Below are 72,089 nucleotides of genomic sequence, written 5' to 3' on the forward strand. Positions count from 1 at the left end.
CAGTTTACAATAAAAGTAAAGTCGAAAATCTTTTCTGAAAGAGGAACCATTCAATTCTCAAAACATCAAAAGCCTTTGAAAAAGGTTTATCTATACTGAACCAAAATAGCCTTTCATATTTTATTCCAAACCAGAAACACAAAACCGAAATCAACCATCAGTTCATCTCATTCCAACCACGGCCCTAGGCCCAAACAATCCAACCATCAACCAATCACCACAGTCCAACAGAGTCTCAGTAGCAAACACGAATAGGAAGATGCAAGCACAAACAAACAGTTATTGCAAGTAGAACAATTAGCAGTTAATCACATAGACAAACCAAGTACAATATGCACACCCATACAATGTCACATAGATGCATATGATGCATGCCTATCCCTAGTGGCTGATGATATCATCTGTCGGTTATAGAGCCAACCCGACAAGTCCTGGTAGCTAACCATTGGACTGTTCCTCTGTCGTGTCTCCCCAACTCGAGTTATACTCAATATAAACTTGATCATAATCATGATCCATATCCATCACCCTCACTGGTGAATATTTATGGGGGTGAGCTCATCCGGGAATTTCACAGTGCTTAGCCACCCTGACGACATAGGGTCAAAAGAGCTTCGAGTCTCCACCTGGAGCACGTGGTGGCTAGCCACTGCTTTCTCCCAGAAAAACTCGTTTCTTCGATAGTGGAGGTGCAAATCACAATTATCAATAATTCAACATATATAATTTTCATTCTCAGCCATGGATCAACATCCATCTCAGCCATCCGGCTCATGGTTCAATCCAGAACCAGCCAATATTCATATCATATACAGCCATTCCGGCTCACAGTTTAATCTAGAACCAGCCAATATTCATAATCATACACAGCCATTCCGGCTCACAACAAAACAACACTTCCACCATTCAACATCATCAAATTCATAAAATCGGCATTTAAGCCATAAACCACTTTTTCTCAAATCATTTCACTTTGAAATCAAGTTTCAACTCTTTTCAGCCTTGGCTTTAAAGATCTCATTTCTCAAACCATCTCAGGCTCATAAGCCACTTTTACTCAAGGTAAAATCCCCTTTGAAAACAATGCCACTCTCGGCATCTTCTTTCCAAAACTTCCAAAACCATGGCAAGTTAAAGATTTATCTAGAAATATTCAAAATCATCCATCCAACAATGGAATTTTATAACAAAAGTTTCTCGGCAGAGTCTCAATTCTTTAGGGGAGATTAACATAACTTATTTTGCCAAAAACACTTAAAATCATTAAAACATTGGCTTCCTGATTTGAGTAATAAAATAAGGTCTAAGCCAAACCGAGTCACATAATCATTTACTTCTTTCAAAGCCGTTTCCTTTACTTAGGCCAAACCAACTTCCACCCTCATGATAAATTCTAGAATGTTTCAATCGTTCAAAATTGTTTTAGTCTTGCAAGAATTCATAATTCAAAGAGTACTTAAAACCTTTTTCAAAACATTTCAAAATGAAACTTGTTAATAGACATTCAGGTTCTTTCAAAGTCATTGAAACTCCTCTAATTGAAACCCTCAAGTCAAATTCAAAGGCATTACCCTTGTCACATTCAAAACAGCTTTAAAACACAAGTTTCATCTAAATAACTTTCTCCTGAAAGAGAGACAATGCCTTTCTTAAGAAGCAAGACTAAATCACAATTTCCTCTTTAATAATTCATTTCAAAAGCATGAATCATCCTTTTCTTGATAATTCAAATAAAAGAGTAGAATTCTTTAACTCATCATTTTTTGAAACAACATTTCAATAAAGACTCGAATTTTATAGAAATTTTGGCAGCATCTCCCCTAAAACTTGGACTTTGCCACCCGGTTCGGGTCCCAACAAAACCCTTCCACAATCCTTTTCAACAGCCCAAAATCCAAAATCAGTTCAAGGCAAGCCAAAATCCAACAATCATCTCAATTCCTTATTTCCAGAAAACCATTTCAAAATCAAATCATTATCAGCCGAATAAGCTCATTTCTAAAGCTTTAAAAAAACGGTTCAGCAACAATCATTTATCAAGCCAGATCATTTAAAGCAAACCAGGCTGAATTCAAGAGTGTATTCTATTTTTCACATTCTCAAAAAAATCAACTCAACTCAACTCAAATCAATTCCCAATGGATTAAACTCGATATCAAAGCTTTAAAAGAATCAACTTCAAAAGCATTTCGTTTCACAAAACCACACAGCAAACCAACCAACAAACGTTCATAATCAATCGAGACAAATCAAACCATATATAAGGCCGATACAATCACCAAATACACATTTTCTCACATCAGTATCCATATGTAATAATTGCAATATACAAAATATAGTTTTTCAGAAAATGCCCCTACCTCAAAATACAAATCCATAACCCAAACGTCTCACAGAGTCCTTTTCGCCTCAACTCGAAATCAACAATCAAAATCCCGGCTCCGCGTGTTTTCCTCAATAGAAGAAACAACCTCAGCGCCACAAGTAAACTCGGATTCTAACCCCTAGAACCGTCAACATCATAAACACTTTATTACATGGAATTGAACACTAATGCAGGGCTTTTGAAACAAAAATACTTACTGAAACTAAGAAAGAGCGGCTGAATCAAGCAGTGGTAGCTCCGGCGGTGGTTTCGGCAACAACCGTGCTACCCCCGGTGACCAGAACAGCAGCAATCAAAACTTGAACCTATGTTACCAAACCTCTGAGTCTTTAACCACGGATAACAGAATACTGACTAAAAAGGGCTTTTCAAAATGAGCCTGCTTACCGCAACAAGGGAAGAAAAACTACACCGAGTAGCGGCAGTTCCGATGATTCCAGCAACAGCTGCGCCACCACTGGCGGTCGAAAACGCAGAGCCGTAGGATCTCCGACAGCGACAACGTAACATATAACATCGCCTTTATTAAACACGACAGTTTTAGTGACAGCTTCAAACTAAAATTGAATTGGCAGAACTAAGAAGAACCAGAAACAGGGCAAGCTCACCAAAACAGTGGTGATCCTAACGGTGGCTTCCAACGGCAGTGGCGGTGTCCACCTCCCTCGCGCGTCTCTGCTCCGGCGATGGTTGAAATACGACGACACGGGCTCCACGGCGAGGAGCGACCGCGGCCACACATAAGTCCCGCGAAGACGGCGGCGGATGCAAGGCTACCTCGCGACGGCGCCTGCACGAGGGTGACGGCCACTGGAGCCTGAACGGCGGCGAGTTAAACGCGGTAACAGCTTCTTCTCCGGCGTTTCTCCTGGACGACCGTGGCGACGCGACCCTCTGCCTCTCGTGTCTGTTTGCTCGCTCACTCGCCCTCCCTGATGCAACACGGCGGCGCGGCGGCAGTGATTCCCGCCGGTGCCGTGCTTCCTCACCTCCCATCTCCTCCGTTCGGCCAACAATGTTTTGTGGGTGTAGGTCGTGTTTTCGATCCCCCCTCCTTTGCCTCTTCTCTCTCAAATTTTGTTTCCTTCCTTCTTCATATGGCTGAGTGTTTGTGTTTAGGGTAGAAAGGGGCAGCAGCTGCGGCTGCTTGGGTTTGAGGAAGCTAGGGTTTCATTTTGAAACTTAGGGTTAGGGGCATTTTGGTAAGTTCAAATAAAAGTAAGGGTAATATAGTAATTAGGAACAAATTTTAATCCAACACTAATTGTATATAGAAAAATACTATTTGCTCATCAATCTTACAAATTATTTTTCATAAAATGCCCAAATCAAAATAATTAGAAATAATATAATTAAACCCTTTATTTTCCAAAGTAACGTATTAATATTTAAAATATTAATTATTTAATCCAAATCATATAAAAATCCTTATTATTTCACAACTACCAACTTTATAATATAATTATAGAAAATAATCCAATAATTATCAAATTGGATAATAATCATAACTTATCTCAAATTCAATAAATCAAAATTTACTTTAATTTTCTTTAATAAAGAAATTTCTGAAATTAAAACTACAGAAACACTGAATTTAAAATTAGCTGATAATAAGCCCTTTTTCAAAGATTTTGGGTCTTATATTTCTTTCTCTCAGCAAATTTATGAACTAAGACACAAGAATATTTTTAACGGAAGCATGTATCTTTTCTCCCTAAATTCGACAAATAAAAATTAAAAAACAATTAAAAAGGATAATTAAACAAATTTGAAATATTAATATTAATTTAAAAAGTTAAGAAAACTTTAAAATTGATTAACTTAAAAACTATTTAATATTAATTCGAAATAAAAGAACAATTTAAAAAGGATAAATAAACAATTTCGTATCAACCTTCAAATATAAAAACTTAAGAAAACATTAACATTAATTTCAATTAATTAACTTTACTAAATTTAAAAAATAAATTACAAAGTTAAACAAAATGTGGTATATATAGTAAACGGTTAAACGCTAGCAATTCTTACATAAATGATTATAAAATATATATTATTAATTACAGCAGCATACATATACATTTTTCTCATTTTTTTCTTATAAATTGAAGCAATATGTTATAAAGAGAAGTCATTTGGCACAAGAATAGAATGGAAAAGTTATACAAATAATTTGTAATTTTCGTTAGATTTGAGATTGTTTTAAAGAAGAATTAATTTTACAAATTTAATATTAATTTAAAAAATGGCAGGAACTTACATCTTCATCAAGCAAAATCATTTCAATTGAGTATAGTAGTTGAAAATTTTCATAATTTAATAGTATCTATAATTTTATCACTCGTATACATACACACAACTTTATGAATATTAACTACTACTAAAAAAAAGAAAGAAATAGAAATTTTAAATAAGTAATTGATTGGACTAAGAAAAGTGTTGTGATATGCATCTCTAATTCGTACTTTATAGCTAAATAATCCAGAAAAAATTGATTATCCATCATCTACTTTCAATTCAATAATGTTGTACTTAGTAGACTTGTGATATTTTTCAAGAGTCTTCTCACTTTTAATTTGAGTAAGATATTTAAGTTAAAATCGATTAAATACATAAATTTATCATTAAATTTATTTTTTTCTAAAATAATAAATTTACTAATCAATTCAAATAGATGTAATCGAATACAAGAGTATTGAGAGTGTCAAAACTCACAAAGTTAAATCTATACTGTGAAATACTTGACGATTTTAGAAGTCTGTGCACGTCGGTATGTTGGTTTAAATTTATCACCACATACTCATGATGCGTAATTTTAAAGTTATCTGCGTTGTGCCCAACACTAAAATATGTAATTTGATAGGCTATTCTTCCTCTCAACAAAATTACGAACCGAGACACAAGAACTTTCTTAACAGAAGCATGTATCTTTCCTCCCTAAAATCGAGTTAAATAAAAATTAAAGAACAATTAAAAAGGATAAATAAAACATTTAAAATATTTAATATTAATTTAAAAAGTAAAAAAAACTTTAAAATTGATTAACACTTCAAAATATTTAATATTTAATATTTAATATTAATTCAAAATCAAGAAATAATTTAAAAAAGGACAAATAAACACATTCGTATCCACCTTCAAATATAAAGACTTAAGAAAAAATGTATTTTATTTTCAATTAATTAACTTTATTAAATTCAAAGAATAAATTAAAAAGTTAAATAAAATGTGGTATATATAGTAAATGGTTAAATGCTAGTAATTACGTAAATGATTATGAAATATATTATTAATTACGGCAGCATATATATATATATATATATATATATATATATATATATTTCTTTCATTTTTCCTTATAAATTGAAGTAATATGTTATAAAAAAGAAGCAATTTGGGCCAAGAATGGAATGCAAAAGTTATACAAATAATTTGTGATTTTCGTTAGTTTTGAGGATTACAACATTTCAAAGAATTCATTTTACAAATTTAATATGAATTTAAAAACTGACAGAAAATTTGCATATTTATCAAGTCAAACTATCTTAATTGAATATAATAGTAAAGAATTTTTATAATTCAGTAGTATTCATAATTTTATCATTTGTATTATGCACATATAAATTTTTAATTGTAGAATTAATCTCAATAATTTTGTAAATACTAACTATTATTTAAAAAAAATAAAAAATTTAAATAAGTAATTGATTGGACTAAGAAAAATGTTGTGATATGCATCTCTAATTTGTATTTTATAATTGATTTATAGGTAGAATTTTCTAAAATCTAATTGACTTTAATTTAAATTTGATTTGAATTTAGAATTAGATTTTAATTTAGGGATGAAACAAATAAATTTAAAACATAAGGTCCAAGAATTTATTATTATTCATTCACAGACGTAAACTTTTAAATTGTTATTATTTTTAAATTTGATCTCTTATTGTTTTGTTTTAAAAATATGTTTTGTTTCTGTTTTTAAATTTAAGTTCTTATTATTTTGTTTTTAAGCTTGTTTTTTTATTATTATTTGTTTTTTATTATCTTGTTATTACTTTTAAATTGTTGATTTCATTATTAAACAACCGTCCTAATTTTGAAATAATTTATAAATAATTTTATTTAAATTAATTCAATAATATTAAGATTTAAATATCTAACTATTTGTTAATAATCTTGAAAACTAAATTCTTATTAATATCTAACAACCTAACCAAATGGTTTATTAAATTTTTTTAAATTAGTTCAATAATATTAACATTTAAATATATAACTACCTTGCTAATAAATTTAAAAACTAAATCCTTATTATTATCTAATAACCTAACCAAATAATCTATTAATTTATAAATAAAATTGCAAAAAATTTTAGTGACGATAGCTAAGTAAATAATTTTCTAAACTCAATGTATGAGCTTCATGTCAGCATAAAAATTCTCCATTTATATTATTATAAAAATAATCTATGTGCAACAAATTGAAATTGCTTTATTTTCAAACTTTTTTTTAGTTAAATAAATTACCGTATCTAATTCCTTTAACTGCTCATTGATTTTGTCTTCATAAATTTTTAAGAATACAACCTCAATTGAAATTTTGTCAATATTATTCTTAGGTCTTTCGGATCTTGCAAAACTACATAAATAAAGTGAAAAAAATTACATTAAATAATACACACATAGGGTTAAACTCAAGAACTAAAAAAAATAAAACATGCACGCCCATCTTTAAATTGGACGACATTTTCATATTCAAGATTAAAAATTATCTTTGTGTCATACATAAAATTTTGTAAAACAATTTTCCAAAAAAAATTAATTTATTAGACAAAGACTAAAAGCTCATATAAAAAGAACAATCGAATTTCGAGTACTTTTAGAGTACTGCTTATTGTCAAAATTAATTAATTTTATAAAGACCAGTTTAAAAAATAAATTTATTCACCGAAAATAAAACGTTTAAATTTATAATTAAAAAATTCTAAAAGAATTGATTACCCATCATCTACTTTCAATTCAATAATATTGGTCAGTCGAAATCTACTTTATTCATAAATTAGAAAAAAAAACCTAGCAGAGAAAGAGTACGTACTCCGTACCCAAAGAGAATGAGAGAAGGAGAGAGCGGAGGCGAGCGATTGAGGGTGAAACACGGTGAGAAAGATGGTCATGCCATCAGAAGAGATAAGGGGGAGAGCGTGGATAGGTGTGTATCCGGTGTTAAAGAGGGTTCTTCTCGAGAGGGGTTAGAAAAGCCATCCAAGGTCTCTTTTAGAGATAAAGTCATTGGTGCAGAAAAGTATAAGGCCTTTGCATTAGTAAGGTCTTTATCTGGGGATGGTATCGCGACAGTGACAGGTAAGTAGGGTGATTCTCGTCCACCAAGTGTCAGTTTTACCAAGGAGGCAAAGAGCTGTCTAGCTGAACCTTATAAAGAAGCCATCGTGACCAAGGTGCTGGATAAGCATTATGGCTATACGGCTCTCATGCACAAGCTTCGAATAGTATGTCGCATCAAAGGAGTGTTTGATTTGTTGGATGTGGGGTTTGGATATTTTTTTGTTAAATTTGATATTGCTGCGGATCGTGAGAAAGTCATTCTTAGTAGACGATAAACGGTCACTATGTTGCAGTAAAGCCATAGGATGTGAATTTTAGGCCATGCGAAAAATCCTTTGGATCAACGCTGGTATAGATTCGAGTCTCGGGACTTTTAATTTGGTGCTACCAGGAACAAGCAATGTTGCGAATTGCTTCTGCAATAAGGATTTCAGTGGAAGTAGATTTGGCCACTAAGCTTGTAGAAAGAGGAAAATATGCCCGAGCTTGTGTTCAAATAAATCCTGATTTACCTGAAATCAAACATATTATAGTGGAGGGTGTGACTTATGAAGTGGAGTACGAGAGTTTACAGTTGATTTGTGCTACTTGTGCACGGTATGGGTATGATAAATCGTTGTGCATGGAGAAGGAGTCCTTGGAAGGAAATGGAAATTCCTTTGGTGATAAAAAAAATAATGAAGCCCCGACACTAGTGCCACACAACAATCATGAGATTCAAAAAGAGGCTGATTTAGAAGCTCGTGATTTGGGTGAGAATTCTCATAATTTGAGTGAGAAATTAGAAGTTGTTAAAGGGAAAGACGTAGTTACGGAATCATTGGCTCCTCACATGCCTGATGGTCATGTTAATGAGGCATGCATGGATGATGGAGAGGGCTGGCAACAAGTGCTGCATAAGGGAAAATTCACGATGGGCCAGTCATCAGGTTTGAGGGACCAAGATGGAAAGCAGCACAAGTTTGGTTCGAGAAGGGTTCCAAGGCCCAATTTGCATGGTGACGAAGGCAAATCAATTGACATTAGGATGGGAAAGCGAGAAAAACATGAAATTGCGCCATCTCCATCACGCAGAACTCCTGAATGTCGTGGAATTTCTCTACGGAAGCGTCCTCGGCCTTTCTCCTTGCAGAACTCGCCAGTTGATAAAAATGGTGGCACAACGGAGAAAACCTTAGTAGATGGAAGCATGGCAGGTGCAGTGTCAGGGGGTCCGAAGTTGGCAATCATTGAGGATTAGAGTGTGCCTGTACCGCAGGACAAACCACCTATTGAGGTTGGTGATTCTGTTTAGAGTTTATGTTCTTATTTATTCTGTCCCTATTATTTATGGATAGTTTAAATATGATTGTTTGGAATATTAGGGGTGCTTCTAATAAGTTAGCCCGGGTGCATTGTAAGGAACTTGTTAGGAAATTTAGACATATTTTCTTTATTGTGGTTGAAACTCACTTCCCTTTTCAGCATTTAAAATTATTTTGGGAAAGGTTGGGGTATCACTCTGTTGGTATAGTATAAGCAGAGGGGCATCAGAGGGTATTTGGTTTCTATCCTCTATAAAGGGTGTTTGTTGTAAGCTCATTGATGCTTTTGATCAGGGTGTTACTGTTGAGTTTCACTTTGATAATTTAATATGGAGGTGTAGTGGTATTTATGGCAGTCCTCAATTTAATAAAATGGTTCTCCTTTGGGATTATCTTATTGCACAATCCATGGTTTTTCAAGGACCTTGGATTGTTCTTGGTGATTATAATGAAGTCAAATTTTCTCATGAATCTAAGGGCTGTCAATTTTCTCATCAAAGAGCAGACATGTTTGCTACTTCATTAGGGGATAGTGGTTTGTTTGATCTGAAGACTATTGGGAGGCAGTTTTCTTGGTACAGGAGGGTGAAAAATTATGTTGACATGGAAAAAAACTTGATCGAGTCTGTATAAATAGTAGTTGGTTGTCTATCTTTCCAGAGGCTTATGCAGAAGTTTTAAATAGGCTTCAGTCTGATCATTGCCCTATTCTGGTGCGTTGTAAAGGTCGTCCTCAGCCTAAAGGGAATCGACCTTTCCGATTTGTTGCTGCTTGGGCTACTCATCCTGGGTATAGGGATATTGTGAACCAGTCATGGTGGCCTGGTAATAGAGGGATTCATGGCAAGCTTTCGAAAGTACAGAAGAATTCACTAGAGTTTAACTCGAAGGTATTTGGTAACATTTTTGTTAAGAAATGTGAATTAGAGAAGCAGATTAATTATTTGCAAAAGCGTTTGGAAGTGGTGGATAGTATTTATTTGCGTCAGAAAGAGCAACAGTTGCTTGATGATTATAATAATACTCTAGTGCAAGAAGAGCTCCTATGGTTCCAAAAGTCTAGAGAGCAGTGGGTAAGGTTCGGGGAGAGGAATACAAGATTCTTTCATATTCAAACTCTTGCGCGAAGGAAGCATAATAAGATTCATGATCTTTTTCTCAAGGATGGAGTGTGGGAAACTGATCCAGAGGTTTTGAGTCAAGAAGTAGAGTCTTTCTATAAAAGCTTATTCTGTCATTTAGATGATGTTGATTTGGGTTGCCTTGGTGATGTGCCTCTTCCTTCTCTGAATGAGGAAGCTTGCAATAATCTTACGGCACCAGTTACTATGGAGGAAGTTAGAACAACTGTTTTTCACATGAACTCTTTTAAAGCTCCAGGTCCTGATGGGTTTCAAGCTTTCTTCTTCAAAGAATATTGGGAGATCATTGGTCTTGATGTTTGGAAGATGGTTAAGCAGGTATTCTCCGATGTTACTCTTGATCCGAGAATGTTGGAGACTTTACTGGTTCTCATTCCAAAGGTTAAATCATCGGTATCTATGAAAGATTTCAGGCCGATTAGTCTCTACAATGTAGTTTACAAGATCATCACGAAAGTCCTTGTTAATAGGCTTCGTCCTCAACTTGCGAAGATTGTTGACCCGCTTCAAGGAAGATTTATTCCAGGACGAGGAACTCCTGACAACATCATTATTGCTCAAGAAGTCCTCCACTTTATGAAGAAGACTAAATAAAAGAAAGGCACACTGGCCTTTAAGATTGATCTGGAGAAAGCTTATGATAGAGTTGATTGGAGGTTTTTAGCTCATACCCTTAAGAGCTTTGGTTTTCCTATTCTTACACTTAATTTGATTATGAATTGTGTCACTGCTTCTTTCTTATCTATTCTTTAGAATGAGAATCGTCTGAATGGCTTTACTTCTAGCCGAGGTCTTAGACAAGGAGACCCTATGTCACCCTATCTTTTTGTGATGTGTATGGAGCGATTGGCATGCTTTATTAGTCATCAGGTTGATTTGGGCATGTGGGAGCCGGTTGCTATTTCTAGAGGGGGACCAAGAATATCCCACTTAATGTTTGCAAATAACTTGCTTCTATTCTGTAAAGCTACAAAGAGACAAGTGCAAAATGTGATGTTGGTTTTAGAGACTTTTTGAAAAGCATCTGGGATGAAAATTAATGTGGAGAAGTCTAAAGTGCTTTGCTCCAAGAATGTCTCTGCAACAAGGAAAGAGATTTTCACTGGGATATCCTCTATCAGATTTGTCCAGGACTTGGGCAAGTATCTTGGAGTTACCCTTAGCCATTCTAGGGTGAGTCGTTCAGCTTTCAATGGTGTCCTGGATAAGATTCGGAGTAGGCTAGCAAGCTGGAAAGGGAGTTTACTCAATCGGGCTGGTAGACTCTGCTTGGTTAATTCTGTTGCCGCCGCTATTCCCACGTACCAGATGCAGGTCTCTATTTTTTCCAAAGGAATCATTAGTAAATTGGAGTCTATGATAAGGAATTTTCTTTGGAAAGGACAAGTTAATGAAAGAGGATTGAATCTTATTAGTTGGAAGGTAGTGGTTACTCCAAAAAGATATGGAGGTTTCGGGATTAGAGATCCTTATTGTGTAAATATTGCTCTTCTTGGGAAGCTAGTTTGGAATTTTTTCCAGCAGCCAAACAAGCTATGGGTCCAATTGTTGGATGCCAAATACCGATAATCTCTATGGTCCCATTTGGAGGTGTCTTTGCAAGGCTTGGGAAGTGTTGAAGGATGGGTTTGCTTGGTGTATTGGAGATTTAAACCAGAATTTTTGGTTTTCTAGCTGGAGGAGAGAAGGACGGTTATCTAATGAGATGGATTATGTTCACATTCCTAATTCGAATCTCCAAATACAGGATATTTGGTCGGTTGGTGATGAGCGGATAATTTATACGCTTTTTGGCATTGTTTTTAGATAGTTTTTAGTAAATAATTATTAGTTTTTAAGCAACATTCACATTTCTAGACTTTACTATGAGTTTGTGTGTTTTTCTATGATTTCAGGTATTTTCTGGCTGAAAATGAGGGACCTGAGCAAAAATCTGATTCAGAGGTTGAAAAAGGGACTGCAGATGTTGTTGGATTCTGACCTCCCTGCACTCGAAATAGATTTTTTAAAGTTATAGAAACCCAAATGGCACGCTCTTAATTGCATTGCAAAGTAGACATCCTGGGCTTTCCAGTAATATATAATAGTTCATACTTTGCTTGAGTTTTGATGATGCAAACTGGCGTTCAAACGCTAACTTCCTGCCTTATTCTTGCGTTAAACGCCAGAAACAGGATAGAAGCTGTAGTTAAACGCCCAAACTGGCATAAAAACTGGCGTTTAACTCCAAGAAAAGTCTCTACACATGAAAGCTTCAATGCTCAGCCCAAGCACATACCAAGTGGGCCCAGAAGTGGATTTCTACATCATTTACTTATTTCTGTAACCCTAGTAACTAGTTTAGTATAAATAGAACTTTTTACTATTGTACTCAGATATCTTTAGGAACATCTTTGGACCTTTTGATCATCTTTTGATCACTTTGGGAGGCTGGCCATTCGGCCATGCCTGGACCTTTATCACTTATGTATTTTCAACGGTGGAGTTTCTGCACACCATAGATTAAGGTGTGGAGCTCTGCTGTTCCTCGAGTATTAATACAAAGTAATAATGTTCTTCTATTCAATTCAAGCTTATTCTTATTCTAAGATGTTAACTCACACTTCAACATGATGAATGTGATGATCCGTGACACTCATCACCATTCTCAATTTATGAACGCGTGCCTGACAACCACTTCCGTTCTACCTGCGAAAGCTAGAGTGTGTATCTCTTGGGTTTCTAATCAACGATTCACATCGACTCCCCTATGACAATGGGGCATCTGAATCTGAGATTAGAACCTTCGTGGTATAGGCTAGATGCCTAGAATCAATTGGCAGCATTCCTGAGATCCAGAAAGTCTAAACGTTGTCTATGATATTTCGAGTAGGATCTGGGAAGGGATGACTGTGACGAGCTTCAAACTCACAACTGTTGGCGTAGTGACAGACGCAAAAGGATCATTGGATCTTATTTCGACACGATCGAGAACCAACAGCTGATTAGCCATGCGGTAGCTATGCCTGATATTTTTCATCTGAGACGAGAAATCCGACAGTTGATTAACCGTACAGAAACCGTAGAGGACCATTTTCACTGAGAGGACGGGAGGTAGCCATTGACTACGGTGATCCCCAACATACAGCTTGCCATGGAAAGGAGTATGAATGATTGAATGATGACAGTAGGAAAGCAGAAATTCAGAAGGAATAATGCATCTCTATACGCTTATCTGAAATTCCCACCAATGAATTACATAAGTATCTCTATCTTTGTTTTATGTTTATTTATCTTTTAATTATCAAAATCCCATAACCATTTGAATCTGCCTGACTAAGATTTATAAGATGACCATAGCTTGCTTCAAGCCGACAATCTCTATGGGATCGACCCTTACTCACGTAAGGTATTACTTGGACGACCTAGTGCACTTGCTGGTCAGCTGCACGAAGTTGTGTATCACGATTTTGTGTACCAAGTTTTTGGCACTGTTGCCAGGGATTGTTCGAGTTTGGACAACTGACGGTTCATCTTGTTGCTTAGATTAGGTATTTTTGTTTTTATTCTCTTCTTCAGAATTTTTAAGAATGAATTCTAGAGTTTCAGATGATGCTTTTATCATCACAGGAGCTAGTTGATTCCCATTAATTTGGCTGTTGTATGTAATGTCCTGCTGAAGCTTGGTTGACCATGTCTAATCTTTTTAGACTGAAGCTTTAGACTAACATTGCATGATTCCTGGAATTCTTATTAAAAATTTTGAGTTTCTTATTTTCTTTTCCAAAGATAATTTTCGAAAAAAAAATAATACAAAAAAAATTTCGAAAATTCATGCATTGCATTCTTCATGATCTTCAAGTTGTTCTTAATGAGTCTCCTTGTTTGATCTTCATATTTTCTTTTTTGTGTCTTTTGTTGTTTTTCATATACATTTTTGAATTCATAGTGTCTAAACATGAAAAATCTCTAAGTTTGGTGTCTTGCATATTTTTCTTTTCTTGAAAATTTTTCAAAAATAAGTTCTTGATGTTCATCATGATCTTCAAAGTGTTCTTGGTGTTCATCTTGACATTCATAGTGTTCTTGCATGCATCATTTGTTTTAATCCAAAATTTTTATGTGTTGAGTCATTTTGTGGTTTTTCTCTTTCCTCATTAAATTCAAAAAATCAAAAAATATCTTTTCCTTATTTCACTGATAAATTTTGAAATCTTTGGGTTGACTTAGTCAAAAATTTTTAAAATAAGTTGTTTCTTGTTAGTCAAGTCAAGATTTCAATTTCAAAAATCCTATCTTTTCAAAACTTTTTCAAAAATCAAACCTTTTTCATCTTTTCTTTCATGTTTTTCAAAAATTTTAAAAATTATTTTTCAAAATCTTTTTTCTTAATTTTATTTCAAATTTTCAAAAATTTTACTAACAATTAATGTGATTGATTCAAAAATTTCAAGTTTGTTACTTTCTTGTTAAGAAAGGTTCAATCTTTAAATTCTAGAATCATATCTTTTAGTTTTTTGTTAGTCAAGTTATTAACTTTAATTTTCAAAATAAAATCTTTCTAAATTTCTTTTTCAAATCTTTTTCAAAATAAATTTCAATCATATCTTTTCAATCATATATTTTCAAACATATCTTTTTCAAATCATATCTTTTTCAAAATCAATTTCAAAATCTTTTCTAACTTCTTATCTTTCCAAAATTGATTTTAAAATATTTTTCAATTAACTACTTAACTTTTTGTTTGATTTTAAAATTCTTATCTTTTTCAAAACCATCTAACTACTTTTCTCTCTCTAATTTTCGAAAATCATTAACTTCTTTTTCAAAATTCATTTTAATTAACTAATTGTTTTAAATTTAAATTTTATTCTATTTCTTCTCTTAATTTTCGAATTCTAACAAAATTTTAAAATAAAAACAAAAATATTTTCCTTTTCCTTTTAATTATTTTCGAAAACTCTCTCTCTCTCTCTCTCTCATATTCTTCTATTTATTTATTTAATCACTAACACTCTTCTCTTCTTCTTATAATTCGAACCCTCTCTCCCTCTCTGTGTTCAAATTCTTAATCTCTTCTCTTTACATCATTCTTCTAATATTTTCTTCTTCTACTCACATAAAGGAATCTCTATACTGTGACATAGAGGATTCCTCTTCCTTTTCTGTCCTCTTCTTTTTCATATGAGCAGGAGCAAGGACAAGGACATTCTTGTTGAAGCAGATCCTGAACCTGAAAGGACTCTGAAGAAGAAGCTAAGAGAAGCTAAAGCACAACAATCCAGAGAAAATCTTACAGAAAATCTCGAAAAAGAAGTAATGGCCGAACCCAACAACAATGCAAGGAAGATGCTTGGTGACTTCACTGCACCAAATTCCAACTTCCATGGAAGAAGCATCTCAATCCCTGCCACTGGAGCAAAGAATTTTGAGCTAAAGCCTCAATTAGTTTCTCTGATACAACAGAATTGCAAGTTTCACGGACTTCTATCAAAAGATCATTTTCAGTTCTTAACTGAATTCTTGCAGATCTGTGATAATGTTAAGACCAATGGAGTTGATCCCAAGGTCTATAAGCTTATGCTTTTTCCTTTTGCTGTAAGAGACAAAGTTAGAATATGGTTGGACTCTCAACCTAGAGATAGCCTGAACTCTTGGGATAAGCTGGTCATGGCTTTCTTAGCCAAATTCTTTCCTCCTCAAAAGCTGAGCAAGCTTAGAGTGGATGTTCAAACCTTTAGACAGAAAGAAGGTGAATCCCTCTATGAAGCTTGGGAAAGATACAAGCAACTGACCAAAAAGTGTCCTTTTGACATGCTCTCAGAATGGACCATCCTGGATATATTCTATGATGGTCTGTCTAAATTGTCTAAGATGTCATTGGACCATTCTGCAGGTGGATCTATTCACCTGAAGAAAACGACTGCAGAAGCTTAAGAACTCATTGAAATGGTTGCAAATGACCAGTTCATGTACACCTCTGAAAGGAATCCTATGAGTAATAGGACACCCCATGGAAGGGAGTTCTTGAAATTGATGCTTTGAATGCCATATTGGCTCAGAACAAAATGTTGACTCAACAAGTCAATATAATTTCTCAAAGTCTGAATGGATTGCAAAATGCATCCAACAGTACTAAAGAAGCATCTTTTGAAGAAGTTTATGATCCTGAGAACCCTGCAATGGCAGAGGTGAATTACATGGGTGAAGCCTATGGAAACACCCATAATCCATCATGGATAAATCATCCAAATTTCTCATGGAAGGATCAACAAAAGCCTCAACAAGGCTTTAACAATAATAATGGTGGAAGAAACAGGTTTAGCAATGGCAAGCCTTTTCCATCATTCTCTCAGCAACAGACAGAGAATTCTGAGCAGAACCCATCTAGCTTAGCAAATATAGTCTCTGATCTATCTAAGGCCACTCTCAGTTTCATGAATGAAATAAGGTCCTCCATCAAAAACTTGGAGGTACAAGTTGGTCAACTGAGTAAAAGGGTTACTGAAACTCCTCTTAGCACTCTCCCAAGCAATACAGAAGAGAATCCTAACAGAGAGTGCAAGGCCATAATTGTGATCAACATGGCCAAACCTGGAGAGAGTAAAAGGCAGTGATGCCCAGTGAGGAAGACCTCAGGGAACGTCCACTGGCCATTAAGGAGTACCCCAATGAGGAACTAAAGGAATCCGAGGCTCATACAAAGACCATAGAGATTCCTTTGAAATTCCTTTTACCATTCATGAGCTCTGATGACTATTCGTCTTCTGAAGAAGATGAAGACATTGTTGAAGGGCACGTTGCCCAATATTTAGGAGCAATCATGAAGCTGAATACCAAGCTATTTGGTAATGAGACTTGGGAGGATGAACCTCCATTTCTCATTAATGAACTGAATACCTGGGTTCAGCAAACTTTACCTCAAAAGAAACAGGATCCTGGTAAATTCTTAATACCTTGTACCATAGGCACCATGACTTTTGAGAAGGCTCTGTGTGACCTAGGGTCAAGTATTAACCTCATACCACTCTCTGTAATGGAGAAACTATGAATCTTTGAGGTACAATCTTTTGAGCTGCAAGAATCTCACTTGCACTTCAACATGATGAATGTGATGATCCGTGACACTCATCACCATTCTCAATTTATGAATGCGTGCCTGACAACCACTTCCATTCTACCTGCGAAAGCTAGAGTGTGTATCTCTTGGGTTTCTAATCAATGATTCACATCGACTTCCCTCTGACAATGGGGCATCTGAATATGAGATTAGAACCTTTGTGGTATAGGCTAGAATCAATTGGCAGCATTCAAGAGTTTAGATTTTGGACAACTGACGGTTCATCTTGTTGCTTAGATTAGGTATTTTTCTTTTTATTCTCTTCTTCAGAATTTTTAAGAATGAATTCTAGAGTTTCAGATGATGCTTTTATCATCACAGGAGCTAGTTGATTCCCATCAATTTGGCTGTTGTATGTAATGTCCTGCTGAAGCTTGGTTGACCATGTCTAATCTTTTTAGATTGAAGCTTTAGACTAACAATGCATGATTCCTGGAATTCTTATTAAAAATTTTGAGTTTCTTATTTTCTTTTCCAAAGATAATTTTCGAAAAAAAATAATACAAAAAAAATTTCGAAAATTCATGCATTGCATTCTTCATGATCTTCAAGTTGTTCTTAATGAGTCTCTTTGTTTGATCTTCATATTTTCTTGTTTTGTGTCTTTTGTTATTTTTCCATATTCATTTTTGAATTCATAGTGTCTAAACATGAAAAATCTCTAAGTTTGGTGTCTTGCATGTGATGACATATCACCATGTCATGTTTTTCTATGCTTTTTCATACAAGAAATTGATGATTTTTGCTCAAATATTACATTCTTTTGTGCTTAAATGGTATATTCTTTGATCTTTTAATTTTATAAATCATGTAGGAAATAAGAAGAAAAAGAAGCAAAGAAGCACAACATAAGTTAAAAAGGAGAAAAAAAAGAGCTTTGGGGCACACTTTGAAGTTGGAGCACACTTTGGAGCCTTAGGCCACGTTTTGAAAAGCGTGGCCCATGACCAAATTAAGGAAGAAAAGTGTGGCTCAACACAATGAGCAAGAGCACAAAGCTCTTGCCAAGAGCTTAGCTTTGCCGTACAAAAAGTGAGCATTGGAAGTAAATTTTCGCGAAGTTAAAATCTGGGCGCTCACAGCATGACCATTCCTCCTTCAATGGGCTATAACGTGAGCTACAGGTGTCCGATTGATGTGCTTCTAGTTGTGTTGGAAAGCTGACATTCAGAGTTTTCCAAAGATATATAAAAATCCATATTTGGCATGAAATTGAGGCACGAGTGAAAGACATCTTTCAGAGCCAAAAACAAGCAAAAAAATCAGTCAATGCCTTCACCAAGGTTCGAAGCTGGAGCCTCACTCCAAAGCAAAGTAGAGCTCTCCGCAAGAGCTTTATCGTGCTTCACAAAGAAAAAGAGAGGAATACAGCATGGGAAAGTGGGGATGCTAGGATTCGAACTTGGAGACTTCACTAGAGACAAAGAGGAAGCTCTTGCACAAAGCTCTTGGTGAGAGCCGACCGAGCTTTGCCCTGGAAGTGTGACCCATGTGCCAAAAATTCAACCAAAATTCCCATTTAATTCAATTCCTCACAAATTAAAAGGTCCACTTCAAATCAAGCAAAGCCCAATCAACATGAATCAAAGGCACAATAAATAATTAGCTTAGGAATTTATTTTTAATTGTAATTTGTTTAGAATTTCATCTTTTCATTTTCATTTTCATTTTCTAAAGCCTATATAAGGCATTATCCTCATTCTTGAAAAGGGAGGCTGGCTCTGTTAGAGTATTAGGAGTAGGGTAGAATAGAGAATTCTCTTTGAAACATTTTTACTTTTTCTGCAATTGTCAATTTGGTTTATGAAGTTTGAGTTTCTGAATCTTCTTTTCTGCAATTTCCTTTTGCTGCAAGTTTACAATTCAATTTACATTGAGCTTGATTTTGATCTTTGGTTCCCATTATTTTCTATTCTCATTGCTTCCATTTTACATTTCTTGCAATTTAACTCTTCTACAATTGTTCTACATTTTACAATTTTGTTCATGATCTGATTTACTCTTCCTGTAAGTTTAAATTTCCTGCAATTGCTCTAAGCTTTGATCTACTACCTTCCGCATCCAGCCCCCTTTATATTCACTGTAATTTACATTTCTTGTCTTTTAAGTTTCTGCAATTTACATTTCTTGCTCTTTAAGATTCTGCTCATTTATTTCCTGCAACTTTAAATTCACTGCAATTTAATTTATGTTGCTTCAATTTCACATCCAATTATCACTCACCAATGTTAGCTTGACTAAACTAATCACCCACTAAAGTTGCTTGATCCATCAATCCTCGTGGGATCGACCTCACTCTAAGTGAGTTTTACTACTTGATGTGACCCGGTATACTTGCTGGTGAGTTTGTGTGTTTGGAATTCGTTTTTCCACAAAAACACCATCAAGTTTTTGGCGCCGTTGCCGGAGATTGATTAGATCAACAATGATTAAGTGGGTGAGAAGTCTAGATCAAGCATTTTCTTTATTTTTGTTCTTTGTTTTAAATTGAAACCAAGGTGTTTGTGTTTTTGCCTCACTAAGCAAATCTCATCTGAGACATGAATTTCAATTTTATTTGGTGTTGTGTTTTACAAAATTCAAATGGAGTTCAACTCATCTTGTAATCAAGCAAATTTTCTGGGATATCACCCACCATCACCAATTGACTATTCTAATGGTGGTTGGAAATATCACCAAGAAATTACAAATTTTGAGCACTCCAATCCATGTAGATTTGCTCCAGAGCCATAAATTGATCAAGCTAAGCACATGAGATACTGTCCAAAACCACAAAATGACTTATGTCATTATCCTCATGGTGTCTGGGCATATCAACAAGAGTGTGAACAACCAAGTGAATTGAATTTCCTTCCAGAGCCACAAAGTGACTCATACTGTTATGACAATTACACAAACCATGGCTGGGAAAGAAATTTCAATGATTCATTTGATTGTGCTGTCAATACATATATGGAAGATTGCTCTCCATGGCCACAAGATGATTCACACTCTGAAGAATTATACAATGATTCACATTGTGGATGGGAGAATCAAAATCAGGAAGCATTTGATAGTTCATACTCCACTTATCAAGAGCCATCATCACTTGAGCAAACCTTCAATTCACTCGTACAAAATTACCCAACCTCACCTCCCAGTCCCTCAATTGAAAATTCTTCATCATGTAGCTATCCCTCTACATAAAATCTCTTCCAAAACTCACAATCCACACAAACTTCCATGAATCAAAGCCTCTCAAAACTTGAGACCATGTTTGAAAAATATGAGAAGGAGGTATAGATATCCTAGAACGAGCAGGAGAATTCATTCAAAAACATGGAAGTGCTGGTAAACCAAATGTTAAGTGCAAGGAGGAAGTAGAAGAGCAAAATGAAGAGGCTCCTGAACTAACTGAGGATCCCCTCCAAAAATCCAGATAATTATTGAAAAGGAGGAACAACAACAATCCTGGAGAGAACAAGAAATCTTTCTCAAGAAGATGGATTGGCATTTAGAGCAAATAAGGAGAAACTTAGAGCCATCAAACAATGAGAATGAAGACCAATTGATGGATGTGAAGGAGAAAGTGGAGGAGCAAGAATAGGAGGAAGTTAACCAAGAGAATTCACACTCAAGTGAAGCAGAAAAGTGCATAAAAGAAGGGCTCATGGAACCATCAATTCAAGAGGCTCTTAATGAAGAAATCACTCCAATAATCACACAACCACTAAGTCTTGAATCCAAAGAAGTGAAGGCAACTAACAAGAGCACCAATCCTGTCCCTGATCCAGCAAGCAAGCTCAATCAAGCCATTTACAAAAGGAAGCTTGCTGAGGAAAGGCCAAGACAAGGGACAGTAGCTGAATCTTCTCCCCCCTTGAGGTCATTCCTCTTAACAAACTGGAAGAAGAAGAAGAAAGTGAAGAACAACATGTCAAGCTAATGACACTAAAAGAGCACTTGTTGGGAGGCAACCCAACCTTGGGTAACATTTCATTCATTTGCTTTGTTTAGTTATCTGTCTGCTTAGTTTAAATTTCAATAAATTGGCATATGGTTACATTGTAAGTTTGGTGTTACCTTGCAACAATTTGTTTTCAATCCCTTTTGGATGATTGCATCAATTCTACATGGAAGTGTCACACTAAGATTCTAAGTTTGGTGTGCCACTTAATTTTCTATGCAAGAATCCAGCAACACCACTTGTCTGCATAATCATAATGCCTTTACAGTAGCATCTTTCTTTTGGTTTGAATTTGTTTATTATTCTCTTTGTTTTAGTCATTTTTTGTTTTTAATTCTTTCACTTATTTTGCTTTTTAATTGTTTTTTTTAATACATCACCAAGAGATCCTTATTCATGATAGATTCTTGGCTTGGTGATTGTACTTAACATATAACAGTTTTAGTTGCTTAGTCTTAGTTCAAATAAAATGGACATGTGATTGCATTCTAAGTTTGGTGTTGCTATGCAACAAAATTTGGTTTCAATATCTACTAGATACTTGCATCAATTCCAAGTGAAAGTGTCACACTAAGTTTGGTGTGCCACTTATTCTTTATGTAAAGTATTGTGCACACCTCCTTAAGCTTACAATCACAATGTCTCTATTTCTCTGTGCCGTTATATCTTTAATCTTGCTTGCTTAAACACATGTATCACTAACATTTCATTGTGTAAGACATTCATGATCTATCTTAGCCCCATAGCCACGGTTCTAATAGTTGCTTGAGGATGAGCAAGCATTTTGAGTTGGTATGGGAAGGAGAAGAATGAGAGGAAAATAACAACAATAGAGAAGATGGACTACAAGGTTGTAAAGTTCCTTTTCCTCTCATTTGTTTCTAGCACTTTAAATTGCATGATTGTCTTATTATCTTTTCTGTTTACATGTGTGTATGAATAAGCATAGCCTAAATTTTGATTGTAACATGGTGCTGTGACATTATAACTACAAACTTGAATTCTGTGAGTTCAAAAGTAGTAAATCATCATGATCATAAACAAACAAGGAATTAAAGAAGAATTTAGCATGTGCATATAAGTATTGGAAAGCTAGTATGTTTGATTGTTGCTCAATTGCATTAGATTTTATTTAATTGAAGTTTTCATCTAGGACATTTTGTGAAATCTTTTGAAATCATGAAAACCTTGAAAAAAAAAAAAACAAAAAAAGGGCAAGAAAAGAAAAAGGGAAAGAATGAGAAAGCTGAAGGCTTTGAGTACCAATGGCAATTTATTTGTTAAGTACTTGTGGTGTTTATGTATCAAGCCAAATGCTTGAAAACAAAACAAACAAGGCTAGGCTCAAGTGCAAAAGTATTCCCTCAAAGCTCAAGGTTCTGAGCATCAATGATTAGAGAGTCAAAGAAAAAAAATGAGCTTAATGAAGTCCTCTAATTCAAATGCTTGTGGTGCTTATATATCAAGTGGTAATGCTTGAAAACAAAGCATTTAGAATCGTAGCTTTGTCATTAACTCATGGGGCAAAGCACCCAAAAGGAGAAGCTAATAAGAAAAAAAAATCAAAAGCTTGTTTCAAGGAAGAATTATAAGGAAAAGATTTCATAAATTGAGCTAGATAGAAGCATCAATCATTTATATTTCTTTTGTGATTGTAGCATGCATAAAAAACTAGCTTGCCATGAACATTAACTTGCTATTCTTCTCACCTTGGATTGTTAATCTTTATTGCATGATTCTTTTCTTGATTGGGGACAAGAAAGGTTTAAGTTTGGTGTTGTGATGACATGTCACCGTGTCATGTTTTTCTATGCTTTTTCATACAAGAAATTGATGATTTGTGCTCAAATATTGTATTCTTTTGTGCTTAAATGGTATATTTATTTGATCTTTTAATTTTATGAATCATGTAAGAAATAATAAGAAAAAGAAGCAAAGAAGCACAAAATCAGTTAAAAAGGAGAAAAAAAGAGCTTTGGGGCACACTTTGGAGCCTTATGCCACGTTTTTAAAAGCGTGGCCCATGACCAAATTAAGGAAGAAAAGCGTGGCTCAACACAACGAGCAAGAGCACAAAGCTCTTGCCAAGAGCCTAGAGCTCTTGCCAAGAGCTTAGCTTTGCCGTACAAAAAGTGAGCATTGGAAGCAAATTTTTGCTAAGTTAAAATCTGGGCGCTCACAGCATGACCATGCCTCCTTCAAAGGGCTATAACTTGAGCTACAGGTGTTTGATTGATGCACTTTCAGTTGCATTGGAAAGCTGACATTCAGAGCTTTCCAACGATATATGGCAATCCATATTTGGTATGAAATTGAGGCACGAGTGAAAGGTATCTTTAAGGGCCAAAAATAAGCAAAAAATCAGCCAATGCCTTCACCAAGGTTCGAAGCTGGAGCCTCACTCCAAAGCAAAGTAGAGCTCTTGCGGAGAGGTCTAAGCTCTTGCGGAGAGCTCTAAGCTCTTGCCAAGAGCTTTATTGTGCTTCACAAAGAAAAAAGAGAGGAATATAGCATGGGAAAAGTGGGGATGCTAGGATTCGAACTTGGAGACTTCACTAGAGACAAAGAGGAAGCTCTTGCCCAAAAGCCGAGCTTTGACCTGGGAGTGTGACCCATGGGCCAAAAATTCAACCAAAATTCCCATTTAATTTAATCTCTCACAATTAAAAGGTCCACTTCATATCAAGCAAAGCCCAATCAACATGAATCAAAGGCACAAGAAATAATTAGCTTAGCAATTTATTTTTAATTGTAATTTGTTTAGAATTTCATATTTTCATTTTTCATTTTCATTTTGTAAAGCCTATATAAGGCATTATCCTCATTCTTTAAAATGGAGGCTGGCTCTGTTAGAGCATTAGGAGTAGGGTAGAATAGAGAATTCTCTTTGAAACACTTTTACTTTTTCTGCAATTGTCAATTTGGTTTATGAAGTTTGAGTTTTTGAATCTTCTCTTCTGCAATTTCCTTTTGCTGCAAGTTTACAATTCAATTTACATTGAGCTTGATTTTGATCTTTGATTCCCATTGCTTTCTGTTCTCATTGCTTCCATTTTACATTTCTTGCAATTTAACTCTTCTACAATTGTTCTGCATTTTACATTTTTGTTCATGATCTAATTTACTCTTCCTACAAGTTTAAATTTCCTGCAATTGCTCTAAGCTTTGATCTACTGCCTTCTTTACTTTCTAGCACCCAGCTCCCTTTACATTCACTGCAATTTACATTTCTTGTCATTTAAGTTTCTGCAATTTACATTTTTTGCTCTTTAAGATTCTGCTCATTTATTTCCTACAACTTTAAATTCACTGCAATTTAATTTCTGTTGCTTCAATTTCACATCCAATTATCACTCACCAATGTTAGCTTGACTAAACTAATCACCCACTAAAGTTGCTTGATCCATCAATCCTCGTGGGATCAACCTCACTCTAAGTGAGTTTTACTACTTGATGCGACCCGGTATACTTGCCGGTGAGTTTGTGTGTTTGGAATTCGTTTTTCCACAAAACACCATCAACATGTTTTTCTTTTCTTGAAAATTTTTCAAAAATAAGTTTTTGATATTCATCATGATCTTCAAAGTGTTCTTGGTGTTTATCTTGACATTCATAGTGTTCTTGCATGCATCATTTGTTTTAATCCAAAATTTTTATGTGTTGAGTCATTTTGTCATTTTTCTCTTTCCTCATTAAATTCAAAAAATAAAAAAATATCTTTTCCTTATTTCACTAATAAATTTTGAAATCTTTAGGTTGACTTAGTCAAAAATTTTTAAAATAAGTTGTTTCTTGTTAGTCAAGTCAATATTTCAATTTCAAAAATCCTATCTTTTCAAAACTTTTTCAAAAATCAAACCTTTTTCATCTTTTCTTTAATGTTTTTTGAAAATTTTAAAAATTGTTTTTCAAAATATTTTTCTTAATTTCATTTCTAATTTTCAAAAACTTTACTAAGAATTAATGTGATTGATTCAAAAATTTCAAGTTTGTTACTTTCTTGTTAAGAAAGGTTCAACCTTTAAATTCTAGAATCATATCTTTTAGTTTCTTGTTAGTCAAGTCATTAACTTTAAGTTTCAAAATCAAATCTTTCTAAATTTCTTTTTCAAATCTTTTTCAAAATAAATTTCAATATATCTTTTTAATCATATCTTTTCAATCATATCTTTTCAAACATATCTTTTTCAAATCATATCTTTTTCAAAATCAATTTCAAAATCTTTTCTAACTTCTTATCTTTCCAAAATTAATTTTCAAATCTTTTTCAATTAACTACTTAACTTTTTGTTCGATTTTAAAATTCTTATCTTTTTCAAAACCACCTAACTACTTTTCTCTCTCTAATTTTCGAAAATCATTAACTTCTTTTTCAAAATTCTTTTTAATTAACTAATTATTTTAAATTTAAATTTTATTCTATTTCTTCTCTTAATTTTCGAATTCTAACAAAATTTTAAAATAAAAACAAAAAAATTTTCCTTTTCCTTTTAATTATTTTCGAAAACTCCCTCTCTCATCTTCTTCTATTTATTTATTTAATCACTAACATTCTTATCTTCTTCTTATAATTCGAACCCTCTCTCCCTCTCTGTGTTCGAATTCTTCATCTCTTCTCTTTACATCATTCTTCTATTCTTTTATTCTTCTACTAACATAAAGGAATCTCTATACTGTGACATAGAGGATCCTCTTCCTTTTCTGTCCTCTTCTTTTTCATATGAGCAGGAGCAAGGACAATGACATTCTTGTTGAAGCAGATCCTGAACCTAAAAGGACTCTGAAGAAGAAGCTAAGAGAAGCTAAAGCACAACAATTCAGAGAAAACCTTACAGAGAATCTCGAAAAAGAAGTAATGGCCGAACCCAACAACAATGCAAGGAAGATGCTTGGTGACTTTACTGCACCAAATTCCAACTTCCATGGAAGAAGCATCTCAATCCCTGCCATTGGAACAAACAATTTTGAGCTAAAGCCTCAATTAGTTTCTCTGATGCAACAGAATTGCAAGTTTCATAGACTTCCATCTGAAGATCCTTTTTAGTTCTTAACTGAATTCTTGCAGATCTGTGATACTGTTAAGACCAATAGAGTTGATCCTGAGGTCTATAAGCTTATACTTTTCCCTTTTGCTATAAGAGACAGAGCTAGAATATGGTTGGACTCTCAACCTAGAGATAGCCTGAACTCTTGGGATAAGCTGGTCACGACTTTCTTAGCCAAATTCTTTCCTCCTCGTAAGCTGAGCAAGCTTAGAGTGGATGATCAAATCTTCAGGTAAAAAGAAGGTGAATCCTTCTATGAAGCTTGGGAAAGATACAAGCAACTGACCAAAAAGTATCCTTCTGACATGCTCTCAGAATGGACCATCCTGGGTATATTCTATGATGGTCTGTCTGAATTGTCTAAGATGTCATTAGACCATTCTGCAGGTGGATCTATTCAACTGAAGCAAATGCCTGCAAAAGCTTAGGAACTCACTGAAATGGTTGCAAATAACCAGTTCATGTACACCTCTGAAAGGAATCCTGTGAGTAATAGGACACCTCAGAGGAAGGGAGTTCTTGAAATTGATGCTCTGAATGCCATATTGGCTCAGAACAAAATATTGACTCAACAAGTCAATATGATTTCTCAGAGTTTGAATGGATTGCAAAATGCATCCAACAGTACTAAAGAAGCATCTTCTGAAGAATAAACTTTTTTCCCTCTGCCTCTGGTTGTCGCGCAATCCCTTCTACTGCTTGCCCTGCAGCAGTGCCTTGGCCAACCCCAGGTCCAATAGAAGCAAGCCCTACAGCCAACCCAGCAGCAACAACGGAAGCAGCAGCAATCAGTGGATTCATGATAAGTTCCTCTCATCCAAAAAAGGGGAAATGGTTAATGATACAAGCAACCAATTTTGACTTGAATTTTTCAATTAATAAAAAATATGCAATGGCAGAGGTGAATTACATGGGTGAAGCCTATGGAAACACCTATAATCTATCATGGAAAAATCATCCAAATTTCTCATAGAAGGATCAACAAAAGCCTCAACAAGGCTTTAACAATAATAATGGTGGAAGAAACAGGTTTAGCAATAGCAAGCCTTTTCCATCATCCTCTCAGCAACAGACAGAGAATTTTGAGCAGAACCCATCTAGCTTAGCAAATATAGTCTCTAATCTATCTAAGGCCACTCTCAGTTTCATGAATGAAACAAGGTCCTCCAACAGAAACTTAGAGGCACAAGTAGGTCAGTTGAGTAAAAGGGTTACTGAAACTCCTCCTAGCACTCTCCCAAGCAATACAGAAGAGAATCCCAAAAGAGAGTGCAAGGCCATAACTGTGATCAACATGGCCGAACCTATAGAGAGTAAAAAGGCAGTGATGCCCAGTGAGAAAGACCTCAGGGAACGTCCACTGGCCATTAAGGAGTACCCAAATGAGGAACCAAAGGAATCTGAGGCTCATACAGAGACCATAGAGATTCCTTTAAACTTCCTTTTACCATTCATGAGCTCTGATGACTGTTCATTGGTGCACGAATTTGTAATCCGTACAACTAACCAGCAAGTGCACTGGTTCGTCCAAGTAATACCTTACGTGAGTAAGGGTCGATCCCACAGAGATTATTGGTTTGAAGCAATCTATGTTTATTTTATTAATCTTAGTCAGGATGTCAATAAGGTTATTTGGATTTAATTGTAAGAAGTAAAAGTGTTTGGAATAAGTAATTGTTACTTTATTAATGAAGAACATGTTGGCGTTTTGGAGATGCTTTGTCCTCTAACTTCAACTCTTCCTTTAAATCCTTTTCCACACGCAAGGTTTTTTCCATGGCAAGCTGTATGTAGGGTGTCACCATCATCAGTGGCTACCTCCCATCCTCTCAGTGAAAATGGTCCAAATGCTCTGTCACAGCACGGCTAATCAGCTGTTGGTTCTCGATCATGTTGGAATAGGATCCATTGATCCTTTTGCGTTTGTCATCACGCCCAGCAATCGCGAGTTTGAAGCTCGTCACGGCCATTCAATCCTTGAATCCTACTTGGAATACCACAGACAAGGTTTAGACCTTCCGGATCCTCAAGAGTGGCCGCTATCAATTCTAGCTTATACCACGAAGATTCTGATTAAGGAATCTAAGAGAAGCTCATTCAATCTGATGTAGAATGGAGGTGGTTGTCAGGCACACGTTCATGGATCTGAGGAAGGTGATGAGTGTCACAGATCATCACCTTCTTCATGTTTAAGCGCGAATGAACATCTTAGATAGGAACAAGCGTGTTTAAATGGAAAACAAAGGTAATTGTATTAATTCATCGAGACGCTGCAGAGCTCCTCACCCCCAACAATGGAGTTTAGAGACTCATGCTGCCAAAAGGTACAAATTTCAGATCTAAAATGTCATGAGGTGCAAAGTAAATCTCTAAAAGTTGTTTAAATAGTAAACTAGTAACCTAGGTTTACAAAAAATGAGTAAACTATGATAGATAGTGCAGAAATCCACTTCTGGGGCCCACTTGGTGTGTGCTGGGGCTGAGACTTAAGCTTCTCACGTGTATGGGGCTGTTTTGGACGTTCAACGCCAGGTTGTAACCTGTTTCTGGCGTTGAACTCCAGCTTGTAACCTGTTTCTGGCGCTGGACGCCAGACAGCAGCATGATACTGGCGTTGAATGCTAGTTTATGTCGCCTATCTTCGCGCAAAGTATGGACTATTATATATTGCTGGAAAGCCCTAGATGTCTACTTTCCAAAGCCATTGAGAGCGCGCCAATTTGACTCCTGTAGCTCCAGAAAATCCATTTCGAGTGCAGGGAGGTCAGAATCCAACAGCATCAGCAGTCCTTTTTCAGCCTAACTCAGATTTTTGCTCAGCTCCCTCAATTTCAGCTAGAAAATACCTGAAATCACAGAAAAACACACAAACTCATAGTAAAGTCCAGAAATATGATTTTTGCCTAAAAACTAATAATATTTAACTAAAAACTAATTAAAACATACTAAAATCTACATGAAATTACCACCAAAAAGCGTATAAAATATCCCCTCATCACAACACCAAACTTAAACTGTTGCTTGTCCCCAAGCAACTAGATGAATAAAAGAGGATAAAAAGAAATCAAGAAGCAATAATATCTCAGAGTTTTAAGTGAAGCTCAGATTCTAATTAGATGAGCGGGGCTAGTAGCTTTTTGCTTCCAAACAGTTTTGGCATCTCACTTTATCCTTTGAAATTCAGAATGATTGGCATCCATAGAAACTCAGAATTCAAATAGTATTATTGATTTTCCTAGTTAAGTATGTTGATTCTTGAACACAGCTACTTTTATGAGTCTTGGCCGTGGCCCTAAGCACTTTGTTTTCCAGTATTACCACCGGATACACAAATGCCACAGACACATGACTGGGCGAACCTTTTCAGATTGTGACTCAGCTTTGCTGGAGTCCCCAGTTAGAGATGTCCAGAGCTCTTAAGCACACTCTTTTTGCTTTGGATCATGACTTTAACCACTCAGTCTCAAGTTTTTCACTTGGACCTGCATGCCACAAGCACATGGTTAAGGACAGCTTGGTTTAGCCGCTTAGGCCTGGAACTATTTCCTTGGGCCCTTCTATCCACTAATGCTCAAAGCCTTGGATCCTTTTCTTAATCCAATGATTCCTTGTAATTTTTTTTCACTGCTTTTTCTTGCTTCAAGAATCAAATTCATGATTTTTCAGATCATCAATAATATCTTTCGTGTTCCTCATTCTTTCAGGAGCCAATATTCGTAAAATTCAGGATGAAATATGCACTGTTCAAGCATTCATTCAGAGAACAAAAAGTATTGCCACCACATATAATTAATTATAATTTTTACTATTAAGAACTCGAAAAATATAAATTACTTCTTTATTCTAAAAATCTACTATTTTATTCATGTCTGATGATGATGAGAAAAATAAATTATAACTTTAATTGGGAATAAAACGATAATAGATATGCTAATTACTACTACTCCTATATAACTTCTAAGGTAGAATCCTATAATAATACTATCACAGAGTTAAAGCTAGAATTAGAACTTAACAACCTGTATTTTGGGAAGTGGATGTTCCTCTAGTCTGTGGGGTGCCTTCAAGAATTAATTTCTGACGCTACAGGTCCCTTAAGTTCACATCCTTGCTCTTCCTGTTCCCTTAGGTGCCATGATCTTAATGAGTTTTAGCTCAGTGATCATGGCAAATCACACCAAACTTAGAGGTTTGCTTGTCCTCAAGCAAAAGAAAGGAAAGGAGAGGAATAGAAGGGGAGGCAGTTTCGAAAAAAAAGATAAGATGAGTTGAAAAAGATATGAGAAGAAATTAAAAAGATTTGAAAAAGAATTCAAAAAGATAGATGAGTTTTGAAAAAGATTTGAAAAGAAATTAAAGAAAAATCAAGAAATATGTTTAGGATTAAAATTTTTGGAATTGAAGGATGAGATTTTGAAACATGTTTATGCAAGAAATCATGAATTGAAACATAAAAAAAATTAGAAAATTTGTGAAGAAAAATGAATTTTACCTCCTCCCCACCATCCTGGCGTTAAACGCCCAAATGTTGCATGTTTTGGGCGTTTAACGCCCAGTTGCTGCTTCTCCTGGGCGTTCAACGCCCAGCTGTTGCTTCTTTCTGGCGTTGAACGCCAGGAAGTCCTTTGTCACTGGGCGTTTTTCTGAACGCCCAGGACGTTGTAATTCTGGCGTTAAACGCCCAGAAGGAGCTTCTTTCTGGCATTCAACGCCCAGATGGCTATCCTTACTGGCGTTGAACGCCCAGTGGATGCTTCTTTTGGGCGTTGAACGCCCAAAATGTTTCTTAGTGGCTTTTTCACGCCAGTGAGCTTCCGAATTCCCCTGTAACTCTGTGAATTCAAGCAATTGCTATTTTACCTTTTGAAGATACTTTGACACATACCTGTAAAAATTAACAAAAACAAAAGAAATTAAATTTTGTAAATGGCTGGGTTGCCTCCCAGCAAGCGCTTCTTTATTGTCTTTAGCTGGACTATTACTGAGCTCTAATCAAGTCTCAGTTTTGAGCATTCTTGCTCAAAATTGCTTTCAAGATAGTGTTTAACTCTCTGTCCATTAACAATGTCTGCAATGTCTGCAAACCATGGCACTTCCTGGATGGTGAAGAGTTGCTCATCTGGAAAGTTTTCAGAGATTTTAGTAAGAGGGAGGGATACCCCTTCTACTGGTTCTATTCGGGACAGGTGGTCTGCTACCTGATTCTCTGTCCCTTTTCTGTCTCTAATTTCTATATCAAACTCTTGCAGAAGCAACACCCATCTTATGAGTCTGGGTTTTTGAATCCTGCTTTGTGAGTAGATACCTAAGAGCAGCATGGTCAGTGTACACAATCACTTTTGATCCTACTAAATAGGATCTAAACTTGTCAATGGCGTAAACCACTGCAAGTAACTCTTTTTCTGTGGTTGTGTAGTTCTTCTGTGCATCATTCAGAACACGACTGGCATAGTAAATGACGTGCAGAAGCTTGTCATGCCTTTGTCCCAACACTACACCAATGGCATGGTCACTGGCATCACACATTAGTTCAAATGGTATTGTCCAGTCTGGTGCAGAGATAATTGGTGCTGTGACCAATTTAGCTTTCAGAGTCTCAAATGCCTGCAGACACTCCTTATCAAAGACAAATGGCGTGTCAGCAGCTAGCAGGTTGCTCCGAGGTTTGGCGATTTTTGAAAAATCCTTTATAAACCTCCTATAGAATCCTGCATGCCCCAGAAAGCTTCTGATTGCCTTAACATTGGCAGGTGGTGGTAATTTTTCAATTACCTCTACCTTAGCTTGATCCACCTCTATTCCCTTGTTTGAAATTTTGTGCCCAAGGACAATTTCTTCAGTCACCATAAAGTGACACTTCTCCTAGTTTAAAACCAGGTTAGTCTCTTGGCATCTCTTTAGAACAAGTGCTAGATGGTCAAGACAGGAGCTGAATGAGTCTCCAAATACTGAAAAGTCATCCATGAAGACTTCCAGAAATTTTTTCACCATATCAGAGAAAATTGAGAGCATGCACCTCTGAAAGGTTGCAAGTGCATTGCACAGGCCAAATGGCATCCTTTTGTATGCAAATACTCCAGATGGACATGTGAATGTCGTTTTCTCTTGATCCTGGGGATCTACTGCAATTTGATTATAGCCTGAATATCTATCCAGGAAGCAGTAGTATTCATGACCTGCTAGTCTTTCTAGCATCTGGTCTATGAATGGTAAAGGAAAATGATCCTTTCTAGTGGCTGTATTGAGCCTTCTATAATCAATACACATACGCCACCCTGTAACTGTTCTTGTAGGAACCAGTTCATTTTTTTCATTATGAACCACTGTCATGCCTCCCTTCTTAGGAACACTTGGACAGGGCTTACCCAGGGGCTGTCAGAAATAGGATAAATAATCCCAGCCTCTAGTAATTTAGTGACCTCCTTCTGCACCACTTCCTTCATGGCTGGATTCAGCCGCCTTTGTGGTTGGACCACTAGCTTGGCGTCACCCTCCAATAGGATCTTTTGCATGCATCTGGCTGGGCTAATACCCTTAAGATCACTGATGGACCACCCAAGAGCTGTCTTGTGTGTCCTTAGCACTTGAATTAGTGCTTCCTCTTCCTGTGGCTCTAAGGTAGAGCTTATGATTACAGGAAAGGTATCACCTTCTCCCAGAAATGCATATTTCAGGGATGGTGGTAATTGTTTGAGCTCGGGTTTGGGAGGTTTCTCCTCTTCCTGAGGGATTTTCAGAGGTTCTATTATTCTCTCTGATTCCTCCAAATCAGGCTGAACATCTTTAAAGATGTCCTCCAGCTCTGATTCGAGACTCTCAGCCATATAGACCTCTCTTACCAGAGAGTCAATGATATCAACACTCATGCAGTCATTTGGGGTGTCTGGATGTTGCATGGCTTTGACAACATTCAACTTGAACTCCTCCTCATTGACTCTCAGGGTTACTTCCCCTTTTTGGACGTCAATGAGGGTTCGGCCAGTTGCTAGGAAAGATCTTCCTAGAATAAGAGTTGCACTCTTGTGCTCCTCCATTTCCAGCACCACAAAGTCAGTAGGAAAGGCAAATGGCCCAACCTTGACAATCATGTCTTCAATCACGCCTGATGGGTATTTAATAGAGCCATCAGCAAGTTGAAGACATATCCGGGTTGATTTGACTTCTTCAGTCAAACCGAGCTTTGTGATAATAGATGCAGGTATTAGGTTGATACTTGCCCCAAGATCACATAGAGCTTGCTTGGTACAATTACCCTCTAATGTGCATGGTATCATAAAGCTCCCGGGATCTTTAAGCTTCTCAGGTAAGCTTTTCAGAATGACTGCACTGCATTCTTCAGTGAGGTAAACTTTTTCAGTTTCCCTCCAATCCTTCTTATGACTTAAGATTTCTTTCATGAACTTAGCATAAGAGGGTATTTGCTCAAGTGCTTCTGCAAACGGAATCTTTATTTCAAGAGTCCTGAGATAGTCTGCAAAGCGGGCAAATTGCTTATCCTGTTCCGCTTGGCGGAGTTTTTGAGGATAAGGCATTTTGGCTTTGTATTCCTCAACCTTAGTTGCTGCAGGTTTATTACCTACAGAAGTGGGTTGGGAAGCCTTTTTAGAAGGGTTGTTATCAGCACTTGTATGTGACTGATCCCCCACTGGCGTTTGAATGCCAGGGGTGGAAGCTGGAGTGGCATTAGACGCCAACTCCTTATCCGTTGCTGGCGTCTGAATGCCAGAACTGTGCTCCCTTTGGGCGTTCAACGCCAAATCCTTGCTTGTTTCTGGCGTTGAACGCCAGGAATGAGCATGGTTTGGGCGTTCAGCGCCAGCATTATTCCTCTCTGGGCTTTGATTGTCCTCAGAGGGATTTTGAGTAGCCATTTGTTCATTTCTTGGCTTCCTGCTGCTTTGAAGTGAGGTATTTAATGTTTTCCCACTTCTTAATTGAACTGCTTGGCATTCTTCTGTTATTTGTTTTGACAGTTGCTTTTCTGTTTGCTTTAACTGTACTTCCATATTCTTGTTAGCCATTCTTGTTTCTTGTAGTATTTCCTTGAATTCAGCTAGCTGCTGAGTTAGAAAATCCAACTGCTGATTGAATTCATTAGCCTGATCTACAGGACTGGGTTCAGCAGTTACTGTTTTAGCTTCTTCTTTCATGGAAGATTCACTGCTTAGGTACAGATGATGATTTCTGGCAACTGTATCAATAAGCTCTTGAGCTTCTTCAATTATTTTTCTCATATGTATAGATCCACCAGCTGAGTGATCTAGAGAAATCTGAGCTTTTTCTGTAAGCCCATAGTAGAAGATGTCTAATTGCACCCACTCTGAAAACATTTCAGAGGGGCATTTTCTTAGCATCTCTCTATATCTCTCCCAGGCATCATAAAGGGATTCATTATCTCCTTGTTTGAAGCCTTGGATGCTTAGCCTCAACTGTGTCATCCGTTTTGGAGGAAAATATTGATTCAAGAATTTTTCTGACAGCTGTTTCCATGTCCTTATGCTATTCTTAGGTTGGTTATTCAACCACCTCTTAGCTTGATCTTTTACAGCGAATGGAAACAGTAATAGTCTGTAGATATCCTGATCTACTTCTTTATCATGTACTGTGTCAGCAATTTGTAAAAATTGTTCCAGAAACTCTGTAGGTTCTTCCTGTGGAAGACCGGAATACTGGCAACTTTGCTGCACCATGATAATGAGTTGAGGATTCAACTCAAAACTACTAACTCCAATGGAGGGTATACATATACTACTCCCATATGAAGCAGTAGTGGGGTTAGCATATGACCCCAGAGTCCTTCTGGACTGTTCATTTTCGCTTATGTCCATGTTGGAGTAAAGGGGTAATGTGGATTTAAATTTTTAGTTTATAAATAAATAAATAAAAAAAATCGAAATAAAATAAAAACCAAAATAAAAACAAGATAAAATAAGAAAATTAAAATAAAAAAAATTAATAAGAATTTGAAAATATTTTATGAAGATTTTTAAAAAAGTGAGGAGAGAGAAAGTGGTTAGGATATTTTTGAAAAAGATAAATTTTTTTTAAAACTTAAAAAGATAAGAATTGAAAAATTTTAAAATTGAAATCTGAATTTTTATAAAAAAAATTTCAAAAAAATAGTTCAAAATTAGTTAGAAAAGATATTTTTTTGAATTTTGAATTTTATGATGAAAGAGAAAAACACACAGAAGACACAAGACTTAAAATTTTTAGATCTAATGCTCCTTATTTTCGAAAATTTTGGAGGGAAAACACCAAGGAACACCAAACTTAAAAATTTTAAGATCAAAACACAAGGAAGACTCAAGAACACTTTGAAGATTCACAAGAACACAAGAATAAAAGAAAGAACACCAAACTTAAAATTTTTAGAAAACTTCAATAAAATTTTCGAAAATTACAGAAAGATTAACAAGAAAACACCAAACTTAAAGTTTGGCACAAGATTCAATCAAAGAAAAATTATTTTTGAAAAAGATTTTAAAGAAGATACCCAATTATCAAGAACATAAACTAATGCTCTAGCCAATTGGGCAGTAGCTTTAATGTTGATTTTAAAGATGTATTATATTTATGGATAAAAGTATAAATTTTTGAAAACTAATGTTTTGAAAAAGTACAAGGAAAACACGAAAACACACAGAACAAGAAAAACTAAAGATCAAGGAAGAACAAAGAACACTAATACGAAAAATTTAAAGGAAAATATAAAATATTCAATTGACACCAAACTTATAACAAGACACTAGACTCAAAGAAAAATTAAAATTGATAAAGAAAAATAATTTTTTTGAAAAAATTTTTTTTTTTGAAAAGGGAATAAAGGACTCAGATTTAATGACTCTATAGCATCAATACTATATTCCTAATCTAAACAACAAAATAAACCTTTAGTTTGTTCAAACTTGAACAATCCCCGGCAACGGCGCCAAAAACTTGGTGCACGAATTTGTAATCCGTACAACTAACCAGCAAGTGCACTGGGTCGTCCAAGTAATACCTTACGTGAGTAAGGGTCGATCCCATGGAGATTATTGGTTTGAAGCAATCTATGTTTATTTTATTAATCTTAGTCAGGATGTCAATAAGGTTATTTGGATTTAATTGTAAGAAGTAAAAGTGTTTGGAATAAGTAATTGTTACTTTATTAATGAAGAACATGTTGGGGTTTTGGAGATGCTTTGTCCTCTGACTTCAACTCTTCCTTGAAATCCTTTTCCACACGCAAGGCTCCTTCCATGGCAAGCTGTATGTAGGGTGTCACCATCATCAGTGGCTACCTCCCATCCTCTCAGTGAAAATGGTCCAAATGCTCTGTCACAGCACGGCTAATCAGCTCTTGATTCTCGATCATGTTGGAATACGATCCATTGATCCTTTTGCGTTTGTCATCACGCCCAGCAATCGCGAGTTTGAAGCTCGTCACGGCCATTCAATCCTTGAATCCTACTTGGAATACCACAGACAAGGTTTAGACCTTCCAGATCCTCAAGAGTGGCCGCCATCAATTCTAGCTTATACCACGAAGATTCTGATTAAGGAATCTAAGAGAAGCTCATTCAATCTGATGTAGAACGGAGGTGGTTATCAGGCACACGTTCATGGATCTGAGGAAGGTGATGAGTGTCACGGATCATCACCTTCTTCATGTTTAAGCGCGAATGAACATCTTAGATAGGAACAAGCGTGTTTAAATGGAAAACAAAGGTAATTGTATTAATTCATCGAGACGCTGCAGAGCTCCTCACCCCCAACAATGGAGTTTAGAGACTCATGCTGCCAAAAGGTACAAATTTCAGATCTAAAAATGTCATGAGGTGCAAAGTAAATCTCTAAAAGTTGTTTAAATAGTAAACTAGTAACCTAGGTTTACAGAAAATGAGTAAACTATGATAGATAGTACAGAAATCCACTTCTAGGGCCCACTTGGTGTGTGATGGGGCTGAGACTTAAGCTTCTCACGTGCATGGGGGCTGTTTTGGGCGTTCAACGCCAGGTTGTAACCTGTTTCTGGCATTGAACTCCAGCTTGTAACCTGTTTCTGGCGCTGGACGCCAGTTTACGTCGCCTATCTTCGCGCAAAGTATGGACTATTATATATTGCTGGAAAGCCCTGGATGTCTACTTTCCAACGCCGTTAAGAGCGCGCCAATTGGACTCTTGTAGCTCCATAAAATCCATTTCGAGTGTAGGGAGGTCAGAATCCAACAGCATCAGCAGTCCTTTTTCAGCCTAACTCAGATTTTTGCTCAGCTCCCTCAATTTCAGCCAGAAAATACCTGAAATCACAGAAAAACACACAAACTCATAGTAAAGTCCAGAAATATGATTTTTTCCTAAAAACTAATAATATTTAACTAAAAACTAATTAAAACATACTAAAATCTACATGAAATTACCCCCAAAAAGCGTATAAAATATCCGCTCATCATTCATCTTCTGAAGAAGATGAAGACATTATTGAAGGGCACGTTGCCCAGTATTTAGGAGTAATCATGAAGCTGAATGCCAAGCTATTTGGTAATGAGACTTGGGAGGATGAACCTCCATTGCTCATTAATGAACTGAATACCTGGGTTCAGCAAACTTTACCTCAAAAGAAATAGGATCCTGGTAAATTCTTAATACCCTGTACCATAGGCACCATGACCTTTGAGAAGGCTCTGTGTGACCTAGGGTCATGTATTAACCTCATACCACTCTCTGTAATGGAGAAACTAGAAATCTTTGAGGTACAAGCTGCAAAAATCTCACTAGAGATGGTAGACAAATCAATAAAATATGCTTATGGACTAGTAGAGGACGTGCTAGTGAAGGTTGAAGGCCTTTACATCCCTGCTGATTTCATAATATTAGACACTGAGAAAGATGAAGATGAATCCATCATCCTTGGCAGACCTTTCCTAACCACAGCAAGAGCTGTGATTGATATTGACAGAGGAGAGTTGGTCCTTCAATTGAATGAGGACTACTGGTGCACAAAATTGTAAATCACACTTTTCACAATTCGTACCACTAACCAGCAAGTGCACTGGGTCATCCAAGTAATACCTTACATGAGTAAGGGTCGATCCCACAGAGATTGTTGGCTTGAAGCAAGCTATCTTGTATCTTAGTCTATCAATTATAATTATCAGTTGACTTGCAAATAAACAAGAGAGCATGGATTGAATAATACTTATTATGTAATAATGGAGAATATGTTGGAGTTTTGGAGACGCTTTGTCCTCTGAATCTCTGCTTTTCCCCTGTCTTCTTCTTCACGCACGCAAAGTTCCTCCTATGGCAAGCTGTGTGTTAGTGGATCACCATTGTCAATGGCTACCATCCGTCCTCTCAGTGAAAATTGTCCAGGTGCGCTGTCACCGCACGGCTAATCATCTGTCGGTTCTCACTCATACTGGAATAGGATCCATTGATCCTTTTTTGTCTGTCACTATGCCCAACCCTTGTGAGTTTGAAGCTCGTCACAGTTATTCAATCCCTGAATCCTACTCGGAATACCACAGACAAGGTTTAGACTTTCTGGATTCTCAAGAATGCTGCCAATGGATTCTAGCTTATACCACGAAGATTTTGATTAAGGAATCCAAGAGATACTCATTCAATCGAAGGTAGAATGGAGGTGGTTGTCAGGCACGTGTTCATAGATTGAGAATAGTGATGAGTGTCACGGATCATCACATTCATCATATTGAAGTGCGAATGAACATCTTAGATAGAAACAAGCGTGTTTGAATGGAAAACAGAAATAATTGCATTAATTCATCGAGACGCTGCAGAGCTCCTCACCCCCAACAATGGAGTTTAGAGACTCATGCCATCAAAAAGTACAAAGTTCAGATCTAAAATGTCATGAGGTACAAAATAAATCTCTAAAAGTTGTTTAAATACTAAACTAGTAACCTAGGTTTACAGAAAATGAGTAAACTGAGATAGATAGTGTAGAAATTCACTTCTGGGGCCCACTTGGTGTGTGCTGGGGCTCAGACTTGAGCTTTTCACGTGCTTGGGCTGTTTCTGGAGTTAAACGTCAGGTTGCAACCTGTTTCTGGCGTTTAACGCCAGAATGGAACATGGAACTGGCGTTAAATGCCAGTTTACGTCGTTTATCTTCAAGCAAAGTATATACTGTTATATATTGCTGGAAAGCCCTAGATGTCTACTTTCCAACGCAATTAAGAGCGCGCCAATTGGACTTCTGTAGCTTCAAAAATTCTATTTCGAGTGCAGGGAGGTCAGAATCCAACAGCATCAGCAGTCCTTTTTCAGCCTGAATCAGATTTTTGCTCAGCTCCCTCAATTTCAGCCAGAAAATACCTGATATCATAGAAAAACACACAAACTCATAGTAAAGTCCAGAAATAGGAATTTTACATGAAAACTAATAAAAAACATACTAAAAAGTGGCTAGAACCTACTAAAAACTACCTAAAAATAATGCCTAAAAGCGTATAAATTATCCGCTCATCAACATCCTTGTATTCAAGACTCAAGGTTCTCCTTCTGTACACATGGAGAAGAAGCATGAAAAACTTCTCTCAATACAGAGTCAAACAAAGCCCTCACATTTAAACTCTAAGTTTGGTGTTGGGAGGCCACAACCAAACTCTAAGTTTGGTGTTGGGAGGCCCCAACCATGCTCTGATTATTTGTGAGGCTCCATGAGAGCCCACTATCAAGATATTGACATTAAAGAAGCGCTTATTGGGAGGCAATCCCATTTTTATTTATCTACGTTAAATTTCCATTTTCCATTATTATTTTGTTTTCTTTAGGTTGATGATCATGTGGAGTCACAAAAATAACTGCAATAATCAAAGCAAATTCAAAAACAGCATTAAAAATAGCACACCCTAGAGGAAGAACTTACTGGCGTTTAAACGCCAGTAAGGGTAGCAGTTCTGGCATTAAACGCCCAATCTGGCACCATTCTAGGCGTTTAACGCCAGAAATGGGCACCAGACTGGTGTTTAACGCCAGAACAGAGCACCAAGTTGGCATTAAATGCCAGAAACAAGCAACAGCTTGGCGTTAAACACCAGGAAAGGTATAAAAGCTGGCGTTTAATGCCAGAAACAAGTAGCAGTCTAGCGTTAAACGCCAGAATTGCACTCTAAGGGTGTTTTTGCACGCCTAAATGGAGCAGGGATGAGAAGTCCTTGACCCCTCAGGATCTGTGGACCCCACAGGATCTTCACCTACCCCACCTCTCTCTCTCTCCCCCTCACACATCTCTATAACACTCTACCCAAAACACCACTCACCTATCAAATCCTATCCTCTTCCCTATATTCTCTTCACCTATCACCTCCATCCCTCTTCCCCAAATTCCCCACCTACCTCACTTTTCAAATTCAAACACTTTTTCCTCCCAAACCCACCCAATTCCATTCGGCCACTCTCCCTCTTTTTCCCTATAAATACCCATCTTCACTCCTTCATTTTCACACTTCACAATCACCTTATACCCCATTGGCCGAACCTATCTCTCATCTCCCTCTCCTCCAATTATTCTTCTTCTACTTCTTTCTTTCTTCTTTTGCTCGAGGATGAGCAAACCTTTTAAGTTTGGTGTGGTAAAAGCATTGCTTTTTGTTTTTTTATAACCATTTATGGCACCTAAGGCCGGAGAAACCTCTAGAAAGAGGAAAAGGAAGGCAAAAGCTTCCACCTCCGAGTCATGGAAGATGGAGAGATTCATCTCAAAGGTCTATCAAGACCACTTCTATGAAGTTATGGCCAAGAAGAAAGTGATGAGGTTCCTTTCATGCTCAAGAAGAATGAGTATCCGGAGATCCAACATGAGATCCGAAGAAGAGGTTGGGAAGTTCTCACCAACCCCATTCAACAAGTCAGAATCTTAATGGTTCAAGAGTTTTATGCCAACGCATGGATCACTAAGAACCATGATCAAAGTATGAACCCGAATCCAAAGAATTGGCTTACAATGGTTCGGGGGAAATACTTAGATTTTAGTCCGGAAAATATAAGGTTGGCATTCAACCTGCCAATGATGCAAGAAAACGCACGCCCCTGCACTAGAAGGGTCAACTTTGATCAAAGGTTGGACCAAGTCCTCATGGACATATGTGTGGAAGGAGCTCAATGGAAAAGAGACTCAAGAGGCAAGCCGGTTCAATTGAGAAGACCGGACCTTAAGCCTGTGGCTAGAGGATGGTTGGAGTTCATCCAACGCTCCATCATTCCTACTAGCAACTGATCCGATCTGGCCATCATGATCCATAGTATCATGATTGGGGAGGAAGTGGAAGTTCATGAGATCATACCTATAGAACTCTATAAGGTGGCTGACAAGTCCTCCACTTTGGCAAGGTTAGCCTTTCCTCATCTTATTTGTCACCTGTGCAGTTTAGCTGGAATTGTCATAGATGAAGACATCCTCATTGAAGAGGACAAGCCCATCACTAAGAAAAGGATGGAGCAAACAAGAGAGCCCACTCATGGACCTCAACAAGAGCATGAGGAAATTCATCAAGAAATCTCTGAGATGCCTCAAGGGATGCATTTTCCTCCACATAACTATTGGGAGTAACTCAACACCTCTTTGGAAGGCTTGAGTTACAACATGGACCAACTAAGGGTGGAGCACCAAGAGCACTCCATCATTCTCCATGATATTAGAGAAGATCAAAGAGCTATGAGGGAGGAGCAACAAAGGCAAAGAAGAGACATAGAGGATCTCAGGCGTTCCATTGGATCTTCAAGAGGAAGAACTAGCCGCCATTACTAAGGTGGACCGTTCTTTGATTTCCTTGTTCTTATTTTTCTGTTTTTCGAATTTGATGATTTATGTTTGTCTATGTTTGTGTCTTTACTACATGATCATTAGTGTCTAGTGTCTATGTCTTAAAACTATGAATAATTCCATGAATCCTTCACCTCTCTTAAATGAAAAATGTGCCTAATTACAGAAGAACAAGAAGTACTTGAATTTTAAATTTTATCTTGAAATTAGTTTAATTATTTTGATTGGTGGCAATACTTTTTGTTTTCTGAATGAATGCTTGAACAATGCATATTTTTTATAGTGAAGTTTATGAATGTTAAAATTGTTGGCTCTTGAAAGAATGATGAACAAAGAGAAATGTTATTGATAATCTGAAAAATCATGAAATTGATTCTTGGAGCAAGAAAAAGAAGTGAAAAAGAAAAAGAAAAAGTAGCGAAAAAAAATGACGAAAAAAAAGAAGAGAGAAAGAAAGAAAAAGAAAAAAAACAAGCAGAAAAATCCAATAGCCCTTTAAACCAAAAGACAAGGGTAAAGAGGATCTAAGGCTTTGAGTATTAATGGATAGGAGGGCCCAAAGGAACAAAATCCTGGCCTAAGCGGCTAAATCAAGCTGTCCCTAACTATGTGCTTGTGGCATGAAGGTCCAAGTAACAAGCTTGAGACTGAGTGGTTAAAGTCATGATCCAAAGCAAAAAGAGTGTGTTAAGAACTCTGGACACCTCTAATTGGGGACTTTAGCTAAGCTAAGTCACAATCTGAAAAGGTTCATCCAGTTATATGTCTATGGCATTTATGTATCCGGTGGTAATTCTGGAAAACAAAGTGCTTAGGGCCACGACCAAGACTCATAAAGAAGCTGTGTTCAAGAATCAACATACTGAACTAGGAGAATCAATAACACTATCTAAAATTCTGAGTTCCTATAGATGCCAATCATTCTGAATTTCAAAGGATAAAGTGAGATGCCAAAACTGTTCAGAAGCAAAAAGCTACTAGCCCCGCTCATCTAATTCGGACTAAGTTTCATTGATATTGTGAGATTCATTTTATATTCTCTTTTTTTTATTCTATTTTGTTTTCAGTTGCTTGGGGATAAGCAACAATTTAAGTTTGGTGTTATGATGAGCGGATAATGTATACGCTTTTTGGCATTGTTTTTAGATAGTTTTTAGTAGGATTTAGTTAGTTTTTAGTAAATAATTATTAGTTTTTAAGCAAAATTCACATTTCTAGAATTTACTATGATTTTGCGTATTTTTCTGTCATTTTAGGTATTTTCTAGCTGAAATTGAGGGACCTGAGCAAAAATCTTATTCAGAGGCTGAAAAAGGGACTGCAGATGCTGTTGGATTCTGAACTCCCTGCACTCGAAATGGATTTTTTGGAGCTACAAAAACCCAAATGGCGCACTCTCAATTGAGTTAGAAATTAGACATCCTGGACTTTCCAGCAATATATAATTGTCTATACTTTGATCGAGTTTTGACGACGCAAACTGGCGTTCAAATGCCAACTTCCTGCCCTATTCTAGCGTTAAACGCCAGAAACAGGATATAAGCTACAGTTAAACGCTCAAACTGGCTTAAAAAACTGGCGTTTAACTCCAAGAAAAGTCTCTACACATGAAAGCTTCAATGCTCAGCCCAAGCACACACCAAGTGGGCCCGAAAGTGGATTTCTGCATCATTTACTTATTTCTGTAACCCTAGTAACTAGTTTAGTATAAATAGAACTTTTTTACTATTGTACTTAGATATCTTTAGGAACATCTTTGGACCTTTTGATCATCTTTTGATCTTTTAATCACTTTGGGAGGCTGGCCATTTGGCCATGCCTGGACCTTCATCACTTATGTATTTTCAACGGTGGAGTTTCTGCACACCATAGATTAAGGTGTGGAGCTCTGCTGTTCCTCGAGTATTAATGCAAAGTACTATTATTCTTTTATTCAATTCAAGCTTATTCTTATTCTAAGATGTTCACTCGCACTTCAACATGATGAATGTGATGATCCGTGACACTCATCACCATTCTCAATTTATAAACGCGTGCCTGACATCCACTTCCGTTCTACCTGCGAAAGCTTGAATGTGTATCTCTTGGATTTTTAATCAACAATTCACATTGACTCCCCTCTGACAATGGGGAATCTGAATCTGAGATTAGAACCTTTGTGGTATAGGCTAGAATCAATTAGCAGCATTCCTGAGATCCGGAAAGTCTAAAGCTTGTCTGTGGTATTCCGAGTAGGATCTGGGAAGGGATGAATGTGACGAGCTTTAAACTCGCGACTGTGGGGCGTAGTGACAGACGCAAAAGGATCATTAGATCTTATTCCGACACAATCGAGAACCAACAGCTGATTAGCCATGCGGTAGTTGTGCCTGGTATTTTTCATCCGAGACGAGAAATCCGACAGTTGATTAGCCGTACAGAAACCATAGAGGACCTTTTTCACTAAGAGGACGGGAGGTAGCCATTGACAACGGTGATCCCCAACATACAGCTTGCCATGGAAAGGAGTATGAATGATTGAATGAAGACAGTAGGAAAGCAGAGATTCAGAAGGAATAACGCATATCCGAAATTCCCACCAATGAATTACATAAGTATCTCTATCTTTGTTTTATGTTTATTTATCTTTTAATTATCAAAATTCTATAACCATTTGAATCTGCCTGACTGAGATTTACAAGATGACCATAGCTTGCTTCAAGCCGACAATCTCTGTGGGATCGATCCTTACTCACGTAAGGTATTACTTGGATGACCCAGTGCACTTGCTGGTCAGCTGCACGAAGTTGTGTATCACGATTTCGTGTACCAGTTGGTAGGTGGCATTTGGATACTCTTTATTCTCCTTTATCTCAAAATCTGAAAGGTAATATTCTCTCTTACAATCCAGATGGTCAAGCAGGTCCGGAAGTGGGTTGGTATTGGAGTGGGTCTGCTGCCAAAGTCTATGACTCACGCAATGGTTACTTGTGGTTGTGTAAGTAGTTGTTTGGTTGGGAGGAGCGGGAGAATTGGCTTTGGCTTTGGCATCAGCTTGTTCCGGAAAAGCATAAGTTTTTGGCTTGATTGTGTCTTAAGGAGGCTCTTCCTACTGTAAGTTTTCACTTTAGAATAGGGATGTTGTCATCGGATAGGTGTCCATGATATCTTTCTAGCCAGGAATCGGTTTTACATTGTATTCGGGATTGTCCAAAAGCTCAACTTGTCTGGCATAGGTTGGATTTTTCTTGTCATCCTTTGGATTTGAAGAACTGGTTCTTGTATCATAGCAGAGAGCATCCGTTCAAGTTCTTTTCGGGAATTTGGAGGATATAGCGAGCAAGGAATAATGACATCTTTAATCCCCATGAAACTTGGCCTCCAGAAAAAGTGATTTTTCTGACATTAACTTTAGAAAATGAGCTTAGGAATATTTTTGAATTACAACATATGTCCCTTCCCTCTACTCAAAATGGTTTTTGGAATCCCCCATCCATTGGTACTTTTAAGTTAATTGTGATGCTAGTTATTTTGGTTCGGGTGATAGTGTTGGTTTTACTTGTGTTATTAGAGATTGTAATGGGAGCTGGCAAATGGGATGTTTGGGAATGATTGAGAGTAATAGTATTCTTCAAGGTGAATTGTTTGCTATTTGGAGAGGATATCTCTTAGCTTGGGATGTGGCTCAACGAGATGTTATTTGTGAGATGGATTGTCTGGAAACATTCTTGTTACTCAAGATGGTTTTGGGTTTATTGATCCATTTGTGGTCAAAATAAGAGATATCATGCATTGGAATTGGCGTGTTGACTTTCGTTTGATTATGAGAGATGCAAACACGGTGGCAGATACTATGGCAAAGATGGCGATGAAGTTACAACTTTCGCATATGGAGCTTCTTTCACCTTGGGAGGAGTTTAAGAGTAGTCTTAAACAGGACTGCCCCTCTATTTAAGTAGTTCCTTGTTTTGTTTGTGTTGTTTTTCTTTGTTTAATTTATTTTAGTCACAAAAAAAATTCAATAATATTGTATTTAGTAGAATTATGATCCTTTTCAAGAGTCTTCTCATTCCTAATTCTAGCAAGATATTCAATAACATCTAAAATAGATTAAGATAAAACGGTTAAAATCGATGAAATAAATAAATTTATCATTGAATTTATTTTTTTCTAAAACAATAAACTTACTAACCAATTCAAATAGATGTAATCGAATCTAGGAGTGTTGAGAATGTCAAAACTCACAAAGTTAAATCCATATTGTAGGATACTTGACGATTCCGGAAGTCTGCGCACGTCGGTATGCTAGTTTAAATTCATCACCACATATTCATAATGTGTAGTCTTGAAGTTACCCACGTTGCGCCCAACACCAAAATATGTGATTTGATAGGCTATTCTTTGTAAGACTCAAAACTTTTGAAAAATCTTATTATGAGTAAATTTTAATTTATTTATTTATTAAAGACTTTAATTTTAAAAAATTATTTTATTAAAGCTAATTAAATCAAGTTTTGATAATTAAATTAGAATTTTTATCTAATTTTACAGTTATGGGATAATTGCCATATTTAAATTATAGATTTTATTAATTGTAAAATAATAAGAATTTTATATGATTTGATTTAAATAATTGAGATTTGGAGTTTGATACTTTCAGTTTTATGAATAAAGAAAATTAAGTATATTATCTTATATTTTAAAATAGAATACTTATTTAAAAATAATTTGCAAGTTGATGAATAAGTGGTATTTTTATATATAATTATTGTTTGATTAAATTGGTTTTCAATTACTAAATTATTCCTAGTTTTATTAAAAAATTACAAAATTACCTTTATACCTAAATTTACCCTAACCCTAAATCTCCCAAAACACACACTCTAACCCTAATGTTTAAAACAGCCATCACTCACCCCAATCCCTCACCCCCCCTCATTTAACACCCTAATTACCCTAAGCTTACCTCGCATCGTAAAGCAAAGGTTAATAAAAGGTTACGACAGTTCTAAACTCATACATATAATATAGAAAGAATTAATATATTCTAGAAGCCCGATGAAGGATACAACTCAAAAACAGAGTTCGAAAAGCACAAAATGTACACACGAAGCTACAAACTTAACGCACAAGATATAGATATAATATAAGAAAATAATAGAGTATGATAATATAAAGATCTAGCTACGGCTCGTGGAGTTTAAGCCGGCTAACTATATACAGACAACACAGAATTCTGAAAGTTAAAACAGCTTATACAAGTTTTTCTCTCAAAGTAAGTCTCTTGGCAAAACTAAATACAAAAGTGAGAGGAATAAAGAAAATAATCAAAAAGACTCCAAAACATATCTAGAATCCTCCGCTCTGACACCATTAAAGCAACTCACCGAGGTGGGTTGCGACATGCATATGAAAAACAACAACAGAATGTGGTATGAGAACTGGAGGTTCTCAATATGGTAACAGTGGCTAGTGATGTAAGATATAAGACTCCAGGACGCTAGAGGCAATCCTAGAACTTCATATCCATCACAAGATTCATCTTAAAGAGTATCTAAAACATTAAAGCATAACTTAAAACCATAACATAATAAGGGGTAATCTAACTTAGTGGATTTTCTAATCTAACAGTTCTCTGCTGTCCCACAGCCTTCATCAACCTATCTTTCATGCGACCCCATTGCCACCGCCTTCCGAACTTCCTCAATCCCAGTAGAATACACAATTAATACAATGCAAGTAAAACACAAATATAGGCATATATGTCAAGTAATTCAATTAGGTAATTAGGCATGTTATACAATATGGCAAGCAATTTCAAGTCGGCACAGCAAACAAACAGATAAAAGATGCACATGATGAATGCCTGTCCTATTGGTTATGATATCACATTATCGGTTCAACTGCCAACCCGACACATCTCCATGGAGATGTCGCCCTTCGGAATCATAATGGGAATCCCCGAGATATGGTTCTCGAAACTCCGTCCAGGATTTTGTGCCTGCACACTCTAGTGATCCAAAGGGATGCGAGCGGGATACTCTTGCCACAGACCTCACATCTCAACGTAAGTGGGATTAACCACCGTTCTTACGCCGCCGCCGCAACCTCAATAGGCGGGATTAACCACCGTCCCTACCAGGCGCATATCGTCATATAATCCTCGATATAAAATAATGATTTAGTGGTATTAAAAAAAATCATTTTTATTCAGTACTCAGTAATTCACCACTTTCACAATTCATTCAGAACTCATTAGTTCACCACTTTCACAGTTCATTCAGAACTCATTAGCTCATCACTTTCTCAATTCATTGTCAGTAACCACCAATATACTATTCTTCCTTCTCACTCAACCAAAACCCATCCTCAGTACACCATAAACCAAAGCCTCTGTTCTCTAACCTTTACTAGAAATACCAAAATGATTCCACCCAAGACCTTCTCTATGTTTTAACATTAAAAAAGAATCCAAAAAGCCTTAGATAGGTGTCACAGAAGTTTACAAGCTTGCCGGAAAGGTGAAACAGTTAAAAACAAGATTTTTGTTGAAAAATAGGACAGTGTGCATACGCACAAGAGTGTGCGTGCGCATGCCCAGGAGGATTTTCAAGATGTGTGCGTACGCATAGATGTGTGTGTACGCACAAGTGTAAAATTTTCCAATTCTGTCCGATCGCACAATGCGTGCGAACGCCCTCAACAGATTGCACCTTCCAGCGTGTGCGTGGGCACAAGGCTGTGCGAGCACACAGCTTGCAGAACTTCGTTGGTTGTGTACACGCACAGAGTGTGCTAGCACTCCCAGCAGTAGCTCTGTCCTTGTGTGTGCGTGCACACAGGTTCAAAAATTCACGGGTTGTTCGTGCGCACACAAACTAGAAATCACAAATTCTGCAGCATTCACGGAATTCAGATTTTGGCACCAAACTTTGAATGATCAAAACTTTCTCTACAAAAATCCATTTCCTACAAACTTTATATCCATTTAAAGATTTTTCAATGAACTTTAACTTAAAGCAAACTTCAACAAAATTTGAAAACTAAGGCTCAAGTTATGATCTGTCAAAGTTCACCAAAAATCTGTTTTTACCAATATTTCACAAGGATCTTTATTTTCTAATTTCACAACCAAAACCACATTAACTCCATCCTGTAAGAACCACAATTAATCGAACCGGTTAATTAAGTGGTTATATTGCCCAAATTTGATTCCAAAAAATTAGAGTGAAAATTTGAGATTTTAAACATCATTTTTGGACTCAGTAGGTCGTTCCGAGTCAAAAAATGTGCTTTCTGCGAAAAACCGTGAAAAACTGCGAATCGGCAGTGAACCGGTTAAACCGGTTCAAGTCTACCCAGTGCTGCATAAGAAAAAGTTGAAACAGTCAAAAACCTTAGAAAAGCATTAGAAACAGAAAATCGGCGTTAAATTTTAAAGGTTTAGCCCGAAGTTGGGCCAAACGGGCTAAAAACGCTAACCGGTTGAACCGGACCTAAGTTGGGCCCAAGTCCAAAATATATATATTCATTTAATGAACCCTAGCCTCCATAAACACACCCACTTCAGATTTGAGAGAGGGAAGGAGAGGAAGAAGAAACCCTAATCACCTAAATCATCCCAAGCTCATATCTTGAGCTATAGAGCTCCGATTTGCGTGCTGTCAGTGGCTACGTGTTCCTTGTGAAGAGCTCTAGAAAACCCATCCAAGAAACTCTAGAGGTAAGCTCGAAATCCTTCCAGTTCTGCTCTCTAAAATTTTGGGTACCTAGGGTTTATGGCTAAGTGAGTTCTTGTGATTCTTGGTGTTTAGGTTCACTCTAATCCTTGCTTAGTTTTGGGTTTTGCCATCCAAATCTGTTGGGAAAGATAAGAGGCTTTTATCTCTTGTTAACTTTTGATTTATGTTGAGCCCTATGTTAATTTTGTGGTGATTTATATCTATATAACTTGATTATTGTGAGTTTGGAGCTTGTTGGTGCTTGTTGGAGTTACCTTGGTGGTTGGATTTTGGTTGAAAGCTCATTTGGTTCATATTGGGGATCGGCCAAGGTATGGTTTTTGTTTTCTCTATATAGTATATAATATTCATGGACACTTAGGCAAGGGACCCATAGGATAGGATTGGATTTGAATGGTTGATGAGTTGTTGGATTTAATTGTATGATGACGATTGATGAAATGATGAATTTTGAGTTGATAATGATAATTTATTGTGATATGTTGAGGATGCATGATTTGTGAAGTTGAGTAGTGGGTTATGTTGATAAATGTGATATTGGTGTTGATTTATTGGTAGTATAGTTGGAAAATTGTTAATGAAGTTGGATATATGAGAAATATTGATATTGATGTTGTGGATAAGGTAAAATGTTGTATGTTTGGTGTACTATGCCATAGAGTGTTGAATTTGATGAGAATTGGAGTTTTGGAGTGGTTTGGGTTGGTTTGGTTGTGTTTTACGAAGGAATTGTGAAAATTGTGATTTTGGGTAAAAGTGGAATTTTGGTGAAATTTGTCTGATCATAACTTTTGCCTCGGTTTTCAAAATTGGTTGAAATTTCTTAGAATTAAAGATCTTTGAAAACCCTTTAAATCGGTATAAAGTTTGTGAAATTTGGAATTTTTTAGAGGAAGTTATGATCATTCAAAGTTGGTGTTGAAAATTTGAACATTTTGCAAAGTTACAGAATTCTGAGTATTCAGGTGTGTGCGCACGCACAGCTTTGTGCGCACGCACACTCTGCATAAATGGCGACCTGTGTGCATGCACAGACCTGTGCGTCCGCACACGCAGAGGCAGGCAATCTGCCTGCAGCGTTGGCACAGCTTGTGCGCGCGCACAACAAAGGAAAATTTGCAACCTGTGTGTACGCACAGAACTGTGCGCACGCACACGTTGGGGAGGACAGTCTGTTGGGGGCACTCGCACAGGTTGTGCGAGTGAACAGACCCTTTTATGTTTTGATACCTGCGCGTACGCATATCCCTGTGCGCATGCACACCTTTAAAAATTTCCTGGGCGTGCGCACGCACACCCATGTGCGGACGCACACGCCTTGTTCTCAAAATTTTGCATTATTTTCAACTATTCTACTTCCCCAACAAGGTTTTAAGCTTCTATAACACTATTTTAAGGCTTTTGGGCCTAGTTTTGAGTATTAAAACATGGGACATAACTTAGGAGTTCTAGTATACGATTTTATGATAGATTAGAAAACGGAGGCCTAGGTTTCTAGTGTGCTAAGAATGGTTTGACGTTAGGTGAAGGATGATTGATACATGAGATGAGGAATGATGAACCTTGATATTTGGAAACTGAGTTATGAATGGACAGTGGTTAAGATGAGTCGAGGACTCGAATTGAGATGATGGATCTACGTATACTGAAAGTGTTTTTTGAAACCACTGATATATTGCTTTTACTGTGATTATGAGATGCTATGCGCCCGGCAGTTGAACCGACAATGTGATATCACAGCCAGTAGGACAGGCATTCATCATATGCATTTTCTATCTGTTTGTATGCTTTGATTACTTGCAATGGCTTACCTAATTGAATATCATGCTTACATACTATTTGACTTAATTGCCATATATACTTCTACTTGTATTTTACTTGTATTATATATACTTGTGTTTTCACTGGGATTGAGGAGGTTCGGAAGGTGGTGGCGATAGGATCGCATGGAGGATCGGGTGGTAAATGCTGTGGGACAGTGGTATTTGAATAGAGTAGAAATTCCCTAAGATAGTTTACCCTATTACGGTATTATGGTTAAGCTGTGTTAAGGAATTACATATTATGCTGTTTTGGTTTAGTATGCTTAAGCTTGAATTCTTGTGATGGATATAGTGTCTAGGATTGCCTTTGGCGTCCCGGGGTCTTATATCCTACATCACTGGGTACCGTTACCATACTGAGAACCATCGGTTCTCATGCCATATTCTGTTGTATTTTTTAGATGCAGGTCGCAACCCACCTCAGTGAGTTGTCTGATTGGTGACAAGAGCAGAGGATCTAGATTATCTTTTGGAGTCTTTTGATTTATGACATATATATGTCTCTCACTTTTGTATTTTACTTTGGCCTAGAGGCTTGTATTGAGAGAACAAAACTTGTATAAGCTGTTTTACTGTCTGGTTTCATACATGGTCTGTACATGGCTAGCCGGCTTAAACTCCGCGAGTCTTGGCTAGTGTCTTATGATATTACACTATTATACTATGATGTTGTGTTATTCGATAGCTGTTTCTTGTGCCTTAAGCTATAATCATCGCTAGTACGTTTTGTACTTTTTAAATCCTATTTTTGAGCTATATTCTTCATCGGGCTTCTAGATAATATTAATTCCTTCTATATAATAAATGTATAAGTTTAGGACTGTCATAACCATTGATTAACCTTTGCTTTACGATGCGAGGTAAGGCTTAGGCTATTTAGGATGTTACATTTAGTGGTATCAGAGAGGTTTGTCCTTGTGAGCCTGAGGGATGGACCTATTGTGCTTCATTGCATACTCTGTGTGTCTTTTCATTGATGCTATTAGGTTATCTATTTGATAAATGCATAACATGCTTGTTTATGAGTGCCTGTGTTGGATAAATTGAAGCACTAGACTTTTGATATTGAGACTGATCACCTTGATATCGATTGTTTGGTGTAGACTGGAATCCTACATGGCTACTCGCGGATGAGGTCAAGCACGTTCACGTGAAAGTAGAAACGAGCAACCGGTGGATAACCATGACAAATTCATGGCGGCAATGGCAAATCTGGCCAACACTATGGATGCGAATGCTGCTGTGACTCTGCAAGCGGTGCAGAGGCTAGGTAAACCGGCCGGGAACGGCAACGGAAACGGGAACGGCAACGGAAATGAGAACGGCGAAGAGAATGCTCATGCTAACGCTGAAGGTGACGGATATAACATGGGAGGCATTCTGATGACTTTGGCAACCTTCCTCAAGGTTCATCCACCAATATTCTGAGGATCAACTAATCATACTGAAGTGGACCACTGGTTCTAAGCTTTGGAGCGTGCCTTACAGGCGTAGCATGTTCCATACAATCAGTATGTGGAGTTTGCCGCTTATTAGCTTGCGGGAGAGGTCCAGCCCTGGTGGCAAGCAGAGTGTCACTTGCTACAACTGCAGAATGCTGAAGTTCCGTGGGATGTGTTCCAAACGGCCTTTTACAAGAAGTACTTCCCTGAGTCTGCAAGGGAAGCGAAGGAAATGGAGCTAATGCAGCTGAAGCAAGGTTCCATGTCTGTGGCTGAGTACACCAACAAGTTCGAAGAGCTTTGTAGGTTTTCTCGGGTTTGTCAGGGTAACTTGGAGACCTTCGAGAGTTGGAGGTGTATTAAGTACCAGAGGGGTTTGAAGGATAGCATTATGACTATTGTGACTCCTATAGAGATTCATGTCTTCTCCGACTTGGTGAACAAAGCAAAGGTAGTGGAGGGGTATGCCAAGACCGTGGTGGCATCCAAGGACATTCATGGAGGGAGCACTAGTCATGGGCGTGGCAAGTACTTTCATCTGAAAGGACAAAGCTTCAAAAGAAGAGGATATACACCTCAAGGCCAAGGGGGCTTCAGAAGGAACAATCAGAATCAGTTTCAGTATGCTAAGGGGAGAAAAAATCAGAGTGGTTACTTCCATGGTGGGTTACCTGGCCACATTGCGAGGGATTGCACTCGTGGGAGGAATCAGAATGCGGGCCAGAGTCAACATCAAGGTTGAGTCTTTGCTGTGAATGCCAAGGATGCTTCCAAGGCAGATCTGCTGATGAGAGGTATATGTATAATTGGTGATAAGTCCTTAGTTGCATTATATGATACTAGAGCTTCACATTCGTTTATCTTATTTACGAAAGTTGAGGAATTAGGCTTGAAAGTGTCAGAATTACCTTTTGACCTGCATGTACATACTCTACATCAGACAGTTATGACTAGGTCAGGTTGTAGACAAGTAGGCTTCAAGCTTGAGGGTTGAGACTTTGTGCATGATTTGATCTATTTACCTATGGTTGGGTTGGAGATGATTTTGGGGTTCGATTGGCTATCGAAGAATCGGGTTTTGTTAGATTGCTTTGAACGAACAATTCGATTTATGCCGGAAGGAGAGAGTGGAGTAGTGATAACCGCGGGATATTACCTGAACTCTGTTGTGGTGCACTGTAGTGGGGAAGAGTGTCAGGGTTACATCTTGTTAACTGCTAATGCTTCGGATGATACCCAAGACTTAGAACAGATCCCGGTAGTTAGAGATTTTCCGGAGGTATTTTCGGAAGATATTCCTGAATTTCCACTTCAAAGAGAGATCGAGTTTGCGATTGAATTGGTGTTGGGAGCCGGACCAGTGTCGATTGCACCGTATAGCATGGCTCCAAAAGAGCTGGCCGAGTTGAAGGTTCAATTGAAAGATCTTTTGACCAAGAAGTTTGATGAGCGGATAATTTATACGCTTTTTGGCATTATTTTTAGTATGTTTTTAGTTTGTTTTAGTTAGTTTTTATTATATTTTTATTAGTTTTTAGCTAAAATTCACTTTTCTGGACTTTACTATGAGTTTGTGTATTTTTCTGTGATTTCAGGCATTTTCTGGCTGAAATTGAGGGACCTGAGCAAAAATCTGATTCAGAGGCTGAAAAGGACTGCAGATGCTGTTGGATTCTGACCTCCCTGCACTCTAAGTGGATTTTCTGGAGCTACAGAAGCCCAATTGACGCGCTCTCAACTGCGTTAGAAAGTAGACATCCTGGGCTTTCCATCAATGTATAATAGTCCATACTTTTCCCGAGATTTGATGGTCCAAACTGGCGTTCCAAATCAGCCCAAAACTGCCCGGCGTTAAATGCCGGAACTGGCACAAGAATGGGAGTTAAACGCCCAAACTGGCACAAAAGCTGGCATTTAACTCCAAGAAAAGTCTCTACACATGAAAGCTTCAGTGCTCAGCCCAAGCACACACCAAGTGGGCCCGGAAGTGGATTTTTATGTCATTTACTCATTTCTGTAAACCCTAGGCTACTAGTTCTCTACAAATAAGACCTTTTGCTATTGTATTTTCATCTTTGGATCTTTGGATCTTTGATCATCTTTAGATCTTTGAATCTTCTAATCACGTTTTGGGGGCTGGCCTTACGGCCATGCCTGAACCTTGTTCTTATGTATTTTCAACGGTGGAGTTTCTACACACCATAGATTAAGGTGTGGAAGCTCTGCTGTACCTCGAGTATTAATGCAATTACTATTGTTCTTCTATTCAATTCAGCTTGTTCTTATTCTAAGATATCACTTATTCCTCAACTTGATGAATGTGATGATCTGTGACACTCATCATCATTCTCACCTATGAACGTGTGCCTGACAACCACCTCCGTTCTACCTTAGATTGAGTGGATATCTCTTGGATTCCTTAATCAGAATCTTTGTGGTATAAGCTAGAATTGATGGTGGCATTCAAGAGAATCTGGAAGGTCTAAACCTTGTCTGTGGTATTCTGAGTAGGATTCAATGATTAAATGACTGTGATGAGCTTCAAACTCCTGAAGGCTGGGCGTTAGTGACAGACGCAAAAGAATCAATTGATTCTATTCCAACTTGATTGAGAACCGACAGATGATTAGCCGTGCTGTGACAGAGCGCGTTGAACATTTTCACTAAGAGGACGGGACTGTAGCCACTGACAACGGTGATGCCCAACATACAGCTTGCCATGGAAAGGAGTTAGAAGGATTAGATGAAGACAATAGGAAAGCAGAGAGACGGAAGGGACAAAGCATCTCCATACGCTTATCTGAAATTCTCACCAATGAATTACATAAGTATCTCTATCTTTATTTTATGCTTTATTCGTATATCATCCATAACCATTTGAATCTGCCTGACTGAGATTTACAAGATGACCATAGCTTGCTTTATACCAAGAATCTCCGTGGAATCGACCCTTACTCGCGTAAGGCTTATTACTTGGACGACCCAGTGCACTTACTGGTTAGTTGTGCGAAGTTGTGAAATTATGTTTAGACCATGGTATTGAGCACCAAGTTTTTGGAGCCATTACCGGGGATTGTTTGAGTTGTGAAAAATAGAGATCACAATTTCGTGCACCAAAATTCATTCCACCGAGTGTGTCACTGTTGGGAGCACCAGTTTTATTGGTGAAGAAGAATGATGGAGGAATGCAAATGTGTGTGGATTACTGTCAGTTGAACAAAGTGACTGTGAAGAATAAGTACCCGCTGTCAAGGATAGATGACTTGATGGATCAACTGCAAGGAGCTGGAATGTTTTCCAAGATTGATTTGAGATTCGGTTACCATCAGATAAGGGTGAAGGAGGATGACATCCCTAAGACCGCGTTTAGAACACGTTATAGACACTACGAATTTACGGTGATATCCTTTGCGTTAACGAATGCACCTGCTGTCTTCATGGATTATATGAACAGAGTCTTTCGTCCATTTTTGGACAAGTACATGGTGGTTTTCATAGACGACATCTTAGTTTACTCCAAGATGGAAAAGGAACATGAGGAGCACTTGAGGATTGTGTTGCAAATCCTAAAATAGCGAGAGTTGTATGCTAAGTTGTCAAAGTGCGAGTTCTGGAAGGAGGAAGTAAAGTTCCTAGGTCACGCGGTGAGTAGAGGGGGAATAGAGGTGGATCCTTCTAAGGTAGAAGCGGTGATGGAATGGGAAAGTCCGACGACAGTTACGGAAGTTAGGAGCTTCTTGGGGTTAGCTGGATATTACCGGAGATTTATCGAAGGATTCTCCCGGATTGCGTTACCAATAATGAAGTTGACAAGGAAAGAAGCGCCTTTTGTTTGGACGTCAGAGTGTGAAGAGAGTTTTCAAACTTTGAAGCAAAAGTTAAGTTCAGTACCTGTTTTGATCTTGCCGGAACCGCATGAACCGTTTGAAGTGTACTGTGACACTTCCTTGAAGGGTTTGGGTTGCGTGTTGATACAACACCGGAACGTGGTGGCTTACGCATCGCGTCAGCTGAGATCGGATGAGGTGAATTATCCAACCCATGACTTGGAATTAGCGGTGATTGTGTTTGCATTGAAGATTTGGAGACACCACTTGTACGGAGTGAAGTTTAGCGTCTTTTCTGATCATAAGAGTCTCAAGTACATCTTTGATCAGAAGGAGCTAAATATGTGTCAAAGGAGGTGGATGGAATTGCTTAAGGATTATGATTTTGATCTGAGTTATCATCCCGGAAAGGTGAATGTGGTAGCAAATGCTTTGAGTTGGAAGTCCTTGACAATAGCCTGGATGAGGATCAAGAAAGAGGAGCTGATGGAGAAATTTGGGGATCTTAAGCTGGATATGGATGAATTTGCTGGAAGAGCTTGCCTGAATCAGTTACAAATCTCAAGTGACTTTAAATCTGAACTCTTGAAGGCTCATCAGAACGATGACGTGTTACCAAAAGTATTGCCAGCTATCGAACAAGGGAAGCAATGGAGGGTATCATGGGATCAAGACAAATTGTGGAAATTCAAGGGTAGAGTTATTGTGCCGAACGTAGGGAAGTTACGGCAGGATATATTGAGAGAAGCGCACAAGAGCGGATTTTCTATTCACCCTGGAAGTACTAAGATATACCATGATTTAAAGACTATGTTCTGGTGGCCTGGCATGAAGAAGGATGTGGCAGAACATGTGTCAAAGTGCCTGACGTGTTAGAAGGTGAAGATAGAACATCAGAAACCGTCGGGAATGCTTCAACCACTTAAAATTCCTCAGTGGAAGTGGGAAGGAATTGCAATGGATTTTGTGACCAGTTTACTGAGAACTAGGTCGGGGTTTGATGCGATTTGGGAGATCGTGGATCGCTTAACCAAATCTGCTCATTTTCTACCTATTCGAGTAAACTGTTCTATGGATGAGCTAGTAAGGTTGTATATAAAGGAAATAGTAAGGTTGCATGGTGTACCGTCGAGCATAGTATCGGACCGTGACCCCCTATTCACATCAAGGTTTTGGGGAACTTTTCAAAAGGCTTTCGGTACGAGACTATGTCTCAATACGGGCGTATCATCCACAAACAGATGGACAGTCAAAAAGGACTATTCAGACGTTGGAGGATATGCTGAGAGCGTGTGTTTTGGATCAACCCAGAAGTTGGGACCGCTACATGCCATTGGTGGAGTTTGTGTACAACAATAGCTTTCATGCGAGCATTGGGATGGCTCCGTATGAGGCTTTGTATGGACAGAAGTGCCAGTCTCCACTTTGTTGGTATGAATCTGGTGAGGCAAGTGTATTGGGTCCAGATGTGGTAGCAGAGACTACGGAAAAGATTAAGAAAATACGAGAAATGATTTTGACTGCTTAGAGTCGACAAAAGAGTTATGCGGATCAGAAAAGGAAACCGTTAGAGTTTGAAGTGGGAGAGCATGTGTTTCTACGAGTTACACCCACAACTGGGATTGGAAGAGCAATCAAGACCAAAAAGTTGAATACAAGGTATATAGGACCGTTGGAGATCCTAAGGCATTTCGGGCCGGTGGCATACCAAGTGGCTTTGCCACCTCACCTATCTAACCTACATGACGTGTTCCACGTGTCACAACTCCGTAAGTACACGTCGGACACAGCTCATGTGTTGGAACATGAGATGGTCGAGTTGAGAGAAAACTTGACTTTCCAAGTGACACTGGTTATAATTGACGACACCAGTGTAAAGAAGCTGCGAGGAAAAGAAGTTCAGTTGGTTAAAGTTGCTTGGAAGCGAGTAGGAGTCGAAGAGCATACTTGGGAATTGGAATCCGAGATGCGAAAGGATTATCCCGAGCTTTTCTCAGATAATTCAAAATTTGAGGGCAAAATTTCTTATTTGGTAGGGAGAATGTAAGAATCGGAATTAATCGAACCGGTTAATTAAGTGGTTATATTGCCAAATTTGATTCCGAAAATTTAGAGTGAGAATTTGAGATTTTAAACATCATTTTTGGACTCAGTGGGTCGTTCCGAGTCAAAAAATGTGCTTTCTGCGACAAATCGTGAAAAACCGCAAACTAGCAGTGAATCGGTTAAATCGGTTCAAGTCTGCCCGGTGCTACGCAAGAAAAAGTTGAAACAGTCAAAAAACCTTAGAAAAATATTAGAAACAGAAAACCGGGCGTTAAATTTTAAAGGTTTGGCCCAAAGTTGGGCCAAAGGGGCTAAAAACGCTAACAGATTGAACCGGGCGCAAGCTAGGCCCAAGTCCAACATATATATAGGTTCATTTAATGAACCCTAGCCTCCATAAACACACCCACTTCAGATTTGAGAGAGGGAAGGAGAGGAAGAAGAAAACCTAATCACCTCAATCTTCCGAAGCTCATATCTTGAGCTATAGAGCTCCGATTTGCAAGCCGTTAGCGGCTACGCATTCCTTGCGAAGAGCTTTAGAAAACCCATCCAAGAAACTCTAGAGGTAAGCTCGAAATCCTTCCAGTTCTGCTCTCCAAAATTTCGGATACCTAGGGTTTATAGCTAAGTGAGTTCTTGTGATTCTTGGTGTTTAGGTTCACTCTAATCCTTGCTTAGCTTTGGGTTTTGCCATCCAAATCTATTAGGAAAGGTAAGAGGCTTTGATCTCTTGTGAACTTTTGATTTATGTTGAGCCTTAGGTTGATTTTGTGGTGATTTATATGTATATAGCTTGATTATTGTGAGTTTGGAGCTTGTTGGTGCTTGTTGGAGTTACCTTGGTGGTTGGATTTTGGGTGAAAGCTCATTTGGTTCATATTGAGGATCGGCCAAGGTATGGTTTTTATTTTCTCTATGTAGTATATAATATTCATGGACACTTAGGCTAGGGACCCATAGGATATGATTGGATTTGAATGGTTGATGAGTTGTTGGATTTAATTGTATGATGATGATTGATGAAATGATGAATTTTGAGTTGATAATGATAATTTATAGTGATATATTAAGGATGCATGATTTGTGAAGTTGAGTAGTGGGTTATGTTGATAAATGTGATATTGGTGTTGATTTATTGGTAATATAGTTGGAAAATTGTTAATGAAGTTGGATATATGAGAAATATTGATATTGATGTTGTGGATAAGGAAAAATGTGGTATGTTTGGTGTATTATGCCATAGAGTGTTGAATTTGATGAGAATTGGAGTTTTGGAGTGGTTTGGGTTGGTTTGGTTGTCTTTTCTGAAGTAATTGTGAAAATTGTGATTTTGGATAAAAGTGGAATTTTGGTGAACTTTGTCTGATCATAACTTTTGTTTCTGTTTTCAAAATTAGTTATAATTGCTTAGAATTAAAGATCTTTGAAAATCCTTTAAATCGGTATAAAGTTTGTGAAATTTGGAATTTTGTAGAGGAAGTTATGATCATTCAAAGTTGGTGTTGAAAATCTGAAAATTTTGCAAAGTTACAGAATTCTGAGTATTCTGGTGTGTGTGCACGCACAGCCTTGTGCGCACACACACTTTGCATAAATGGCGACCTGTGTGCATGTACAAACCTGTGCGTCCACACATGCAGAGGAAGGCAATCTGCCTGCAGCGTTGGCACAGCTTGTGCGCGCACACAACAAAGGAAAATTTGCAACCTGTGCGTACGCACAGAACTGTGCGCACGGACATGTTTGGGAGGCCAGTCTGTTGGGGGCACTCGCACAAGTTGTGCGAGTGAATAGACCCTTTTATGTTTTGGTACCTGTGCGTATGCATACCCCGGTGCGCACGCACACCTTTAAAAATTTCCTGGGCGTGCGCACGCACACCCCTGTGCGGACGCACACGCCCTGTTCTCCAAATTTTGCTTTGTTTTTAACTATTCTACTTCCCCAACAAGGTTGTAAGCTTCTATAATACCATTTTAATGCTTTTGGATCTACTTTTGAGTATTAGAACATGGGACATAACTTTGGGGTTCTAGTATACGATTTTATGATAGATTAGAAAACAGAGGCCTAGGTTTCAGGTATGCTGAGAATGGTTTGACGTTAGGTGAAGGATGATTGATACATGAGATGAGGAATGATAAACTTTGATATTTGAAAACTGAGTTATGAATGGACAGTGGTTGAGATGAGTCGAGGACTCGGATTGAGATGATGGATCTATGTATACTGAAAGTGTTTTCTAAAACCACTGAAATGTTGCTTTTACTATGATTATGAGACGTTCTGTGCCTGGCAGAGACGGTGGTTAATCCCACCTGTCGAGGTAGTGGCGGCGGCGTAAGGACAGTGGTTAATCCCACTTGCGCTTAGATGTGAGGACGGAGACAAGAGATCCCGCTCGCATCCCTTCGGATCTATAGGGCGTGCAGGCGCCGGTACCTGGAGAGTGATCTAGGCACTATATCTCAGGGGTTCCCATATGAGAAAATCCGAAGGGCGACATCTCCATGGAGATGTGTCGGGTTGGTAGTTGAACCGACAATGTGATATAAGAGCTAGTAGGGCAGGCATTCATCATATGCATTTTCTATCTGTTTGTATGCTTTGATTACTTACAATGGCTTGCCTAATTGAATAACATGCTTACCTGCTATTTGACTTAATTGCCATATATGCTTCTACTTGTATTTTACTTGTATTATATATACTTGTGTTTTCACTGGGATTGAGGAGGTTCGGAAGGCGGTGGTGATGGGATCGCATGGAGAATCGGGTGGTGAAGGCTGTGGGACAGCGGTATTTGAATAGAGTAGAAATTTTCTAAGATAGTTTACCCTGTTACGGTATTATGATTAAGTTGTGTTAAGGAATTACATATTATGCTATTTTGGTTTAGTATGCTTAAGCTTGAATTCTTGTGATGGATATGGAGTCTAGGATTTCCTTTGGCGTCCTGGGGTCTTATATCCTACATCAATGGGCACCGTTACCATACTGAGAACCGGATATTCTGTTGTGTTTTTCAGATGCAGGTCGCAACCCACCTCAGTGAGTTGTCTGATTGGTGACAGGAGCGGAGGATCTGGATTATCTTTTGGAGTCTTTTGATTTATGATATTTATATGTCTCTCACTTTTGTATTTTACTTTGGCCTAGAGGCTTGTATTGAGAGAACAAAACTTGTATAAGTTGTTTTACTATCTGGTTTCATACATGGTCTGTACATGGTTAGCTGGCTTAAACTCCGCGAGTCTTGGCTAGTGTCTTATGATATTACACTATTATACTATGATGTTGTGTTATTCGATACCTGTTTCATGTGCCTTAAGCTATAATCATCGCTAGTACGTTTTGCGCTTTTCAAATCCTGTTTTTGAGCTATATTCTTCATCGGACTTCTAGATAATATTAATTCCTTCTATATAATAAATGTATAAGCTTAGGACTGTCATAACCTTTGATTAATCTTTGCTTTACGATGTGAGGTAAGGCTTAGGCTAATTAGGGTGTTACACATCCCACATCAAATTTTACCATTTATGTCACAATCCACTACTCATATCAACAAATTCTCAAACCCAATTATCCATGATTTCACACTAAAACCCCTTCTAATCCAACAAACTTAACAATAATCATTTTACCACCTTGAATCATCAACATCAACCTCATTCACTCTCAATATCAATAATCAACGTTGTTTAACAACAACAACAATATTTCTCATCCAAATTCATCACACATCATACATCAACAACAGTATTCAACAACATCAACAACATCAATTCCTCATACATCATCAACCAACCAAATTCAACAACCATATCAATCCAAACCTATCCTATGGGTCACTAGCCTAAGTGTCTAGAAATATTATATATTACATAAAGAAAACTAAAACCATACTTTGGCCGATTCCCAATATGCACTAAATCCTAAGTTGACCTCAACCAAGCTTCCATAAATTCTTAAACTCAATCAAGCCATCAATTCAACTCCAAGCTCCAAGTAAATGCCAATAATCACAACTTCAAACTATATATACACATAATTTCATAACCAATAAACCTAGGGTTCAACTTAATCCCAATTTCAAAAGGTTTCAAGACACTCTTACCTTGCTCAACAGCTTTGGAAGCAAGGCCCAATAGTAATTGTTGCACGAAATTGCAATCACACTTTTGTAATCTCGCACAACTAACCAGCAAGTGCACTGGGTCGTCCAAGTAATACCTTACGTGAGTAAGGGTCGATCCCACGGAGATTGTCGGCTTGAAGAAAGCTATGGTTATCTTGTAACTCTTAGTCAGGATATCAATAATTCTCAGGTTTAATTGTGAAAAGTAGAAGAACATGAAATAAATACTTGTTTTGCAGTAATGGAGAACAGGTTGAGGTTTTAGAGATGCTCTATCTTCTGAATCTCTGTTTTCCTACTGTCTTCTTCTTCATGCACGCAAGGCTCCTTCCATGGCAAGCTGTATGTAGGGTTTCACCGTTGTCAATGGCTACCTCCCATCCTCTTAGTGAAAATGTTCAACACGCTCTGTCACAGCACGGCTATTCATCTGTCGGTTCTCGATCATGTCGGAATAGAATCCAGTGATTCTTTTGCGTCTGTCACTAACGCCCACAATCGCGAGTTTGAAGCTCGTCACAGTCATTCAATCCCTGAATCCTGCTCAGAATACCACAGACAAGGTTTAGACCTTCCGGATTCTCTTGAATGCCGCCATCAATTCTAGCTTATACCACGAAAATTCTGGCTAAAGAATCCAAGAGATATCCACTCAATCTAAAGTAAAACGGAGGTGGTTGTCAGGCACACGTTCATAGGTGAGAATGATGATGAGTGTCACGGATCATCACATTCATCAAGTTGAGGAACAAGTGATATCTTAGAATGGAAGCAAGCGTAATTGAATGAAAAACAGTAGTAATTGCATTAGTCCATCAAGACACAGCAGAGCTCCTCACCCCCAACCATGGGGTTTAGAGACTCATGCCATAGAAGATACAATCTGAAACGTGTAATGTGTCATGAGGTAAAGATACAATGTCAAAAGGTCCTATTAATAGTGAACTAGTAACCTAGGATATACAGAAATGAGTAAATGACGTAAAAATCCACTTCCGGGGTCCACTTGGTGTGTGCTTGGACTGAGCATTGAAGCTTTCATGTGTAGAGAGACTTTTCCTGGAGTTAAACGCCAGCTTTTGTGCCAGTTTGGGCGTTTAACTCCAATTTTTGTGCCAGTTCCGGCGTTAAACGTCGGGAATTCTGAAGCTGATTTGCAACGCCGGTTTGGGCCATCAAATCTCGGGCAAAGTATGGACTATTATACATTTTGGGAAAGCCCAGAATGTCTACTTTCCAACGCAATTAAGAGCGCGCCAATTGGGCTTCTGTAGCTCCAGAAAATCCACTTCGAGTGCAGGGAGGTCAGAATCCAACAGCATCTGCAGTCCTTTTTCAGCCTCTGAATCAGATTTTTGCTCAGGCCCCTCAATTTCAGCCAGAAATTACCTGAAATCACAGAAAAACACACAAACTCATAGTAAAGCCCAGAAAAGTGAATTTTAAATAAAAACTAATAAAAACATACAAAAAACTAACTAAAATGTACTAAAAACATACTAAAAACAGTGCCAAAAAGCGTATAAATTATCCGCTCATCACAACACCAAACTTAAATTATCCGCTCATCACAACACCAAACTGAAATTCAAATAGGATAAAAATAAGAGAACATACTATAGACTCCAAAATATCAATGAAACTTAGCTCCAATTAGATGAGCGGGACTAGTAGCTTTTTGCTTCTGAACAGTTTTGGCATCTCACTTTAGAATGATTGGCATCTATAGGAACTCAGAATTCAGATAGTGTTATTGATTCTCCTAGTTTAGTATGATGATTCTTGAACATAGCTACTTTATGAGTCTTGGCTGTGGCCCAAAGCACTCTGTCTTCTAGTATTACCACCGGATACATACATGCCACAGACACATAACTAGGTGAACCTTTTTAGATTGTGACTCAGCTTTGCTAGAGTCCCCAATTAGAGGTGTCCAGGGTTCTTAAGCACACTCTTTTTGCTTTGGATCTCTTTTTTATATTTACCCTTGCCTTTTGATTTAAAAGGCTATTGGCTTTTTCTGCTTGCTTTTTTTTTGTATTCACTGCTTTTTCTTGCTTCAAGAATTAATTTGATGATTTTTCAGATCCTCAATAACATTTCTCCTTTTCCATCATTCTTTCAAGAGCCAACAATTTTAACATTCTTAAAACAATAAATTCAAAAGACATATGCACTGTTCAAGCATTCATTCAGAAAACAAAAAGTATTGTCACCACATCAAACTAATTCAACTAGTTTCAGGGATGAATTCGAAACCCTGTACTTCTTGTTCTTTTGTGATTAAAGCATTTTTCATTTAAGAGAGGTGATGGATTCATAGGACATTCATAGCTTTAAGGCATATACACTAAGATACTAATGATCATGTAGTGAAGACACAAACATAGATAGAACATCAAGCATAGAAATAAAAAAAAAAGAATAATAAGAACAAGGAAATTAAAGAACGGGTCCACCTTAGTGATGACGGCTAGTTCTCCTTCTTGAAGATCCTCTGGAGTGCTTGAGCTCCTCAATGTCTCTTCCTTGCCTTTGTTGCTCCTCTCTGATTTCATGGAGGATAATGGTTGCTTTTGTTGAGGTCCACGAGTGGGCTTTCTTGTTTGCTCCATCCTCTTTCTAGTGATGGGCTTTTGAGATGAATCTCTCCATCTCTCATGACTCGGAGTTGGAAGCAACTGCCTTCCCTTTCCTCTTCCTAGAGGTTTCTCCGGCCTTAGGTGCCATCAATGGTTATGGAAAAACAAAAAGCAACGCTTTAACCACACCAAACTTAGAAGGTTTGCTCGTCCTCGAGCAAAAAAATAAAAAGGGTGTTATCGGAAGGTGTGAAGAAAAGATAGATAAAGTTGAGGTAGGTGGGGATCCTGTGGGTCCACAGATCCTGAGGTGTCAAGAATTTATCATCCCTACACCATATGGCGTGCAAAACGCCCCTTGCTGCCAATCTTGGCGTTAAACGCCAGGCTGCTGCCCATTTCTGGCGTTTAACACCAGCTTCTTGCCCTTTTATGGCGTTAAACGTCGGTCTGGTGCCCATTTATGGTGTTAAATGCCCAGAATGGTGCCAGACTGGGCGTTTAACGCCCATTCTGCTACCCTCACTGGTGTTTAAACGCCAGCAAGTTTCTCCTCCAGGGTGTGCTGTTTTTCATTCTGTTTTTCATTCTGAATTTGCTTTTTCAATTGTTTTTGTGACTTCACATGATCATCAACCTAGAGAAAACATGAAATAACAATGGAAAATAAATAGATATACTAAAATTGGGTTGCCTCCTAACAAGCGCTTCTTTAATGTCAATAGCTTGACAGTGAGCTCTCAATGAGCCTCACAGATAATCAGAGTAGTGTTGGGGCCTCTCAACACCAAACTTAGAGTTTGGTTGTGCCCCCCAACACCAAACTTAGAGTTTGACTGTGGGGGTTTTGTTTGACTCTATATTGAGAGAAGCTTTTCATGCTTCCTCTCCATGGTTATAGAAGGAGAACCTTGAGTCTTATAGTTTGCACTGTCTGCAAGCCACGGAGCTTCTTGAATAGCAAATAATTGCTCATCCAGAAAGGTTTCAGAGATCTCAGTAGGGGGAGGGATGCTCCTACTACTGGTTCTATCCGGGATAGGTGATCAGCTACTTGATTCTCTGTCCCTTTTCTGTCTCTTATTTCTATATCAAACTCTTGTAGAAGCAACACCCATTATATGAGCCTGGATTTTGAATCCTGCTTTGTGAGTAGATATTTAAGAGCAGCATGGTCAGTGTATACAATTACTTTTGATCCTAATAAATAAGATCTAAACTTGTCAATGGCATAAACCACTGCAAGTAACTCCTTTTCTGTGGTTGTGTAGTTCTTCTGTGCATCATTTAGAATACGACTGCCATAATAAATGACGTACAGAAGCTCATCATGCCTTTGCCTCAATACTACACCAATGGCTTGGTCACTGGCATCACACATTAGTTCAAATGGTAATGTCCAGTTTGGTGCGAAGATGACTGGTGCTGTGACCAGCATAGCTTTCAGAGTCTCAAACGCCTGCAAACACTCCTTATCAAAGATAAATGGCATGTCAGCAGCTAGCAGATTACTCAGAGGTTTGGCAATTTTTGAAAAATCCTTTATAAACCTTCTTTAGAATCCTGCATGCCCCAGAAAGCTTCTGATTGCCTTAACATTGGCAGGTGGTGGTAATTTTTCAATTACCTCCACCTTAGCTTGATCCACCTCTATTCCTTTGTTCGAAATTTTGTGCCCAAGGACAATTCCTTCAGTCACCATAAAGTGACATTTTTCCCAGTTTAAGACCAGGTTAGTCTCTTGGCACCTTTTCAGGACAAGTGCTAAATGATCAAGACAGGAGCTGAATGAGTCTCCAAATACTGAGAAGTCATCCATGAAGACTTTTAGGAACTTCTCTACAATATCAGAGAAGATAGAGAGCATGCACCTCTGAAAGGTTGCAGGTGCATTGCACAGACCAAAGGGCATCCTTCTGTAGGCAAATACTCCGGAATGACATGTAAATGTTGTTTTCTCTTGGTCCTGAGGATCTACTGCAATTTGATTGTAACCTGAATAGCCGTCCAAAAAGCAGTAGTATTCATGACCTGCTAGTCTCTCTAGCATCTGGTCTATGAATGGTAAAGGAAAATAATCCTTCCTGGTGGCTGTATTGAGCCTTCTATAGTCAATACACATACGCCACCCTGTAACTGTTCTTGTAGGAACCAGTTCATTCTTTTCATTATGAACCACTATCATGCCTCCCTTCTTGGGGACAACGTGGACAGGGCTCACCCAGGGGCTATCAGAAATAGGATAAATAATCCCAGCCTCTAGTAACTTAGTGACCTCTTTCTGCACCATCTCCTTCATGGCTGGATTTAGCCGCCTCTGTAGTTGAACCACTGGCTTAGCATCTTCCTCCAATAGGATATTGTGCATGTATCTTGCTGGGCTAATGCCCCTAAGATCACCTATGGACCACCCAAGAGCTGTCTTGTGTGTCCTTAGCACTTTAATTAGTGCTTTCTCTTCCTGTGGATTTAAAGTAGAGCTTATGATCACTAGAAAAGTGTCACCCTCTCCCAGAAATGCATATTTCAGGGATGGTGGTAGTGATTTGAGCTCGGGTTTAGGAGGTTTCTCCTCTTCCTGAGGAATTTTCAGAGGTTCTTTTATTTCCTTTAGTTCCTCCATATCAGGCTGAACATCTTTAAAGATGTCCTCTAGCTCTGATTCGAGACTTTCAGTCATATTGACCTCCTCCACCAAAGAGTCAATAATATCAGCGCTCATGCAGTCATTTGATGTGTCTGGATGCTGCATAGCTTTGACAACATTCAACTTGAACTCATCCTCATTGACTCTCAGGGTTAATTCCCCTTTTTGGACGTCTATGAGGGTTCGTCCAGTTGCTAGGAAAGGTCTTCCTAGAATGAGAGTTGCACTCTTGTGCTCCTCCATTTCGAGCACTACAAAGTCAGTGGGAAAGGAAAATGGCCCAACCTTGACAATCATGTCCTCAATTATGCCTGATGGATATTCAATGGAGCCATCAGCAAGTTGGAGGCATATTCGGGTTGGTTTGATTTCTTCAGTCAAACCAAGCTTTCTGATAGTGGATGCAGGTATTAAGTTGATACTTGCCCCAAGATCACATAGAGCTTTCTTGGTACAAGTACCCTCTAATGTGCATGGTATCATAAAGCTTCCAGGGTCTTTAAGCTTCTCTGGTAAGCTTTTCAGAATGACTGCACTGCATTCTTCAGTGAGAAAAACTTTTTCAGTTTCTCTCCAATCCTTCTTATGACTTAAGATCTCTTTCATGAACTTAGCATAAGAGGGTATCTGCTCAAGTGCCTCTGCAAACGGGATTTTTATCTCAAGAGTCCTGAGATAATCTGCAAAGCAGACAAATTATTTATCCTGTTCCGCTTGGCGGAGTTTCTGAGGATAAGGCATCTTGGCTTTATACTCTTCAACCTTAGTTGCTGCAGGTTTATTTCCTACAAAAGTGGTTGGAGAAGCCTGCTTAAAGGGGTTGTTATCAGCACTTGCAAGTGTCTGACCCCTTTGTGGCGTTTAAACGCCAGGATTGGGTGCTTTTTGGGCGTTTAACGCCAGATTGCAACCCTTTTCTGGCGTTTGAACGCCAGAATTGGCTACCCATTGGGCGTTTAACGCCACTTTCTTACCCTTTTCTGGCGTTTGAATGCCAGAATCATTCCTCTCTGGGCTCTTACTGTCCTCAGAGGGATTTTGGGTAGTTGGTTGGTCATCCTCTGTCAGTTGTTCCTTTCTTAGCTTTCTGCTGCTTTGAGTTGATACATTCAATGTCTTCCCACTCCTTAATTTAACAGTTTGGCATTCTTCTGTTATTTGTTTAGATAGTTGCTGTCTTGTCTGATTCAATTGTGCTTCCATATTCTTGTTAGCATTTTTAGTGTCTTGGAGCATCTCTTTAAATTCTGCTAATTGTTTTGTCATAAGGAGTAATTGTTGATTAAGCTCAATAATCTGTTCTTGAGGATTAGGATCAGTAATTACTACCCTGGCCTCTTCCTTTATGTAGGACTCACTGCTAGAGTACAAATGTTGATTTCTAGCAACAGTATCTATGAGTTCTTGAGCCTCTTCAATCGTCTTTCTCATGTGTATAGATCCACCAGCTGAGTGGTCAAAAGACATCTGAGCTTTTTCTGTAAGCCCATAGTAGAAGATGTCTAACTGTACCCACTCTGAAAATATTTCAGAGGGGCATTTCCTTAGCATACCTATGTACCTCTCCCAAGCATTATAAAGGGATTCATTATCCTCTTGTTTAAAGCCTTGGATGTCTAGCCTCAGCTGTGTCATCCTTTTTGGAGGGTAAAATTGATTCAGGAATTTGTCTGATAACTGTCTCCAAGTTTTTATGCTTGCTGTGGGTTGGTTATTTAACCACCTCTTAGCTTGATCTTTTACAGCAAATGGAAACAGTAATAATCTGTAGACATCCTGATCCACTTCTTTATCACGTACTGTGTCAGCAATTTGTAAGAACTGTGCTAGAAACTCAGTAGGTTCTTCCTGTGGAAGACCAGAATACTGGCAATTTTGCTGCACTATGATAATGAGCTGAGGATTTAGCTCAAAGCTGCTTGCTTTAATTGGAGGTATGCAGATGCTACTCCCATATGCAGCTGTAATGGGGTTAGCATATGACCCCAGAGTCCTTCTGGATTGTTCATTTCCACTTATGTCCATGATGGAGAAAAGGGAATTGATATGAATTGCAATTAAATTATATTTTATTTTTTTTAATTAAAAATAACCGAAAAAAATAAAACAAAATAAATTGAAGATAAAATAGAACTTTCAAAAATTAGAAGGAAATGCAATAAAAGCAAATTGAAAACTAAATTAATTAATTGATTAAAAAGATTTTGGAAAGAGCAATCAAAAAGATATGATTGAAAACTGTTTTGAAGAAGATATGATTAAGAAGATATGATTGCAATTTAAAAAGATATGATTTTGAAAATCTTTGACTAAATTAATGCAAAATTTCAAAAATTATGAGTAAAATAAGGGAAAGATATTTTTTGATTTTTTAAAATTTTAATGACGGAAAAGAAAAACAACAATCGACACCAAACTTAGAAATTTTAGATCAAAACAAAGAGAACAAACAAGAAAACTTTGAATGTCAAGATGAACATCAATAACACTTTGGAGATCAAGATGAACACCAAGAACAAATTTTTGAAAAATTTTTAAGTGAATAAAAGCATAAAAAACACCAAACTTAAAATTTTTAGAAAATCAAACACAAATTTTCGAAAACTTAAAGGAAAACACAAGGAAGACACCAAACTTAGAATTTTTAAAGATCAAGAAAGGACTAAGAACATGCAAATTCGAAAAATTAAAGGAAAACAAAAGTATGCAATTGACACCAAACTTAAAATATGAAACTAAACTCAAATAAAAGACTCTAAACCAACAAAAAATAAAACAGTCCTAATCTAAGCAACAAGATAAACCGTCAGTTGTCCAAACTCGAACAATCCCCGGCAACGGCGCCAAAAACTTGGTGCACGAAATTGCAATCACACTTTTGCAATCTGGCACAACTAACCAGCAAGTGCACTGGGTCGTCCAAGTAATACCTTACGTGAGTAAGGGTCGATCCCATGGAGATTGTCGGCTTGAAGCAAGCTATGGTTATCTTGTAACTCTCAGGTTTAATTGTGAAAAGTAGAAGAACATGAAATAAATACTTGTTTTGTAGTAATGGAGAACAGTTTGAGGTTTTGGAGATGCTCTATCTTCTGAATCTCTGCTTTCCTACTGTCTTCTTCTTCATGCACGCAAGGCTCCTTCCATGGCAAGCTGTATGTAGGGTTTCACCGTTGTCAATGGCTACCTCCCATCCTCTTAGTGAAAATGTTCAACGCGCTCTGTCACAGCACGGCAATTCATCTGTCGGTTCTCGATCATGTCGGAATAGAATCCAGTGATTCTTTTGCGTCTGTCACTAACGCCCCACAATCACGAGTTTGAAGCTCGTCACAGTCATTCAATCCCTGAATCCTACTCAGAATACCACAGACAAGGTTTAGACCTTCCGGATTCTCTTGAATGCCGCCATCAATTCTAGCTTATACCACGAAGATTCTGGCTAAAGAATCCAAGAGATATCCACTCAATCTAAAGTAGAACGGAGGTGGTTGTCAGGCACACGTTCATAGGTGAGAATGATGATGAGTGTCACGGATCATCACATTCATCAAGTTGAGGAACAAGTGATATCTTAGAATGGAAGCAAGCGTAATTGAATGAAAAACAGTAGTAATTGCATTAATCCATCAAGACACAGCAGAGCTCCTCACGCCCAACCATGGGGTTTAGAGACTCATACCGTAGAAGATACAATCCGAAATGTGTAATGTGTCATGAGGTAAAGATACAATGTCAAAAGGTCCTATTAATAGTGAACTAGTAACCAAGGATATACAGAAATGAGTAAATGACGTAAAAATCCACTTCCGGGGTCCACTTGGTGT

At 37.7% G+C, this 72,089-nt stretch overlaps 1 non-coding gene and 1 pseudogene across 1 annotated transcript; one reads left to right on the top strand and one right to left on the bottom strand.

Moving 5' to 3' along the window:
* Positions 1-7,545: 7,545 nt before the first annotated feature.
* LOC130936821 (uncharacterized) lies at positions 7,546-45,964 on the top strand (annotated as a pseudogene).
* Positions 15,860-15,963, bottom strand: LOC130937971 (small nucleolar RNA R71). The gene has a single exon (XR_009069158.1). It is a non-coding gene; the product is annotated as a small nucleolar RNA R71 (small nucleolar RNA).
* Positions 45,965-72,089: the final 26,125 nt, after the last annotated feature.

The sequence above is a fragment of the Arachis stenosperma genome, chromosome 6 (assembly GCF_014773155.1).
Source record: "Arachis stenosperma cultivar V10309 chromosome 6, arast.V10309.gnm1.PFL2, whole genome shotgun sequence".
Classification (NCBI taxonomy): Eukaryota; Viridiplantae; Streptophyta; class Magnoliopsida; order Fabales; family Fabaceae; genus Arachis; species Arachis stenosperma.